Here is a 72,089-nt window from a genome sequence, read left to right as displayed (position 1 = left end):
AAAGGAAAAGGCAATGATTAGAAATGTATTTAGCTCTTACTCTGTTGCCCCCCCACCTCCCACTCACATTGCTAATCCCTGCAAAGCTCTGCAAGGTGGTTGTCATAATTTCCTCCTTTATAGCCATGGAAGCAGGAGGCTCACAGAACCCCTGGTCCCAAGGTCATACAGCAAGTACATTGACAGAACAGATATTTGAATGTGGATCCAATTGATTCCAGATTTTTTTTACTCCTCCTTCTGTATGACATACTGGTATATCTCTAAGTAGGAGCGTCTATTGAAAGGAGAAGGGAAAGGAGTGTCCCTCAGATGAATCATAAGACCAGAGCATCTCAGACTTGGAAGGAAGTTTAGAGGCCATCTATCCATACCTGTGGGCAGGACACATGAGTCCCTCCTGCAGAGGTGTAGGCAGGTCAAGAATCAGGGCAAGGAACCTGACAAGGATGTGGGGCTGGGTCTATATCCTGGGCAGGTGATGGCAGTGATGGCAATTATAATAAAAGAACACCTTGTGCCTGCTTTCTCTACTGTTTTCTCAGCCCTGAGTTGTGTATCTGTGTATGTGTGCGCTTGCACACAAATACACTTAATAGAATTTGCCATTTTAACCATTTTATAGTATATAATTCGGTGGCATTCACAATATTGTACAACCATCACCACTATGTAGTTCCAGAACATTTTTATCTTGCCAAAAGGAACCTCACTTCCTTTGTGAGCTTAAGAAGTCACTTAAGAAGTCACTCTTGGAGCACCTGGGTGTCTCAGTTGGTTAAGCATCTGACTCTTGGTTTCGGCTCAGATCATGATCTCAAGGTTATGAGATAGAATCCCACATCTGGCTCCATGTTTAGTGCAGAATCTGCTTGAGATTCTCTCTCCCTCTGCCTCTGCCCCTCCCTTGACTTTCACGGACTCTCTTCCTCTCTGAATAAAATCTTAAAAACAAACAAACAAACAAACCCAGAAGTCATTCTTCCTTCCCCTCTTCCCCCAGCCACTGGCAACCACTGCTTTTTCTCTCTGGATTTGCCTATTCTGAACATCTCACAGAAATAGAATCATACAATATGTAGTCTTTCTTGTCTGATCTTTCCTACTTGGCATATTTTCAAGGTTCATGGTGTTGTAGGGTGTATCAGTACTTTATTACTTTTTATGTTCACAGCCTTGTCTTTAAAGAAAAAAAAGATTTATTTATTTCAGAGAGAGAGAGAGAGAGAGCAAGAACAGGCGGAGGGGCAGAGGGTGAGGGGAAGCAGACTCCCCACAGAGTTTGGAGTCCAAGACAGGGCTCAATCTCTCAACCCAGAGATCATGACCTGAGCTGAAACCAAGAGTTGGATGCTTAACTGACTAAGCCACCCAGACACCCCATAACCTTGTATTTATACTGCTTTCTTTAACCTGTTTTCATTATAGTTTTAAAAAAAATATTAATTAGGTGTCATTTGAAAAGTATCCCCTTTTGAAAATGTGATCAAAGGGTACAATTACTTTCTTGGGACCATGTAGCTACCTTCCTTGTAGATACAGGGCAACCTAGTTTCTTCTTGGTTTCCTGACTTCTTGATAGAAGGAAGCCTTCTCTTTCATTACAAAAGTATATGCAAATGGGTGCCCATTTGCATATGGGTGGCTCAGTGGGTTAAGCTTTGGACTCTTGATTTCAGCTCAGGTCATGATCTTAGGGTTGTGGGATAGAGCCATACGTCAGGCTCTGTGCTGGGCATGGAGCCTGCTTAGGATTCTCTCTGCCCCTCCCCAATTTGTGCACAAATGTACATTCTCTCTCTCTCAAAAAGAAAAAAAGTATACAAGATGAAAACTATAAAACTGAGAGTTGTGTTAGACTTAAGTGGAAAGACAAAGTTTGTTCCTGAATAGGATTATTAAAGATGTTTATTCTTATGAAATGGATTTATAAATTAAATGCTTTTCCAATCAGCATCACCATAAAATTTTTTTCTTTGGTAACATAATATTATTTTAAAGTTAATCTGGAAGAGTAAATATTTCAGAATATCAAAGAAAGCTCTGAAAAATGATAATCCTAAAGGGTGTAGGCATTTTTTAAGAGTAAAACTATTTTAAAGTTAGAGTGACTAAAACAGGATACTAATCATTCTGGAATAGGTAGTTCAATGGAACCATCTACAACAAAAACAAACTCAAATGGCCATTCACTTGGTCTAATCTCCTATCCTTCTATGTGTCTTCTTTAGGTATCCCAGTAGGCCTGTTTCCTCAATTTTATCAAACCTTGAACCCTGACCCCTCCACTTCTTTCTGTGTCTACCTGTTCATCTTGTCTTTCCTTCCTTCTTAACCTAGAGTTCATGCTTCACCACTTCCACAATTCTTTGCTCACACTTTCAGCTTTCTTGCTCCACTTGCCTTTTGTTATACCCATGGCAAAAACCCACGACAAATCAAAGCAAACTTGGATCTAGTGACTGGAAAGAGTCACAAAGAGGATATACTAGATTGAATAGTGTCCTCAAATTCAAAACCTCACCAGAACCTCAGAAATGTCCTTATTTGGAAATGGGGTCTTTGCATATGTAATTAAACTCCTACCAGGTGAGAATGGGTCTTAACCTCAAAGATGGTGCCCTATAAGAAGGCCATGTGAAGGTGGGGAGGCATAGAGGCACAGACATACACAGAGGGAAGACATCCATGTGAAGATGGAGGCAAAGAGTGAAGCAGCTACAAGCCAAGGAACCTCAAGGAATGCTAGGAACTACCAGAAGCCAGGAAGAGCCAAAGAAGGATTCTCCTCTCTAGAGTAGATACCTTGATTTTAGACTTTTAGCCTCCAAACGGAGAGAATAAGTTCTATTGTTTAAAGCCACCCTGTTAGGGGATCCCTGGGTGGCTCAGCAGTTGAGCGCCTGCCTTTGGCCCAGGGCGTGATCCTGGAGTCCCGAGATCGAGTCCCACGTCGGGCTCCTGGCATGGAGCCTGCTTCTCCCTCCTCCTGTGTCTCTGCCTCTCTAGGTCTATAATAAATCAATCAATCAATCAATCTATCTATCTTTAAAAAAATAAATAAAGCCGCCCTGTTTATGGTTTTTCTGTTGAAGTAGCCCTAGAAAACTAATATAGGGGGTTCAGGGATGCTGGGTACACAGGTACCTTCAATAAGTGAATTCATCAAGCTATACATGATGCATGCATCCTTTCCCAAGTATTACACTTCAATTAAAAGTAAAAAATATTTTGGCAACATATACAATTATAGAATGGGTTTTTTTGTTTGTTTGTTTGTTTTTGTTTTTTGAGGTGGAGGAGGGGGAGAGGGAGAGAGAGAATCTTAAGCAGGCTCCATACCTAGTGTGGAACCCAATCCAGGGCTCAATCTCATGACCCTGAGATCACGACCTGAAATCAAGAGTCAGATGCTGAGCCAACTGGGCCACTCAGGCACCCCTAGAATCATTATGTTGTACATCTGAAACTAATATATACCAATTATATCTCAATTTTTAAAAAAATTTAAGTAAAAAAAAAATCAACTTATCAGTCATCACCCTTCCTTATCTGAACTCACACCTGTGCTGTTCAGTGCTACTAGAGAAAAACTCCCAACCTCAGTGAGTAATGCCTATTTCTGTGGGGCTCTTGCTCTGCCTAGTGACACTTCCTTCCCTATGTCCCTGGGAAGGGCTTTCTTTTGCTCCTCTGGAGCTATTTCAAGGTTCTCTTGTCAAAATTTATTCCATGAGAGCATTTCCTCCTTTGTTTGCATCAAATGACCTTGCCTCCAGCTTCTTTGTGAAAAGATACCATTTGAGGGAGACTGCATGGTGTCCTGCCATTCCCCCAATATACCTTTCACTCCCCTTTTCCCCCCTAGTTCAAATGGAAGAGATTTCTCTCTGTCAAGAAATATTTTGTTCTCTGGATCTCATCTCTTCCAGCCTCTAAAAAGATCTCTCTTTCACAATGTTCTCAAATTTATAAATAAATCTATGCTCTTTTTGGCTAACATAAAGATTTTACCAATCCCTTCTCATCCCATCCCCTGGAGATACTGATATTTTTTCGTTAGCAAGGTGTGCTTTTGTGCCTTTTTAAGAATCCCTCTCTCTTCCCTCTGTGCAAGTAAGAAGAACCTGTGGGACACCATTTTGGGTCGTTTGCATCACGTAAGCCTTAAATACAAATTGTGTATTGTTTTCCGAATGTGGCCGGGTAATATATTGAACCTTTGTCCTGGGATTTCCTGTCACTCTTTCCCAGCCAGGCATTTTGTTCTGTTGTCTCAGGGAAACTATGACACAGCAGAATGTGAATAACAAAGGACACTCATTTTTGGCTTTGGAATTTCAAAATCCCAGGCCTCAGGACAAACACAGTAAATTGGAAAGAATATTTTAAAAAGCCAGGCTATCCTTCTAGACTAAAGATTCTATAGTCTGATGAGTCAGAGGAGAGAGGGGCCAGGGGCACAAAGAAAGCTCAAAGGCCAGTGAGCCACCTTGTGTGTGTGTGTGTGGGGGGAGCGGGGTGGGGGGGCGTGTTATGGCCGCTACTCACATGCCCCCTTCAGGGTGAACACTCATCCCCTCCAGCTTCCAGGAGTCTTGACATCTCACCTGAGTGTCTCCCCAGGGCATGCAAGAGGCTGCCTAGCCCAAGATTATACCCTCTCTCTAGAGACAACTAATAAGAACATTTCTTCTATGTGGAAGAACACAGGTCTAGCCTACTAGCTTCACTTTAGGAGGACTCTGAGGGGCCGTTTAGCTTCAGAGCCCCCTTAGGAACTAGTAGAGGCCTCAGCTGCACCTGTACCCCAGTTCGAGTGTCTCTTTGCTCCATCACAGCTGTTGTTCAGAAAGGCTCCCCACCCCCACCAGCTTCCTGCATACAAGTATTCATCTACCTAAAAAGGTTGTTCCAACAGGGCCTAGCTACCTCCTGGGAAGATGTACCTGTAAACTGAAGAAGGGAAGAAACCTGAACATAACCCTAGAGTTCCAGAAGCTTGGCCTAGTACAGGAGAGTAGAGGAGAAATGGTGTGTGGCTTATATAGGCTGAGAAGGCCCAAGTTGGCCTCAGCGTTTCCCATGGGCCCGAACATCTGCCAGATGAGTACAGGATCAAGGATATGGCCAGGAGTGTCCCAGTCATACACTGGCAGATAGTGGGCCTGAAGAGCCACAAGGCTAGGATCTGCATGGACACAGAACTGAAGACCAGATAGGAACAAGGATATCTCAGAAGGTGCCACCATCATGGACAGGAAACACTGGGCACCCAAATGCAGCCCTCAAGGGCTTCATACTATCCACATTCCTCTGAACTTCAAGAAGAGGAAATCAGGCTGGGAATGGACAGAAATCTCAGTCACATAGGCTATGAAATGACATTTATCAAACCTCCATGCAACCTCCAAGCCAATAATCAACACAAAAAATAAGCAATAGATTAGGGGAAATATTCAACAAATCTAAAGACAAAGGTCTACTATTTTTTTTTAAGATTTTATTTATTTATTCATGGCAGACAGAGAGAGAGAGAGGCAGAGACACAGGCAGAGGGAGAAATAGGCTCCATGCAGGGAGCCTGATGCGGGACTCGATTCCGGGTCTCCAAGATCACACCCCAGGCTGAAGGTGGTGCTAAACCGCTGGGCCACCGGAGCTGCCCAAGGTCTACTATTTTTAACACAGGAATCTACACAAATGGACTAGAAAAAGACAAAGGCCCCAAATGGGAAGGGGGAAGGCAGAAATAGGCACCAAACAGTTGTAGTGAAGATCTTGGGTGGTGTGGGTGGAATTATGGGAATTTTTTACATTTCTGTAATGTTTAAGTTATTACAAACTGTAAAAATATAGTTATAATAAAAGCCAATATTTTATTGAGTCTTTGTGGTCAGACATCACACTCCGCTATTTGCATAAATTACATCAGTCTATCTCCATTGTCTTTTGAAGCATGTTCTATCTTTTCCCTGTGTGATAAAAATGAGGCACGGGACATCACACAGTAAGTGGTAGAGTTAGGATTCATACCCAGAGCCTGACTCTGTAGCCTCCGTCCTGACCAGTATGTTATATTGGCATATGTTATATGTGCCAAAGCAGCATATTTACCATAGTATGTTTTATATGTATATATGTTTTATATACAAATACATTTATATACAAAACATTATATGCACTGGAGGCATAAACATGTAGGTGTTTTAATTTGCAATGAAAATATTTATGAGGACAATTACAGACACTGAAAATGCCAGTGACATAATATTACCTGAAAGGTGACCCATGAAATGTGTATACACAGTGATATGGAATTTTCTACATACATAACATGCATCTCTAAAGAGGCTATAATCGTGGCATGGATGACAGTGATCTTTTCTCCTTATTTGTCAAAGTACAGAAAGTAAGTACCACAAGCCAAGTGGCTGCCCTCATTCACATGCAGTCCACGTGTCCAGACTAGACCAGCTCCCTCTCCTGCCTACATCACCACCCTGGTTCATCCTACCATGCTATCATTGTCAACATCATTGTTTGCTTCTCCAACTATGCTATGAATTTATGAGGGAGCTGAAGATCAAAGAGGTGAAGTGTCTTGGCTAAGGCTGCACAGCTAGGAAGAAGCCAAGCAGGGACTTAAACCAAGCTTCTCTAGGTTTGACAGTAGTTTTCCTGATCCCTGTTATAGTGGCTATTGCCATTCCATCATTCTACTTTCTTCTTTCTCTAGGAATTGAAAGATATTTGGGTCTTTTATTTTTGGAGAGGGAGCATGGGGAGGCTGGGGTCAGGGGGTGAAAGGAATCCTAAGCAGGCTTTCCACCTACTGCAGAACCCAATGCAAAGCTCGATATCAAGACCCTAAAATCATGGCATAAGCTGAAATCAAGAGTTAGACACAACCAACTGACCCATCCAGATGTCCCTGAAAGCAATTTTTTTTTAAGATATTTATTTGTACATGAGAGACAGAAAGACAGAGAGAGAGAGAGAGAGAGAGAGAGAGGCAGAGACACAGGCAGAAGGAGAAGCAGGCTCCCCATGGGGAGCCTAATGCGGGACTCCATCCCAGGACCCCAGGATCACAACCTGAGCCAAAGGCAGATGCTCAACAACTGAGCCACCCAGGTGCCCCTGAAAGTTATTTTTTTTTCAATATACTTTTTATTTTGGAATAAGTTTGGACCTACAGGAAAGCTGCAAAAGATAGTACAGGTTCTCTATACTCTTCACTCAGGTTGCCTTAATGTTAACATCTTTCATAACCATGGTACATATCAAATTTAAGAAATAACTATTACTACGATTATTAACCAAACTCCAGACTTTATTCATATTTCACCAGTTTTCTCACCAAGATCCTTTTTCTGTTCCAGGATCAAGTCCAAGATACTACAGTTGGTTGAAACTAATTTTTCTCTCATACGCTAAAAACCATCAAAACCCACTCTTTAATTCCAGTGGAAAAGACTGCACAAATCTGCCTGTGGTTTCCTAAATGTGCTCAAGGAAATTTTTGCTTTTTCAATGGCCATCCTCAAGAATACACAGTCCAGTCAGCTCTTCCAAGTACAAGGAACAAAGAGTCCCTCAACTTAGCTCAAGGAAGGCTTTGGGGAGAGTCCATGGGAGTTCATGGACAGGAGTCAAAGACTCAAGGGTGGGAACTGGAAGAGCCATAAGGAATGGGGTCTGTTATTTCTGGTTTGTCTGAGCTCTCTGTCCCCTCTACTCCCCACTTCCCCTTCTTTGCCTCTTCCTGTACCTCTCTTCTAAACCCACTTTCTCAGCTTAATTATTCTACAAATACCCACATTAGCCATCTTAGCCCACAATTCCTCATAACTCAGCATGTATCACCAACTGTAACCTCACTCTGATTAAATCTCAGCTCGTTTATTCCAGCCAACTCCTGATTCTCATGGGTGCTAGTCAGTTAATGAACGGTGGTGAAACTTGGGTCTATCTTCCAACCTAATCAACTTTTTAATACATTTATTACAATGTTCTTTGTTACTGTGGCATAAAAGTCAACTTATGACGCAAGTTATCATTAATCTTTGACAATAGATTTATTAGAATCCATTAAAAAAGACAGAGAACAGGGATCTTCAACATTAAATTTTTAAGTGTTGAGGGTAAACTAGACAAGAATAAAATCTCTAGGGATTTTTAAATATAGCTTTCAGAGACTATCTCAAAGGCTTTTGGACAAACTACATGGAATTCAAACATTTCCCAGAATTTCAGTGGAAACAGAATTTAGCTAATGTCCTAGAAAAGAAAGTACACAGCTAATTCAAATCTGCTAATTAATCTAATAGAACATACTGGCTCTTGATGGCTTTCCCCTTTGGGAGAGGAAAAAATAACCCTTCTTATAAATCAATGTTTCCTTAAACACAAAGACTGAAATTTATGGCAGTTCTTCAGGGATTTTAGGCTTCAAGGAACCAATGAGAAAGTTCTTACTTGAATGTACATACACACCCTGTTCCACCGTTGACACTTTCCACACTTCCTCTCTCTCTCTCCCTCTCTCCCTCTCTCCCTCCTTCATTCCTACCTGATTCAGGGCCTACCGTATATCTCTTAGGCCTTGATGAAACAGCAGTGAACAATAAGTAATAAAGGGGTTCAGAACATGCCACCTCAAAATAGGCTGCTTTGGCATATTATTTTGAGCTTGAATCACTTGTAAAAACAACAGGTACAAGGAAAGCACTCTGACCTTTCCTTTTCTTCCTGAAAAGGAGAGATGAAACTCCCGACATGAAAGCTGTCCTCCTAATATCAAGAGGAAAAGAACATTTTTATCAAGAAAGATGGGGAGCTGAGGTCGAGGGAAATTTGTATATAATAACTCTTATATTCTAGTCCCCCATATATTTTAGTTACTTTTCCACAACTGCCACTCTTTTTTTCAACTTAGTATATAAGCACTTGGGTCTAGATACTTCTTTGGGTCTTTATTTTCCTGTGAAGACTCCTAGGTACATGCAAACATTTATTAAAATGAATGTTGTATGTTCTTCTCCTCCTATTATGTTAAGACAGTCCCAACCAGAAACTCTAGGAGGATAGAGAAGAAATTTTACCTCCCCTACAGTAGTAAATAAACAAAATAGAATATTATATGTGTAACATGTTGGGGGAAATATAAAGCAAGGGAAGGGCCAGGGAGTGCTGATGAGAGAGACACTGCTACTTTTAAATACAGGGTCAGAGAAGGCTCCTAAGAAAGGGATATTTGAGCATAGCCTGAAGCAGGTGAGGCAGAAAGACTTGAAGATATTTGGGGCAAAAGCAAATGGAAAAGGGTGGGGAGTTTGAGAGCAACAAAGATCAGAACTGGCATTAGTGGGAGATGAGCTGTACAAACTCAGGATCGGATCCTGCCTTTTGTCCAAAGTTTTAGATTTTGTGTACCATGGATTTTTTTTTTTTTTGCATTAGTTTTGATATCTCAGTAAAATGTTATTTATCGGGATCCCTGGGTGGCGCAGCGGTTTGGCGCCTGCCTTTGGCCCAGGGCACGATCCTGGAGACCCGGGATCGAATCCCACATCGGGCTCCCGGTGCATGGAGCCTGCTTCTCCCTCTGCCTGTGTCTCTGCCTCTCTCTCTCTCTCTCTCTCTCTGTGACTATCATAAATAAATAAAAATTTTAAAAAAATGTTATTTATCTTGGGCAGCCCCGGTGGCACAGCGGTTTAGCACCTCCTGCGGCCCGGGGTGTGATCCTGGAAACCCGGGATCGAGTCCCGCGTCGGGCTCCCGGCCTGGAGCCTGCTTCTCTCTCTCTGTCTCTGATTGAATAAGTAAATAAATCTTTAAAAAAAAAATAAATAAAATGTTATTTATCTTGATTACTGATTTTTTTTTTTTTTTTTTTTTTTTTTTTTTTTAATTTCAAGCCTGGTGCTTCATGAGCTGCACTCTGGTCCAGGCCCTGGAGTTGATAGAAGGGGTGAGGGGAACCCGCGGGAGAGTAGTAGGAAATGATGTCAGAGAGAAGGGGAGGTGGGGATTCTGAGGAACTTGGCTTTTACACTGAGTGGGATGGGAAGTTGCTGCCAAAACAAATTACCACAAATCTAGTGGCTTAAAAACCATAAATTTGTATCTTACAGTTCTATAGATCAGAAGCTCCAAACAGTCTCACCAAGATAAAATCAAGCTATTGGCAGGGCTGCATTCCTTACCCTGGGAGCTCTGGGGGAGAATCTGTTTCCTCGCTCACTGGGTTTGCTAGCAGAATTCAGTTCCATGCAGTTGTACGACTGAGGTCCTGTGTTCCTCATTGTGGGCTTGTGACCCCTTCCTGCATTTCAAAGCCAGTTGTGAGAGGTCAAGTCCATACAACAAATCTCTCCTCACCTTCTGCTTCCCTCTTCCATTTTTAAAGATCCATGTTAGTAGATTGGGCCCACCTGGCAATCGGGGACCATCCTCCCACCCATACACTAAGCACACCTGCTAAACCCCTCCTGCCACACAAGATAACATACTCACAGGTTCTGGGGATTAGGATGTGGACATCTTTGAGGAACCATCATTCTGCCCACCACGAGGGCTTTGAGCAATGGAGCGATGATCCCTCCAGCTGCTCGGTTGAAAACAGTTGGGGGACGGGGAGGGGCACAGAGGATCAGAGCAGGAACAGGGAAACTCATAAAGATGCTGAAGCAGCAGTAATTCAGAGGAGAAATACGGTGGCTTTGCCAGTGTGATGGCAGGTTTTATGGGTCAACTTGGCTAGCCTACAGTCAGCAGTTACTCAATCAAACACCAATCCGGGTGTTGCTGTGAAGATATTTCGTAGATGTGACTAATGTCCCTGGTGGGTTGACTCTAAGTCAGCAAACTTATCCTAGATTCAGGGGCCCGATTCAATCAGTAAAGAGCTTTTTGAGCAGAACTGAAGGCTCCCCGAGGAGGAACCAAATCTGCCAGTGGACAGCAGCTTCCTCTGATGCCTGGGCATTCCTGCTTGCCTTTCCAGAAGGCCCACCCTATGGCCTTCAGATTCTCCTAGCTAGTCCCACAATTAGGTAAGCTGACTCCTTGAAAACGGATCTCTGAATATGCCTCTCCAACTGGCTCTGTTTCTCTTGTGGAACCACATACAGGTGTGTTAAAGATAGATTTACTTTTGTAATTTAGATTGTTATTGGTATAGATACTGATATAGATACTGAAGGAATTTTGAATGTGGACCCGACAGGATATGCTAGTGGACTGGAAGTAGGATGGGAGAAAGAGAGGATCAGAGATTATTCTAAACTTTTCTTCCTGAGCAGCTAGAAGGATGGCTCACTTGTCTCCTTCTAAGAGAAGGAATCACTCTACCATGAAAGCCACTTGAAGAGCCCATTCAATTCCCCGACCCAAGGCAGCGCCTTTCAGAAAGGGGATGTGTGCAGGCAGGAATGGGTGGGTGAGCCTAGCCAGCCCTGAGGTAGGCAGGCTTGAATCCAAAGGGGGAAATAGAGAAAAAAGTAACTGCTGTGCCACTCATCCAGAAATATTGTGGTTTTCTGTTGCATTTGGGAAGAGCAGGTCTCTTTACTGTTCTCTACTCTGAACCTCACCTCCCCTGCTGGTCTGGGCTCTGTGGGAACCAGTTAGCTAAACCCTGAGCCAAAAACAAGCAAGGAGAGCTGAATAGAGACTTTATGAATAAATGTTGCTCTGTGGGCTTCTTTTTTCCCTTGTGAGAGAACAGGGTGTGCTTGAAAGTAAAAAGTGAGTTGCGTTTGTTTGTGTTGTTGTTTTTTTTTAATCTTCCCGGAAGGCACAAAAGAAAAAGATAAAAAGGAAAGAACACCATTTATTTGTCGCTTGGTACTGCTCTGGTTAACACAATGGTTGGGTCCCTGACCCTCTCATTGCTAATCATAACCAAAAAAACCCCAAGCTGGCTCCAGACATGTTTCTGACCAGACATGTCTCTGACCTGGACTTAAGATCTGCCCAGCCGAAACATCATGTGAGTCTCTGAAGAGACTGGGCCAACTGTGAAACCACAACTGCCCCACCATCCCCAAGGGGTTATGGTGGTGGCAGCCTAGGGTGCTTGAATTTAGCCCTATCTTGCCTCTTCCCTGACTTTGGAAAGAATCTGTATCTGTTTCTCTCTCTGTCTCTCTCTTTATTCTTCAATCTCATATCCCCCTGCTCACTCTGAAGAGAAAGCTGGCCAATGTATTAAATGAAATTGGATCAGGGATCCCTGGGTGGCGCAGCGGTTCCGCGCCTGCCTTTGGCCCGGGGCGCGATCCTGGAGACCCGGGATCGAATCCCACGTCGGGCTCCCGGTGCATGGAGCCTGCTTCTCCCTCTGCCTGTGTCTCTGCCTCTCTCTCTCTCTCTCTCTCTTTGTATGACTATCATAAATAAATTAAAAAAAAAAGATTTATAAAATGAAATTGGATCATTTCCTCCTAATAGAATTTTTTAAATACTAGAAATGAAGTTCCTAATGGTCACCAGAGAGAAGTGCTGCTATTTCCAGCACCAGAGTGATAAGAATCGTGCCTGTCAGAATTAAGCACAGCAGGTGCAACAGGGACATTAAATATGGCTAAAATGTGACTGGGATGTATTTTTATCTCATGGAAAAGTTCTGATTCAGGGCTGGTAAGAAGGCTCCAGAGCTAAGGCATAGCTAAAGCATGATCTATTACCTTATAGGGTTGTCATACAAATTAAGGTAATTTATTTGGTGTCTAGCACATTATAAACTCTTTCTTTTGGTTTGATAATGAAAGTAATAATAAATAATATTAATTGACTTTATCTACGTCCAGGCCCTGGAAAAGGGCTCTCTGCCTATCAGCTCATTTAATCTTCACAACAGCTCTATGAGGAAGGGACAGTCATTGTCCTAGTTTTATAGATGATAACACTGAGAGATAAGCTATCTTGATAAAGATTGTCAAATTAGGTAGTTAGTGCAGAGCTATGATTCAAACTCAGCCTGTCTGATTTTTGAGCCCAAAGACCTAACCACCAGGCTATACCACCATCTCCTTACCAAAACCTTCCACCACCCATCTCCTTCACTCCCCTGGCTATAAGACAGTTACAAGGTACCTGGGAAAATAGAGCATGTACAAACAAAGAGCAAATTTATAATATAAGTCAGTGGGGTCTGGGAGCCAATGAGGGCTATATGTCAGATAGAGAAGTTCCACTTTCCTGGAGTGGGCATGGAAGTTGTCACAGCAGAGAGAGTAGCCAGGTTGGGTTATGAAGGACATACAGGATTTAGAAGAGTGGAGGAGGGCATGCCAGGCATGAGAAATGGGAGTGGAGAAGGCTTGGAGGTGGGAACGGAAATAGCATGATTAAGGGATAACAAGGAAACAATCTTGGCTAAATCATAGGATTCTTACAGAGGAATCCTGAGAGAGCAATTTGGAAATGAAGAGTGGAATTAGATTAAGAAGGAATTTGAAGGTCATTCTAAATAGCTGAACTACAGTCAGTGGACATTATTGGGTAGTCACAGGGAATGTGCGTGGCGGCAGGGGCAGGGTTTGAATGGTGAAATTGTGATAGAAGCAGTCTCTTTAGGGATAATGTGGTGATTGTGGGAGGGGTGACTTAGAGACATGGAGCCTGGGACTCCTGTTAAGAGGCTTTTGAAATGATCTAGACATGAGGTAATGAGAACTTGAAATGGAGTGTTAGCACAAGGCATGAATGGAATGGCAGGGATGTGAGAGACACTACTAGCGCAGAATAGAGGGGCTTGGTGACTAGGTCTGGGAGCGAGGGAGCAGGAGGGATCAGGGTTGCCTGCCAAGCTGGAGTGATGGGAGAACACTTGTTAGTGGAAGTTCTGACTCTTCTAGTCAGAGGGGAACTCCATTTGTCATCCATCCTCTGCAAGGTCTCTGTATCCACTGAGCAACTTCACGTACTTAGCGTTTACCAAAGGTACCTGGACCAGATGGCCGTATTCTCTTTCTTCTTTGCTGCCAAGTGTTCCTTCCACCAAGGAAGACTCTAAGTCAGAGGGGAAAAGCATAGACTTTGGGTTAAAAGAGATCGGAATTTAAATTTGCTCTATCCAGCATCAGTATGGTAAGCTTAGGTACATTTCTTAATTTCTCTGAGATTCAGTTCTTTTTAAAATTGGGATGACAATACCTACTTGATGGGGTGTTGGGGGGATAAGATAATAGAAAGCATTTAGTATTGTGCTTGACACATGGTAAATACTCAGTAATAACAGCTAATGCATTGAGCTTACTATGGGCACTGTTCTAACTGCTTGACTTACATTCACTGTTCATTCCTCACAACAATCCTATGAGGAGGTACCATTATTACCTCCAACTCCAGGTATGTGGTAAGGAGAAGATACAGAACCCACTAAGGTCACAGGGACAATATGAGGCTGAACCAGGGCTTGAACCCAAGCAATCCAGCTTCAGAATATTTTATTTTTCACCACCACCCTTCCCTTAAAAAAGTATTGTTTATGGGGCACCTGGGGGGCTCAGTGGTTGAGTGTCTGCCTTTGGCTCAAGTCGTGATCCCGGGGTCCTGGGATCGAGTCCTGCATCAGTCTCCCTGGAGAGATGTCTCTGCCTCTCTCTGTGTGTCTCTCATGAATAAATAAATAAAGTCTTTTTTTTTTTTTTTAAGAGCATTGTTTGCAAACACTTAGTGCAAAGCTATTGTTTGTATTAAAGGGATGCAAGAGTCTCAAAAACATTCCCTCTAAGAGGACTATTAAAATACACAGCAAGAACGGCTAGATTACCAATATGAGAGAATGGCTACTGGTCATAGCTTGGAGTTGGTCTCTTAGGGCCCCTTTGGATGCTGGATCCTGGAGAAGGTGAATGAGGGAGAGGTCCCAGGGGAGGTAAAGAGTTCAGTGCCTGTGGTAGGTTCTCAGGGGGCAGTGGCTTTAAACAATTTATAGAGATTTCAGTAGCTTAACTTCCAGTATGGCAGTATGAGTGTGTCCCAGCAAAATACCAGAACTGGTTATCTTTTACCAGTGTTCTCTAGTCAACCTATGGACAAAGCACAATGATTTTTAAGGAAATTCCCAGTGTTTAATATTATGTGTTTTATTTATTATTGATACCATGTTTACATTATCTTCAAAAAAAGATTTAAGGTAACTTGTAGTAAAAAAAAAAAAACTCTTAAAAAAATAAATTCATTAAAATATGTATAAATAATAAATATTGTGAATGTAAAAGTTTTATACCTGAAAACCTAAACTAAGATGAACTGAGAAATGGAATGAGTTTCCTAGTATTGATTATGAAAATTGACCTAAATGCTTAGATCCCTGTGCTTAGAATTCAGGTGTGCAGGACCAGCATGGTATTTTGATATGAAGATGAGGAGCCTCAACTTCTATTCTTGCTTAGAAAGAGCTCTACATCATAGGCTATTCCACTGAGTATCCTTTAATCTAAGCAAGACGTACCTTACTAGCTATACTTCTGCCAAGAAAAGAGGCAATCACAGCTTTAAAGTGAATGACTGAAGAAAAAATGTGGGGAAGGGTATGCTTGGTACTTCTGCAGAGGAGCTTGTGATTTGCATTTGCTTTTTACTTTAATGGCCTGGCTAAGAGTAAAATGCTGGTCTGGGTGGAGTCTCGAATTATCTTAAATAAGATAATTTGCATGCCACTAATTTTCCTTCATTCCAAGTATAGGACCAGCCAATGATATGCAATCTTCTCTCATCAGAAGAAAAACCAAGAACTCTACAAACACTAGAGAGCATTATGGCGGCTACCAGTCTTCCTGGGGAGGCAGCCACATAAGATGTCTGGATTCTGTCTGGCAGGACCTTCCTAGAATTTAGGAAAGACCCTAATGTTTGCTATTCTTGTTTGTTGGCTTCAGACTAAACCAAAGAATTTCAGAGAACTTGTTTCCAGTAGAGTCCCTGATCAAGAAGATTACAGTTTTCTAAGACTGGAAGTAACAATTTCCAGACCATTTTTAGTATCGATATATCCTGATTTTCCCAGATCTCACAACCCAGTGGGTACAGAAGAGATTTAATTGGGATGCCCACCTGCTGCCTAGGGTTTCATATCCCAAAGGTTCTCCTTGTGATTTCTGAGACTCCCCAGGGGGTTTTCCAAGCACTAAGAGCGGGCTTTGTCCCGCTCTGCTAAGCATTGTCCTTGTTTGCTGGGCATCTGCTAAATCCTGCCTCACCTGCTGCTCCTCCAATGATAGCAGAGCAAAGAGGAAAGTGGGAATTTGGCTTCTTGGAAGAGGAGAAAGGGATGAGGTCATGAGAATCTGCCCCTGGTTTGCATAAAACAAAGTTTTAGTTCGTGAAATGGCAGACACGTGGGTCAAGTCCTGATTTGTTTTACTGTAGCCTTGCACAGGTCACCTTGGTGATTTTTGCTTCAAATTCCTTTACTAAAAATGGCAAGAATCCTCACATCTCACAAAGATGTAGTGGGAACTGGCTATTTAACGATTAGACAGTATTTTGAAAACATCAAATACAAGATAAGTGCTAGGTCAGGAAAGCCAAAGACATGTGGCTTCCCTAATGAGGCAGCGGGATGCGCCTCTCCTTCTTTCTTTTTGCTTTAAACATCCAAAGGAAATACATTTTCAACTGTCTGCACAATATTAAGAGAGAACAATCTCAAATTCCCAAGTCAATAAATTGTTCTTTGAACCTCCTTAAATGAACTAAGTTGCTGCATAGGTGAGGCCCAGGTTCCACGGAGGACAAAGTCTTGAAAAGTCCTATGCAATTTGAAGTTACATAACTAATGCTTTTAGGATTATAGAGAATTTGGGAAGGAAGGAGACTCCATAACCAACATCTGATAATGATATTTAAAAGTTTTTATTTATTTATCTATTTAATGACATTTCAAGAAAAAAACACCTTTAATCCTAAAATCCTCTAATGGCATTAATAGCTTTAATGAAAACCTTTTCTTAAAATTTGAAACTGTTAAGGAGATAGGAGAGAATGTCAAGGGCCATGGAAAGAAGATATAAACTTTGAAAATGTTACTTGCAGTTGGGTTCTACTCTCCCATTCGTACTCTTAAAAACCCTATCAAAAGAAGCTCCTGCCTTCAGCAAATAAGAGACATGTTGCAGGTTGAATTGCCTCCAACCCCCACACTAAATTCACATTTTGAAGTCCTAACCCCAATACCTCATCATGTAACATTATTTGGAAATAAGGTAATTGCTGATATAATTAGTTAAGATGAGGTCACAGGGGAGTGTGTTGGGGGGCTAATCCAGGAGGACTGGTGTCCTTATAAAAAGGGGAAATTTGGACAGAGCTACATGCACTGGGGAGAACGCCATGTGAAGATGAAGGCAGAGATGGGGGCGATGCTTCTACAAGACAAGGGACAACAAAGAATCCTAGCAAACTGCCAGAAGCTAAGGGAGAGGCATGGGCCAGTTGTTCTCCTACAGCCTCCAGGAAGAATTGACTGTTATCTGAGACTTCTAGCCTCCAGAACTGGGAGACAATGAATTTCTGTTGTATAAGCCCCTCAGTTTGTGGTACTTTGTTATGGTAGCCCCAGAAAACTAACACAGCACATTACATCCCACCGTTTGACCCTAAAGAATCAGAGGTAATGTGGAGAAGAAGGGGTTGAAGTAGTTAACACTAGGTTCTTCAGTACATAGTTCACTAATTGAGAGATTTGTTGGGTTAATGTTATTTTCTTAAAATATAAACATTTGTTTGTTTTTATTTTTGTATATTTTTTTTATTGGAGTTCGATTTGCCAACATATAGCATAACACTCAGTGCTCATCCCGTCATAAACATTTCTTTTGAAGGCTATAATCATCAGTCATTCAGATCTTTTTTTTTTTTTTTTTTTTATGATAGTCATACAGAGAGAGAGAGAGAGAGGCAGAGACGCAGGCAGAGGGAGAAGCAGGCTCCATGCACCGGGAGCCCGACGTGGGATTCGATCCCGGGTCTCCAGAATCGCGCCCTGGGCCAAAGGCAGGCGCCAAACCGCTGCGCCACCCAGGGATCCCCAGTCATTCAGATCTTACAGCATACTGCATTTTCCAAAGATGGCCACAACATCTCCCATCCCACACTGGAGCCTTAACATTTCTCCAGTAAGAATGAAGAATTCTCTACTCATTCCCCCTTGGGTTTGGCGGGTTTGTGACTCACTTGCAACCAATGTGAGAATGTAGTAGAAGTGATGTTACATGACTTCTAAGGTCGTGTCCTAAAAGTTGATGCTTCTGTCTTGGGAGCTGAATTACTTGCACTGGAGCACTTGACTGCCATGTTGTGAGGAAGCTCAACCAGCGTTATGGAGAGACTGCATGGAGAGGCCTTGAGGCTACGTGAGGGAGATACCCAGTAAGACTGCAGTTTCTCCAGCTCCTCTGCTGTTCTCGCTTCAGCTACTATCTAACTACAACCATATGAGGGGCGTCAGACCAAAATCTACTGCCCCCCCCCCAACCGCCCCTGCAGTCCGACCACAAAAACTGAAAGGGATAATAAAATGATTGTGGTTAGTTTAAGCTTTGGAGTGATTTATCATGCAGTAATAGTTAATGGTCATGACTTAACGCATTATTCAGATAATCAAATTTCCTGACTCTTGAATTAATTGGTCCAGAATTGAATTTTCTTTAGAAAGGGGTGGGAAACACAGGAGAAAAGATAACTTGGTAACCTGGAAACATCTACTTTGCAGGTTTCCCCAGAGCCTGGTGGGTAGTTTTGTGTGCCACCAAAAGCCAGCAATATTGCCATCCTTGTCATCCTAACACTCATTAATTTAGAATGTAAATATGAAGGAGGCACCGTTGGATTTGAAACCATCGATCACACTAATGTTTATATAAATTAGTAAATTCCTGATTGGAGAGTCCTTTTTCTTCCTCTCCTCTTAAATGTGACCTAATTATGCAAAATTGTGCCATCAACTGCTTTGGCCGAGTTTGCTATCACTGGTGCCAGGGTCTTGCATGTTGAATTTCCCAACTTCTGCAAACTTCTATTTTTCAATCAGAATCTGGCACTAATTCTAATGTTTCTGACTTCATTTGTGGTGGGGCTGGGCGGGTGGGGATAGAAAAGACGGTCGTGCTTTCAATCATCTCCAGCCCTTGGCATCTTCCTAATAAGAGCCCTCCTCGTGTCATTAGTGCTGACATAGCTCTGCTCAACACAGAAGGAACATTTTCCCCAGTCACTTCCTTCTGTTCAGAAAAAGCCTGGATCCCTTTGACACCTTCATGTTCCAAATACTCCCTATCAGCTTGCAGCTTGTTTTCTATGGTGTCTTTGATTAAAGCCTTTTTCTATCAGGACATTTGAATAAATAATTCCCTTGCCTCTCTTTTGTTATCAGAGTTCTTGCTTGCTGCTTCTGGTCTCCAAGACAGCCCTGGGTCCCTACTGCCAGGGATTAAGACGCCTGTGAAATTCACCCTTGGGCTGCAAAATGCCTTGCAAGGGAATCTTTTGAAAACATTAACTTCTTTTCCCTTTTCAATCCCGAAACAGTAGTTACTGGGGAATAGTCACTCGGAACACGGCTATTAGTTAAGAATTTCTGCACACAATAACTGAGGGGCAACAAGGAAGCTGAAAAGAAAAGGCTTCATAATCCCTTATTTGTGACTCCTGAGTGGTAGCTGCTAAAAGTGACTTCTGCAAGCAGGCAGCTGCTTCTGCCATTTACACTTAATCAGATAATCACAGGGCTGGGAGAGACGGTAATCCAGCCTTCTGCATAAACCAGGGCCTGCAAGGCTTTCTGGATTGTTCCAGAAACCTCAAGTGTCATGCTCACACCTACACTTGGAAAGGTCAAAACACAGGGAGGAGAGGAGATCTCTTCTCCCTGAAACAGAGGCAGAAAGACATTACTTTTGTCACCTAATCCTCTCTTTTCTTCTTGAACAATTTTTGGGTGGATATCAACCCTACTCCTCAAATATCTATCACATGAGGCAGTGATCATTATCTTCATTTCACATATGATGAAATTAAGGCACAAAGAGGTTAAATTCCTGGGGCACCTGGGTGGCACAGTCAAGCATCCAACTCTTGATTTTGGCTCTGACGGTGATCTCAGGGTCAGGAGATCCAGCCCTGTGTTGAGCTCGGTGCTGAGTCTGCTTAAGACTCTCTTTCCCTGGGGCACCTTAGTGGCTCAGTCGATATGCCTCTGCCCCTGGCTCAGATCATGATCTCAGGGTCCCAGGATTGGGCTCCCAGCTCAGCGAGGGGTCTGCATCTCCCTTTCCCTCTGCCCCTCCGCCTGCTTGTGCTCTGTCTCTCTCAAATAAATAAATAAATAAAATCTTTTTCTTTTTTTTAAGGCCTTCTCTCCCTCCTCCCCTCCCCCTTCAAATTAATAAATAAATCTTAAAAAAAAAAAAAAAAAAGAAGGTTAAATTACTGGCACTGATGTGAAAAGACTAGGACAGGTTGACCAACCATCCCATTTTGCCCAGGACTGGGGGGTTTTCTAGGATATGAGATTTCCAGTGCTAAACCAGGACAGTTCTGGGAAAACCAGGAAAGCTGGTCACCATAGATCTGAGCCAGGTCCACACTGTCTCCAGAGCCTTCTCTCTGAATCCCGGTACCACCCTAAATTCTCTTCAGCTTGAGACTTGGCCTTGGGCAACTACTGGCAGCACCATGAAAAATAGAGAGGTCATTTCCCTTTGAGTCAGAGAACAAAGTCAGTGGTGTTGATGTGAAATATTGGGGTTCAGGAGCAAACAGTCAAGAAAGGATTCTTGAGATGTCTTCGTGCTAAAAGGTGGTTTTATTATAACACAGGGACAGGACCCATGGGCAGAAAGAGCTGCACTGGGGTTGTGAGAAGTGACTGATTATATATGGTTTTCTATCCTCTGGAGGGGAGGGTTGGGTTAGGGCCCCAGGAAATGGAGTCTTTAGGTTTCTGGAGGTCTGGCTGTTGGTAAGACTGCTTTTATTTTTTTTCTCATAAATCATTAAGACTATTGGAAACTGATGGAGACTCATATCCTATGTGACTATGATCTCTATTAGTTGACCACTCATTTTTCCTATTCCTTTGTTCTTGGGCAGCCGGGAGTGCCTGAGGAATATCACAAGCATCCCACCTGAGAGCAGGGAGTGGGGTGTTAGCTTATGCTTTGCCCTCAGCTTGCCTTTTGCTCTCTCATCAGTGTCACCTTTGGGAAATCAACTCAGGACACCAGGCACTCTTGCAGGTCACTCAGAACCCACTGGAAAGACCAGTCCAGGAGCTGCCTCTCCAGAGAGGTGAAAGTCAGACGCAAGACTGTACACCACCATTTATGTAATTCACCACATCAGAAGCCATTTTACAAGAGACCTTAAATTACTGCCCACTGCCCTGCCAGGGCCTCATTACAGAAACCTCAGAGAAGGCCATGGAAGAAGGAGGTTTTTGCTGAAATGTGCAGAGCAGAATTGCACTGAATTGGTTAACAAAATCAGACAAAAGCATATTTTTGCCAAAAGCAGAAATTAAGAACATTAGACATTTTTTTCAGGGCTGAAACAGATATAGTTCCTCTCTCCCTCCTTCCTTCACCTACCCCGCCCAACCCATCTCCCTAATCTCCCCCACATCAGGGTTCTCTCTTTTAAGATGTCTCTCTAGACTGCACTGAAAAGTCAGGCACTGACCAAACACATGCTTGGAGTATCGTAGCTGGAGCTGAGTTCTGGTTGCTCCCTCTGCTACACCCAAGCACAAACACGCACACGTACCTATGCACACACAGCCAGGTGTTACCCTCTAATTACTGGATCCCAAGAGGTTTGGGGAGGCCCAGGTTGTTGAGGAGGAGGACTAAGGAGTCTCGGGGAGTGGATCCCTACCAACAGTAGTAAGTGGAGTGCTTTCGTGTCACAACAGTCGTGCAATTGTACCTGTCCACTGATGCTTCCTCTCATTTCTCTAAGCCCTAAGTGGAGGGAGCCATCCTCCCTTATGGCTGCTGGGAGTCCCTCCTGTCTACCCAGTAGCCCCTGCCTCTCTCCCCTTGGAGGGTAGAAGATTAAAACAGAAAGGACCTCAGAGGGATCATCTTGTTCAACTCCCTCCTCACACAGGCAGGGGCTGAGGCATGAAGAGGGGATGGGAGCTTCTGGAGTCACATGCTGAATCCGCCCTGCCACCTCTGAGAGGAGGTGGCAGAGGAGGGGGCTGGAAGGAGAAGGCCTGTAGCTGCTAACCAAAACTTTTCTCTCCCTTCAGCAGATCCACAATTTTAGCCCAAAGTATTTCTAACTTTTTCACCACTGTATCAGATATGCATTTTTGTTGTTTGGTTTGTCTTCAACTTTATGTTTTTGTTATCTCCCCTTTTTCCTTTCTTCTTCCTCTCTGTTTCCAGGTAAAATCACTCACAGAAGTCAAATATCTTAAATAGAGCTTGGGGTGGGTGTACTCATGGGGAGGAGGCCAGACCTGCTCTTCCTCGCCTGCCTGGGGCTCCAGTGAGTCACCGTGAGAAGTGGCCACCAAGGTCATGCTGTGTGGTGATTGATAGCATGGACTGTGCCTGAGTTTGACGCCCAGTCAAGTAATTTTTCTTTTTCTTTACCCCAGCTCCCCACCCACTGCTTTCTAAAAGCACAGGGTGCATCCCTGAACTGTCATGGGTGTGGGGACTCTCTTTCCTCACCCTGTGTGTTAGGGGATGACAATCAGGCTGAGGTGGCCCCAAATGGTGACACCTTCCTGTCACTCATGGAAGAGCCGCCTCTTAGGTGAGGGTTCACCCCCCCTTGAGAATGTCACCCTGCAGCTCCTGCTGGCAGCAGTGAGTCCTAATACTGAGGGCAAGGAGTGGACACATTTGGGGACATGTGTGGGTGAAGACAGAGGCCCCCTCTCCCTCCCTCTTTCCACAGATGCCCGATACTCCCCATTACCAAGGGCCTTCCCCTTCCTCTGACCAAGAGCATGAAGGGGTTTCTGGGGAAAATGATGCTTGTGACCTCCCCATTCATTAGACTCTGGCTGAAACAAAAGGGAATGAGAGGAGACTATGACTTTTAAGTCAAAGAGTAAAGACAACACGGACCACACCAGTTGGAACAGCCCTCCCAGGCCTCTTCTGCAGTGGGCACTGTGGCTGGGCCACAGCATCCTGACTCCTCATCATCCACGGACTCAGGACTCCTCAAGGACAACAGGTGGATTAGGTCAGATGACGGAATCTACACTTGGAAAGAAACACCTGCAGTTCACTGAAAGAATGACCTAATCACTACTGGCTCACAACAAACTACAGAGTGTGGTTCTGTTAGAACTCAGTCCCTCCTCACCAGGGACCTCGTGAAGCCCTCTGGCAGGAGCAGCCAAGGGAAACATCTCCAGCCTAGGTTAGCTGCCATCACTTTCTGGTCCATGTTCCCTGTCATTTGCTACTTCCTGCGCTGTTTTCCCTCCAGCCAGGCTGGGCCCAGGCAGGGCGCCCTGGGAGTCGGCGTTTCCACACCATCTGCACATGGGATGAGATTCTTGGTCTCTCTGCAGGTTTACACCTTGGGGGCAGAGCTCTCAGCAAGTATGCTTCTACACTCTGGTAACTCTTCTTCCTAATTCGCTTCTGTCCAAGTCAGATTTTGGCCCTGGGGAGGTTTGTATCTCTTGTGATCAATTGTCTTAAATGTCTTTGAGAGTTTTCTGTTCCCTAGGGAAAGGCTTCTCTCTCCCACTACCATTGCATGCTCCTCACTCATGAAGTGGCCCTCTGCACTTTGGTGATCTCTGGCTTTGAGCCAGAAAGGAATAGCTGCTGCCCACTGTCCAGATATCACTGCCTTCTATGTAGCAAACACTCCTGTTGGCTCTAGCATCGGGGCTTTAGGGTCACTATTTTGTGCCCACCATGTGTGGGCTTCGTGAAGATGACTAAGGAAAAACGGGCTTCTTGTCGTAGCTATTAGTGGTAACTACTATTTATTGAGCATATACTATGTTCCAGGCATTATGCTAAGCAGCTTACATATATTATCTCTAGTCCTTGTGGCAAACCTATTTTATAGATGTGGAAACTGAGTCTGAGAGAAGTTGTATAACTTGTCCTGGCTCACACAGATGGGAAGTGGCAGAGATGGGACTTGAATCCAAGCCTGCATACAGAAGACCAGACTCCTTTCCAGCATTCTTCCAGTCACTCAACAAACATTTACTGAGTCACCGACCATCTCCCAGACATGTTCTTTTGATGACATCCTTCATCCTAACTCTCTTGATCTGTGACAACGAAGAGTTCCTCAAGTCCACCACATGGAAAAAGTCTAGAACAGCAAAGAAAAGGAAAACAAAATTACCTATCTGTGTGTTAATTTGAAGTTTGCTAATCACCAGGAGAAAATGAAAACGAGGTGAGAATTACTGTGTCAACCATGTTTCCAGTTTTCACATCTGAAGCAGTAGCTAGAGCTCCTAGATGCAAACATGGGAATATGGGACTCCACTGAAATATAGTAGACAAGAGGAGGAGCAGGAAAATGAGTCTGAAACCCTTATAGACTATTTGGCAACGTTTTTGTGCTTAGTTGCAGTATTAGATTTGATGTTTCTGAGAAATAACAGCATCATCAATTCCAACTGACATAGGAGAAGAGGCTGCGAGATTATATGCTATTCCTTGGATATGCAAAAAATCAGTAGTGATGCAGACTTATCATCTAAACCTGCAGACAAAAAAGAAATTTCACTGTAGCCAGCTATTTCCCTTATTTGTGGGTTGTTGAAATAGTTTTAATTTTGCTGAGAGTTGAAGTAAGCTTTTTTCATTAAAAAAAAAAAAAAGTGCATGCAACAGAGAGCTGATAGAGTGAAGCACAATTGTCATGGCCTGGACTGGCACTCAAGCTGTAAAGGGGTTTAGGTTATCAGACTTTAAAGATTTATGTATTTATTTGGGAGATTGAGTGTGCGTGTGCGAGGGGGGGAGGCGCGAGGGGGGCAGAGGGAATCCCAAGCACACTCCCTGCTGAGCATGGAGCCGGACTTGGGGGGCTCTATTCCAGGACCCTGAGGTCATGACCTCAGCCCAAACCAGGAGTTGGCCACTGAATGGACTGAGCCACCCAGGTGCCCCTAGGTTATCAGACTTTAAAGGATTCCTTAGATTGGTAGAATTATTGGTAGCACTTTTCTACTTCTGCCCTGTTAACTGAATCCTGATTTTGTGCAGATATCAGGGAAATTTGTTTGGGAAAGGTAGATCCTTCTCTGGGGCCCATAAAAGGAACCACAGTCAGCCCGATTCATTTCCTCTCTGCAGATGATGGGTTTAGCCAGTGTGGTGGCCATTTGACCCAGTTCTCAGCAAGGGGACACAACTGGAAGTCTGCTAATGGCTTCTGGAAAGACGTGTCTAACAAACAAAGAGGGACACTATGAGAAAGCCTATTTCCCTCCCCACTTGTCTTTGCTTTTTTTCATTTAAGGATAGGTTATACCAAGCTACCACAACAACCTCACCACCATGAAAAAAAGCAATGCCACCACACTGAAGACTGCAAAATAGAACACAGAAAATGCCTGGCTTCTTGGTAATCTCATTGCATCAGCGAGCAACCTGAAACCACATACCTACAGAGTTCTTAAGTGATGTCAAACTGCCCTATGGTCTCTGCCACTTTTAGTTTCATCTCCATGATACAGCGGATAATGAGGAATCGCTTACAGCCAACACATTATACAAGAGCAAAAGAAACATGTGTGAACCAAGGTGACGTTACTGATTCCAGACGTTTGGTCTGTTGGGTCGCACATCCGTCAAAGGAATTTAGAAACTAAGCAGACAGCACATATCTGTTGAGCACCTGCCATGCGCCAGACACTGTGCTGGGTGTTGGGGTTACGAGGGTGGGCGAGACTGCAAGGGTGTTGAGGTCATGGAAATCACATTCTAGAAGACAGATGATAAACAAACAAGGACAACTGAAAACATTCTGAAACAACTTTTTAAATATTGATTCAAATCAGTCCTCAGTGTAAACCCAGATGTCATCATCACCATCGTCATTGTCATTGGTAGAAGCATTTGTGCCAGGCTCTGTCGGTGTCAAAAAGCGAACAAGACATAGACCCTGCATTCAAGAAATCTGGGGGGTCAGAATCCAGATTTGGCCATAGAACAGTCAAAAGTTAGGCAATGAATTAGGCAACAAAAGAATTCTTCTGGTAACCAGGGTTAGGATAGGCCAGGCCCTCTGTCTCTACTATTCTCCCACACATGTTTTATAACCATTACCCCCTTTTCCAAGAGAGAAAGGAATATTCTTAGCGATTGCTGTTCTTCTTTCACATACGGCTGCTGTTCCCGAGAGAATCAAGTGGGCTCTTTCTTTGTCCAGTGAAGTGAAGAATATAGGCTGTGTAAATCTGGGTGGCACTTACCAGCCTGTGCTGTGGACCCGGCAAATCCCCACAGATACTCCCATAAATGATCTCACCAAGCTCTATCTCCCTTCCTTCATTCTCTCAAAATCATACCACCTAATGTGTTTAGCATGCTGCTATTGACTATGAATTGCCATATCTAGCCATAAAAAAAAACAGATAAACAGCCACTGACCGGGTCCCCACACCCACACACATACCCTCACCCTCAGACACGTTTCCACTGACAGTCACATGACCCACTGAACATACTCACGCTTGGAGAACATCTTCCCACAGGCTTGCTCACACACTGGCTTTTTATTTGAGCTCTCGTGGGGAATCTTTCAACTCTTAGATAGGAATTTCATTAACAAAGGAAGGGGAGGGGACGTCGAGACGAAAGTATAGACACAGAAGAAAGAAATGAAAACATCTTTTTTGAAGGGGACCTAAAATTGTATCATCCTAGCCTAAACCTCCCCTCTAACTGTTCTTTGTTTGTACGTTCTGTGCCTGAAAAAAAAAAAAAAAAGAACCACAACTTTTCATTGATTGGGCAACTGTCCAGGCTCTTAGCTTGGCATCCAGCCCGCAGAGCTGTGAAATCAACCTCACCAAGCCTATGGCTTAAAATGAGGCTACATCTAACTGGAAACCCATTCAAAATAAGGAACTTGGCACAAGGGTCCAGGGTCCTTTGTTTCTTCCTTCCTCCCAGCGGCACCTCTCATGTAGTCTTGGGGAAGCCTCTTACTTGGTGAAGAAAGAGATCAGGGATAAGAAGGGGGTGCTGAGAAAGTTCCATGAAACTCAGAAGTCACCGCCTGCATATCAAACCCGAATAACCAGGAGAGATGTAACCTGGGCACATGTTCAGCGGTTTCCCTGCTGCCCACACTGCAGGTTTTTCAGGTCCTTGCTTGAGCGTGCATTCACGGGCGTAAATAAGCGTGCCATCAACAGCCTGCGTCAGCCAAGCCAGCTATTTAAGCGGGCTGGCATCAGCAAACTCTGCTTCCCAACCTAGGGTTGCCTTTGCCACCTCCACGTAAGTAGCTTTCAGAGGTTTGCCTTTATTGCACAGGATTGAAATTGTGTAGAAAGTGGACTGAAATGCCATCGTTACCGTATTTGCTGTTCTGTGGGAGGGGGGGGAACGGTAATGGTGAGAGGGACAATGAAAGTTAAGAGCTGGTCCCAAGTGGGGAGCCAAAGAACATTGCTGGGTGCAAGATACCAGAGCCTTGAGAAGGTGCAAGGGGTGGAGGGGCGTTGGGGGCAAGGTGGAGTCTATCTTGGCCTTTTGACCAGCAGGTGAGATGTTTTGCTTGCTCTCTCTTGTCTCTGGAAGACACTTGGAAACTGGTGTTTGTATGACTGTGCCAGATGCATATGAATTTATCATTTGGAGGCTGATGTTGCTAATATTCATCTCGATCTAAAATCAGAGCATTATTTTTAATTTTTTTTTAAATTTTTATTTATTTATGATAGTCACAGAGAGAGAGAGAGGCAGAGACACAGGCGGAGGGAGAAGCAGGCTCCATGCACCGGGAGCCTGATATGGGATTTGATCCCGGGTCTCCAGGATCGCGCCCTGGGCCAAAGGCAGGCGCCAAACCACTGCGCCACCCAGGGATCCCTATTTTTAAATATTTTTTTGTGTGTATGATACAGGGGAGTAAGAGGAGGTACCTCTGGATTAAGTAGAGGTGGCTCAGCTGTGAATTTGCGGTGCTGTTTTTTGTTACGCCTGGTTCTTATAATACTTATTTACAACAATGCAAACACCGATCTTGTTTAAGATAAAAAGGAATCCCATGCTCTGGGGTTTTGAGGAAATGCAGGTTTGCGATATTTGAACCACAATGGTATCCAGGTAATCAGGTGGAGTGTACGTAAGATGCAATAAGAATCATTGAATAAAGAGGCATGACACTCCACATAACTTAGGTGAGAAGGTCTTGAAGAAATGAGGAATGCAAAAGTTCCCGTGGGGCAGCGCCTGCCACTGGAGGGGCCCGTAGTGTCCCTAGTGAAGTAGGGTGAGGCATAACCAAAGCAGGCAGAGAACAAAATCAAGATTCTGAGGAGAGGGGAAGGGAGGGAGAGAGGAGCCAGACAGTAGAGGAGTTACAATTAGGCATCATATAAATGAAATACATGTAGGATTCTAATAGGAATAAAGCAAGAATCTGGTGATTAAGAATCTGGCGAATCAAAAAACAAAATGAAATCTTGCCATTTGCAATGATGTGGATTGAACTAGAGTATTATGCAAAGCAAAATAAGTCAGAGAAAGACAATTATCATATGACCTCACTCATATGAGGAATTTAAGAAACAAAACAGAGGGTCATAAGGGAAGAGAGGAAAAATAAAACAAGATGAACTCAGAGAGGGAGAAAAACCATTAGAGACTATCACAGAAAACTGAGGGTCCCTGGAGGGGAGGGGGTTGGGGGACTGGAGTTACTGGGTGATGGGCATTAAGGAGGGCACATGATGTAATGAGCACTGGGTGTTACATAAGACGGATGAGTCACTGACCTCTGCCTCTGAAACCAAGAATACATTTTATGTTAATTGAATTTAAATAAAAATTTTAAAATGCAAAAGAAAAAATAGAATCTGGAAAAAGCCAAGGACCTTTCCCAGGTAGTTCCCCCTGCCCCCAACACATGCCTTGACATTCATTTTCTGGAGCCCTAGAACCCCACGGACCCCAAATGAATGCACTTAAGCTAATGCATTATTATTATTATTTTTTTCTAATGCATTATTTTTAAACTGAGCTGAAACCTGCTCACTAGGAATCTGCAGAGAGGTAGTGGGGAGTTGGCCACCAAACGGAAGCTCACTTGTAAGGTCACAAAGGTCTGATTCCCATCAAGGAAATACTGATAAAGGGGTTTCTCTGGGCAAAGATAAGTTGGGGGCCCAAGGGAAGAGAAAATAAACAAAAGGTGGCTTCTGTTCTCAGAGAGCTTGAAATCTGAAGTATAAGGACGTAACGCGAAGCCAGGTGAAAAATAGAATATATGGTATGATTCCATTGGTATAAAATGATAGAAAATGCAAACTATAGTAACAGCAGATCAGTGGTTGGTTACCTGGGGAAGAGAAGGGGGGAGATGAGGGGTGACAGGATTACCAAGAGGCACGGGAGACTTTTGGGGGTGATGGACATGTTCACTATTGTGATTGTGGTAACCATTTCTTACCAGATCATACACTTCAAGACATGTGCAGTATGACATGCCAATTATACCTCAACAAACAATACTGTTTTCTGTATAATTAAAGGCATTTCTAAAAACCAGCCTATGCAACATCCTGAAAATAAGAAGTATGTTTGTAAAAAAAGTTAATTCAATAAATAAAATGGATCATCAGACTGTCAGGATTGTGGGGTTTTATGGAACTTGGAAGATTCCAGAGATCATCTAACTCAGCAATTACAGATCTGGAAAACTGTTTTTAAAAATACCTAGGATGGGCCCCAACCCAACCAATTAAATATGGATCCCTGGGTGTGCAGTCCTGGCATTATGGGTTTTTGTTTTGTTTTGTTTTTGTCAGCTCCCTGGGTGATTCTAATGTGTGCTGCCAGGGATGAGAACTAATTGAAACCCCAACCTCTCCCTTGACACACGAGGCCAGGGAAGCCTGGAGAGCGGGTGGGTCTGCCCCTGACCATACAACCACCGAGTCCTATGACCCAAGGAAGACAGCAGCAGGATCTTGGAGGAAGAGGAACCCCTGAGACCACAGGGGCCTCAAAACCACACTTCCAGCTCTAGCTAGGATGGGGCATCGGGTGCATTTCAAGCAAATTCATGGAACTCAGACACACTTAGGGCAGCCAGAGGGAAGAATTACCCAGAACCTCAAAGGTGCATTATTTAAGGATTGTGCTAATGCATGAGAAGGGAATGGTGAGAAGGGATGTTGCAAAAACGAATGCTTCCTTTTGTTCCCTCAAAAATATCTGGGATAATTCGGAGGATTAGAGTCACTGAGAGATTCACAGCAGACACTCTGCTGGGGCGGGGAGGGGTGCACTGGGCCAAGATGTTCTTTGGGGAAGTAGCTCGAGTTCTCGGCATTGGAATGAGTCTATTTGGCACCACGGGGGCTTTTCATTGTGATTTCCAGCTCAGCCCCGGGCAGAAGCATGAGTGGGTGAAGTCTGTCTCTGTGGCTACCGCTGTTCCTGTCTGTGTGGGTGCAGGGGTGCCCGTGGGACCACACACCTCACCCCCTCTGCCCGGGCCACTAGATGTTTCAGGTGATTTCTCAGCTCCCTTCCAGCCCAAACGCATCTGGCTTCCAGGGTCTCCTCCCCTCAGGGCTTTGCCTCTGTCTCTGGAAAACTAATTATAGTTATGATGTTAATAGACAATAATTGTTTAATGAGTTATGTTCCTCTCCCCTGCCCCCCAGTATATTAAATAGGTTCTAACAAGATAACATATCTGGGAATTCTTTGAAATGTCATTTAAATATAATTACCATTAGAGGCAATCAGGGGAATCGAAGTTTTAGGGAAATGTGTGTATAGGCCTTCGTGGTGAGAATTCCAAGCAACTTGCTGGGGGAAAATATACCAAGTTTGGGGGTTTGCAGTAGAATTCCTCAAATCACACTGCACAGAGAATTCCCTACGGACCGTGGGGCTGACAGATGCTTTCTCTGAATTGGTCTACTGTGCCATGCGTTCGTGCTTATTAACCATGACTACATTTATCTTCCTGAAAAACAGAGCGCCACCGTAAGGACACTACAGTGGAGGTTGCACGTCAAGAAATTCTGCTCATGGGGCCTTATAAAGATTACCTAGCTCCTTCTCCCATGTGGAAGGTTGGCACTGGCAGGGCAGCTTGCCTAGCCTGGGTGACAAGGGGCCTCCTTCCTTGGGGACCCAGTCCTGCAGCCTGGGGCAAGGGGCCCCCTCAGTTCCTGTGACTCGGGGTCCTCACCAACCCTTTCTTCCATTTGGAAAGCTGAGGTTGCCGCAGCTCTTGGTGGCAGGTGCCCGGTGGCAGTTGTGTGGGGCACGTCCTGCCTCTGAAGAGAGGTGTGGCCAGGTGTGTGATTAACCTCCCTCAAGGGAAGCAAAGTCTGCAGGCAGCTGGAGCCCAGAGCAGCTGGGCAGCCAGAGGGCACAGTCTTCCCCGGGGAGCGTGGCATTGAGGACGGGAGGAAGAAGGTGAGCACCATCCTGGCTCCTGGGAGTCGGGGAGACGGAGCCCTACACTCCGGAGGGAAGGATTAGGCAACTGGCTTGGCGGTGGAAAGGGGGGGCAGGCAGCCAACACTGGTTTAGTGCTGCTGTTTGCTTCCTCTTGCCATTCAGAGTTTCACCAAGAGTAATACTTTTTTGAAATATGAGTGGCATGATTGCACAGGGGAGAAAGTAGTTTTGTAGACCAGTGACCGAATTTCTGCCTTCTTTGGATGCCTTTTCTTTTTTTTTGTTTTTTTTTTGTTTTTTTTTTTTGTTGTTGTTGTTGTTTTGTTTTTTTCTAATGAGAGAGAGAGAGAGGCAGAGACACAGGCAGAGGGAGAAGCAGGCTCCACGCAGGGAGCCCAACATGGGACTGGATCCTGGGTCTCTAGGATCAGGCCCTGGGCTGAAGGCCGTGCTAGACTGCTGAGCCACCTGGGCTGCCCTGGATGGCTTTTTCTTTAAACAGTTTCCCCTCCCCTTTGTTTTCAAATTCTCTTAGCATGGAGCATGGCATGGTTTAGTTCACTCAGACATTTTTTTTAAGGCTGTGTCATGACCTAACCCAGATTAATTTTTAAGATGTTGTCGATGGCTTCCTCAAACTTTTAAAAAGCCGAGTGAATGGGGCCGGTCAACAGAAGGATGCAAAGATGAAATTGTTGGCAGAAGGATGGCATGTGGCCCACAATAATTTATAGAGTGCTCACCTGCCCATTTAAAAGCCAGCACCTGGGGATCCCGAGGCAGCCCCTGGACCACAGCCATCCTGTCTACTCGCCTTGGGCAGGCCGGTGGAGAACTGGCTTGAGGCTGCAAATATGAAGGATTCTCCTGATGCAGGGGGTGTGTGCACCTGTTCTCTTCCTGACCCTGGCTCCCTTCACCACCCCACCTTCCAATGACCCTGATGTGGATTTGGCATTCCAGGGCTGTTGATTCTGAACACATGTGGGGTGAACACATGTGGGGTTTGGGTGTGTAGATACGTGACCAAACAGGTAGAGGTCAGGCTGTCCTTTCTCTTTGCTGGGTAACTCCTTTCATCAATCTTCAAGCAATATGTTAAACACTCTTCCTCAGACTCCCAGTGTAGACAAGTCCTGGCAGATGATAGGCCAGCCTAGGGAGCAGAGTATGGGTCTGATGTTCAGGAATCTGGGTCCTATTTTCGGTTCTAATTCAGTTGTAATGGAATTTTAAAGCAGAGGAAGCCCGAAATATCAGTTGTCCCAGTGGATTGTTAATAGCTACCCCCCTCCACCCCCGCCTTTCGTTTTTAAAAAATACTTGGCCTGAGCAATAAACTATATGGCCACCTATGAATACAATGCATAAAAGTTTAAGAATAAAGTGAGTTGTCGTGCATCTTAGGATCAGTTGGTGGCTGAGGCTGGCTCTGGAACCTAGACCATTCTGGTCTCTCTGCCAAGTCACTCACTCTCTCTGTGACTCAGGGTCCTCGTGGGAAGCATGTATCTGTACAGCCCAGATGAAGAGCTGATATATTTATATTGGCTTGCCAAACAGAAGTTCAACATGAACGCTGGGGGTTCAAGGAAATGTTCGCCACAAGGTCAAATTACTCTATTTGCTTCAGGTTCTAATGTTAGCTTATGGCCATGTTTGGATAATGATAGAAACTCTTCTAAAAGTAGAGAAGTTAATTTTTACCCATCCTCATGTAATTTCTTGTAATTTGCTTCTGGTAGTTTTGATAAAATGTGGCCAAACATGAAAATCCTCCAGATCTTTCAAAACTACTTTGTCCTTTGATGTTAAAAACAAAACCAGACACAATCTAAGGCGACATTGATCCGTTCTAATCTCTTAGTGTGTATGGAAACCAATGGCTGTCATTCTAGCCACCAGACCTAGAGGCCTGGAAGTTTCCTGGAATTCTCAAGGACATGACAGATATGCTTAAATAGTCTAGTCTTCACTGCTGTAGTTTCATTTCCTTCCTGTGTGGTTTCTCCCTAAGAAAGTTATATAAACAATGTCTCTAGCTCTTATGCCCCTCTCTCCTTTCAAATTTCTAGCCTACTAGTCCCCCAGAGTGAAATTTATCTTTAGAAAAAACTCAAAATCAATAACTAGCGCTTGGAAGGGTCTGTTCCCTTATTACATATTGTTCATACCCTTCCTGGGGAGTAGAATAGCATCCTTTGGAGATGGCTGGCTTTGGCATGAATGAAGCAGGACTAGAGAAAGGGGGAGGTCATCTCCTTTTTCATTAGCACTATACCTGGTTCGAAGGCAGACACTTAACTGACTGAGGCATCCAGGTTCCCCGCCCACCCAGCCTTTCTGCAACATCCCTCTAATGCTAGAGGAACGACCTACAGGAGGTTCAGAGTTATCCCCCAAGCTGGACTTTGTGAAGTATCTGTCCTTTTCAATTATGTTGAAATGAAGTTATGTTATGTTAGTCTTACGTTAATAAGAAGGCTGTAGCTGCACATCCTCTGTTTATCCCATTAGTTGAACACCTGTTCATAAAAACAACTGGGTAAAAAAATAAAGCCCGTATAACTGAGTCTCACGGCAACAAGCAGCATGCATGGTTGGACTTTGACATGACTTGGAGCACTAAAAAGTACCAGGTGCATGTCATTTTACTCATTACCTAATTATAGTCATAAAATAAGAATAGTGGTTGGACCATAAAAAATAATAATCGATTCAAGTATATTTGCATAGAGATAACTCCATTCTTCAAAGAGTCTTTTCTAGACATTTCAAAGTGTACAAACAACCTACTTGCATTAGACAGGTTACAACGGCCTACAAACAGGCAGCCTAACCATCTACGGATCACGCATGTGCGATACCATGGAAGTCCCTAACTACTGTTCCTTACTATGTAATTAGGGCTCAGGCAAAAATATTGTAGAATCCAGTATACACTTAAAAAAAAAATCATGATGGACACTTCCTCTCCCTCTGCCTGCCACTCCTCCTGCTGTGCTCACACTCTCATTCTCTCTAATAAATAAATAATTTTTAAGAAAATTATTTTTAAAAAATCATGATGAGGGCAGCCTGGGTGGCTCAGTGGTTTGGCGCTGCCTTCAGCCCAGGGTGTGATCCTGGAGACCTGGGATCGAGTCCCACATCGGGCTGCCTGCATGGAGCCTGCTTCTCCCTCTGCCTGTGTCTCTGCTTCTCTCTCTCTCTCTGTGTGTGTCTCTCATGAACAAATAAATAAAATCTTTAAAAAAAAATGATGAAATGTCCCCAGAATTACAAACAGGCAGCCTTTTTCAGAGTCAGGCACTGGGAAAAAACTCTCCAGAAAAATACTCTAATTTGTTTGAAAAAATGGCTACAGAGCAATATAACATATCTACCTGACTCTCAGTTATCTGTGTGTGGCTTCACTGGATTTGATTTTTTATTTTTTTTTTAAATTTATTTTTTATTTTTTTATTTTTTTTTTGGATTTGATTTTTTAAATACCAGACTGATCTCTATGATCAGTGTTTAAAAAGATTTTGAGCACCTCTCCTCTTCTAAGAAAGAAATCTATCTCTCCCTACCCTGCAGCCTATTGCTCTAATTAATTTAATTAATGTTCTCCTGGTCAAGCAGAATTAGGGAGCTAAATGGGTAACCAAAAATGAATAACTTAAACATAAAAAGGATATTTATAGGGGCGCCTGGGTGGCTCAATTGGTTAAGCATCTGACTCTTAATGTTGGCTCAGGTCATGATCTCGGTCATGGGATCAAGCGCCGGAGTTGGGCTCCTCAGTCAGCGAGGGGTCTGCTGAAGATTCTCTCTTCTTCATCTACTCCCCCCTACCTCTTGCTCTCTAAAATAAATAAATCTTTTTTTTAAGTGTATTTATAATCAGCCATTTTACTTACTCGTGCCACTTTTCCTCTCTACAAACTGTTTAGACAGTTGGCTTTTCTGTTATTTGCTTCTAGCCTTAGTAATGCAAATTTTTCTTTATGTTTAATGGTTTTCTTTAGAAAATATTGGGATCCACACCCCCTCCCCCAGCAGAAATCTATTTGTCTGATTTCTTGGTGTATTAGGGCATGAGACATTTTCAAAGAGATTTAATCATTCAATTTACTTCACAAGTCTCACCCCTCCTGGATTATCTGGTTTGAAAAGCCCAGAGCACATGGCTGTGTCGGTGGAAAATTCTAGTACAAGCCGTTTTTTGTTCCTTTGTTTATATTTGATCATAGGACCAAAGTCTGTTTGAGATGTAATGAATATTCACACTCACTAAGCATTAGCACAACCATACTAACAATACCCGAAACAGGCAGAGGCGCAAGCATATTCATCCCATCAGACAAATTCCTATCCTACCTATTCAAAGTGGAATAAAAATGAAAGGTCAGGAAATTTGAAGCTATAATGTATTCTCTTATCTTTAACCACAAGCTGCAACAATATGATTTCTTAGGAGCAAAAGCAGCCTCCTGTTCCCTACCATGGTTAGGAATATGCGTTTCTGTTCTCCAAGGTTCTAACAGAACTGCATCTTGCTACTCTGTAACAGCAGTGCAGATACCTGAATTCAACAGGAATATTTTTACTATCCCACACCTAAGTGAGAAATTTAAAGTTTTACAACAAGGGGACCAGATGTCCAGGTTCACCTGGGACACTTCTGATGTATGCTGTTGTCTTGATGTAATTATTCATAGCGCCCCTTTCACACCTATGTGTTCCAGGTTAGATGGCAAATTCTTTGGTCACGTTACTTTAACAGATAGGCTGGATATTAAAAAGCACCTTGGTTCAAAATGTTTCAAGGGCTCTTTAGTCGTCCTTTGAAGTGTTCAGGCACAAAGTGTTCAGCAAACCAGGGACACAGCCTGGAATATGCTACGGTATTCCCTTTCAGCAGGTCAGTGACATTAGTAAACTGTTGTTGAGGAATAGCATGATCATTTAAACCCAGGCCATGCTGATCGTTAGAATTGTAGAGGACAAATGATCTCAGAGGTCATCTGGCCCAGCATCTTCGCTTTTCTAGATGAATAAATCATTACACTTCTGGAAACGTGAATGTCATTGTACAGTTTTCTAGGTTGTTTCTTGAGCCGACTCTCACTGGATCACAATTGAAGTAGGCAAGGAAGGAAGTTTTTAGCCACATTTTACAGAAAAGAGAACTAAGTTTCAAATAAGTTTAAAAAAACAAGAAATCCACACCTGGCCAAGGTCATGAGACTATGAAAGTAGAGGAGCTAAAACTGAAATGCAGCTCTGACTCTTTGCCCAGTGCTCTTTCCAATATCTCATACCGGGTTAGTATTTTCATTCATTAGTGAGGATTTAAGATATATCTCCTACGTATAATCCATTAAAGATCTACCACCCTTTCTCTTCTCCACCTGCAAAGAGCTCTCTGGCCAGCAACTGAACTGTTCTGGCCCGACAGCGCCTCTTGGTGGCTGGCCCAGGAAGTGCAAAACACAAACCCTTTACTATCCCCTTCTTCCTTGTCCCTTGGGTAGAAGAATGAGGAGGTGAGGACCATGCGAGGTTACCTCTGGCTTTTTCTTTATGTTCATTAATTATGTCTCAAACAAAACCTGATTCTTACATCAATGCTTCTCAGCATTCCCCTTCTCCCCCCTCTCCCTCTCTTGATTTCATCTCTGAGACGAATACAGCTCTAATGATTATGCCTTAATAAGACATGGTGAAGTCAGACTTCCTGAAGTGAAAATAAAGTTCCATCACCATGCATCCGTATGTATTCACTTCCCATCCCACAATGTGTCAGGGACTGCTCCTGACTCTTGGGATACATCAGACTTGTGCTATAAACCTCCAACCTCTTCCAAGTTCCCTGAAACCCCTTCAATATCTGCACCAGAACCCCATTTCTCTGAGCCAAGTTTCAAGTAAAACTGTTTCTTAAGCATTTGCCTTCAAAGTGAAATGATATTAAATTTCCCTAAGATATTTCAACAGGATTATTTTCTACTTTTTTCTTTCTGTAACAAATATGTAGCATTTTAGTTACACTCTATGTGTGGGTTAGCCTGGGGTTCTATCCACAATTTATAATGTTCTGTCTAGAGAAAACTTTTTCTGAATTCGTAACAGTCACTACAGAGATAGCCTTTTGGAACAGCAATCTGGAGCCATAGGGAGATCTCCCATGAGGAGATGACAAAATGAGGTTGCTTTCTTTCATTTGCCCATTTCTTTCTTTCTTTTTTTTTTTTTTTAAGATTCCATTCATTCACTCATGAGAGACACAGAGACACAGGCAGAGGGAGAAGCAAGCTCCATGCAGGGAGCCGGATGCGGGACTCGATCCCAGGATTCCAAGACCACACCCTGGGCCAAAGGCAGGTGCCAAACTGCTGAGCCACCCAGGGATCCCCTGCCCATTTATTTCTAAGGAGGTTGATTAAATCCTCTACTTATTTCACAGCATGAAGAAGCCCAAGGATTTATTATTGTCTTTAACCATTCCCCCATATTTCTACATACAAAGCTTCGACTTAGAGCATGAGTTGGGCTACCAGTGAAAAGAACTCAGTGTGTACACAAAAAATTTTATTTCCAGGATTAATTAATTTATTCACCCCTCCTTCCAATAGCTTTTCCGAGCTTGCTATCCTCTGTAAGTAGCTGTAAAAAGTCTAGACTGCGGAGGGACTCACTTCAACAAGTTTCAGGATATTCCTTAAATCAATAAAACTCTGTAAATCTAGGGATTAAGTAGCAGCCACAGTCCCTAATACCAGCTGGTCTCGTTGAAGCTAACCTTTCTATTCCATTGTGTCGGATGCTGACACCTTTTCTCATTTGTACACTATATTATTCACATAATGTCATCTTTCAATTATCTCTGTTCCAATTAAAGAAGAGCATGTGGGGAAAGAAAGCCAGCCTGGCTGGTGGTGCTGGTAGTGTTAACTGAAATCACTAGCTAATCCATTTAGCTAGGTCAGAGCCTTGTCTGGTCACCATGTTTGTTTTGAAACATGTCACAGGGAGGAAGACATTGCTGCCAGACTGGCTCCACCCCACAGGGAGCCAGTGTAGACACAGGACACTGCCTTACTTTTCTCCCAGGAGGCACCACCTGGCTTTACCTCTTCTTTTTCCACAACCACCCATCAAGGCTCTTCTGTCTACACGGCTACTTCATGCGAAGAGGAGATATAGGGTAGTGGCTAAGAACATGGAGGCAGAAGCTAGACTTTCCGGGTTTGAATCTCTTCTCTACCACTCACTAGGTTTGTATTTGGGGAAAGTTTTATACAGCTCCCGGGGAAAGGTATCTAAGTTTCCATATACATCAGTTTCTACAAGTATAAAATGGAGATGAGTGCCTCTACCATAATGCTCCTTCCTCTGGCAGTTACATGAGGTAACTCATCTACGACATAGGACTGTGCCAGGCATATAGTAATTGCTCAATAAATTCGTTGTTCTTGTTATAGCAGGGATGAGGTTTCTGTATGCAATTTGATAATAGGAATCAGCTCTGTGCTGTTTTAGGCAGGAAGGACTAAAAGATATTAGAAGGCTGGAAAGTTATTTTTTCCAATGTAATGTTTTGGTTTTGAACTTGGTCAGTCCTGGTTGTTGAAAGAAAACACAGAGCAGTATCTTTCCAACTTATGTCCTATATCAAGTCCTGCCAGATGCCATTGGTTAAGTTCAGTTCAGCAGACAAATAATAAGCACCTATTAAATGCCAGATACTCCTAATGAATGCTGGTGAGATATAAATGTATAAGAGATGACATATCCCCCATAGAAGAGCATATAATTTAGTGGGGAAGACAGGCCCAGGAACAAATAATTTTAAAACGATTTCAATTTGGTCATTTTTCTCATAGGCCAACACACCTAGAAAAATCTACTCACCAAGTCATATTTTTTCCTGCTTATTTTTAACTCCTTACTATTCCCTTTCTGCCCTATTAATGCTTCCTTATTAATAAATAAAAAGATAAATTGAAAAGTGCTTGTGAGAAATGAGAAAAAAAATACCAACAACTAAATTCAAATCAGTGCGCAGTATAGAAGTGCTAATAAGAAAACATGCTAAAGATAGGACATCCTCACCTCCTCCCATCCCCACCTCATTAGTTTTGAGAAATTCCATCCAGGGATATGTCTTATGATGAAGGAATACAGACCGCATTTGATTTTTTTTTTTTAAAGATTTTATTTCAGAGAGAGAAAGAGAATGAGAGGTTAGGAGGGGCATAGGGATATAAAGAGAGAAGCAGACTTTCTGCTGAGCAGGAAGCCCAATGTAGGGCTTGATCCCAGGACCCAGAGATCATGACCCGAGCCAAAGGCAGACGCTTGATCGACTGAGCCACCCAGGCACTCCAGCATTTGATTAAAAAAAAAAAAAAATTTTTTTTTTTTTTTAAGGAAACTGCAGCCCAGAAAGACTGAAACTTTCAACTGTCCTTACCAGCTTGCCACCCAGGAGCTGCCCTGCTGAATGCCTAGCCCACAGTCATTCAAAGAACAATAATATCTTCCATAAGCAAGCACTTTACAGCTTAGACATACTTCCCTACAATAATGTCATATGAACTTTATAACAAAGCTGTGAGCTAGGTGAAGGTGTGTGTTATATCCCTTCTTCACATGAGAGAACTGGAGGTATTGCAAGTGATGTCTTTTGTGTTTTGGGTTTTTTTAAAATGAGGCTCTGCACCCAGCATGGAACCCAATGCAGGGCATCTCATTCTTCCTGCTTTGTTGAATCAATTGTAGCCTGTTCTGGGAGAACAGGTGCATGCCATTGTGAGCTGGCAGGTGGTTCTGCATGTGCCAGGAGCTCTTAAACCAAGTCAAAAACTAAGAGCTCAGATCTTACTGGACAAACTTGAACAAATCTCCCCCACTTTATCTGTACCTCTAATAATGGAGTCAGAACAAAACTTGAGAGGGGTGAGTCCGTTAACCCTGTTACCTTGGTGTCAAGTGGACACTAGGCTTTCCCGGGAGGCATGTGGAGGGCTGCAAGAAGTCTGCAGTGGCAGCTAAGAGAACGAGGCTGGAGAGATCACAGCAGGTCAGCAATGCCTGCCCCACACTGGGAAAGACTGGCTGCCACCAGTCCCAGTTCTTCACTAAAGTAACAGGTAACAACTCCAGTTAGAGCTCAGCAATCCAAATAGGTGATTCAGTGATATCTTAGAATCTCTGATATCAGTAGACCATGAGGAGAATATAGGTTTTTAAAAATATTTTATTATTTATTTTAGAGAGAGAGAACAATCAAATGGGGGAGAAGGGAGAAGCAGAGGGAGAAGGACAAGCAGACTCCATGAACATGGAGCACCAGGCAGGGCTTGATCTCATGACCCTGAGATCATGACCTGAGCTGAAATCAAGAGTAGGATGCTTAACTGACTGAGCCACCCAAGCGCTCCAAGAAGAATATATTTTTAAAGGTATAAATCAACCTTGTTGCTCAAGATACCACAAACTGCCTGTACTGCTAAAGCCAGAATTCTGGGTTTTCCTCTGATGCTATAAACAAGTTAGTTAACCTTCCTCTAACCACAAAACAGGACTAATTCCATTCTGATTACTATGAAAGGATTATGAAAGAAATCAAAAGAACTAATAGCAACCTGCTTTTGAACTGGAGCTCACACCCCCTGCTCCTGGCATCTCAGTCCAAACACTAGAACACATTATTTGGTTTTACATGTTTATATCCTGTTTTAAACCCACAGCCTAATAGTCTCTTTACACTTCCTGTCTATCCCTACATCCTTTCTTCTTTTACTCAGTCATTTTAAATCCATATCTGTTATTTTTGTTCGGAAACTTTGATACTAACTTTGCAGGGGTGAGGGGTGGGGGTGGATAATTGATATGGTTAACATGTTGTTTTAACTTTTTTTTTTTTTTTTTTTAGTATAGAATCCAGTCCTCACTTCCAGGAGCTCTGTAAAAGGGAAAATAAGAACATTTTTAGCATAAGACAGACAAAAGATCTAATATAATTGATTTTCCATACATCTTTTTTATTGTTTTTGGTGACCCATGGAAATAACAAGCTAGCCTAGAGACAGACTCTAAACTCAAAAAACCCTCAAATCTCCTGCTGGGCTGAAACAGGAAATACTTTTATACAGTAAATAGTAAACATATGGAACCTTTTAGCCCCAAGAACTTATGCAAGCTGAACACATAAATAGCTGCAAGAGGTTTAGGTATTACTCATGGATTAAAAAAAAATACATAACAAAAATTAGCAAAAATTAAGAAGTTTGACAGTACTGATGAGGATGTGGAACAAGGAAACGTTATACACTGTAGAGTATAGTTCAACAACTTTGGGGAAAAAGTTGATATTATTTGTAAAGTTAAAAGCCACATATCTTGGGGCACCTGGGCAATGTAGTTAGTTGAGTGGCCAACTCTTTTTTTTTTTTTTAATTTTTATTTATTTATAATAGTCACAGAGAGAGAGAGAGAGGCAGAGACGCAGGCGGAGGAAGAAGCAGGCTCCATGCACCGGGAGCCCGATGTAGGACTCGATCCCGAGTCTCCAGGATCGCGCCCCGGGCCAAAGGCAGGCGCCAAACCGCTGCGCCACCCAGGGATCCCGAGTGGCCAACTCTTAATTTTGGCTCAGGGTCATGAGATTGAGCCCCAAGTAGGGTTCCCTGCTCAGCAGTGAGTCTGCTTGAGGTTCTCTGTCCCTCTGCCCCTTCCCCTCCAAGCATTTTCTCTATATATAAAATAATCTTTTTTTTTAAAAGGCCACATATCTTAAGACTGTTATAGGAATACCTAGAGATGTGTATACCTAGAGAAACCCTCCTAGATGCACTTCAGAAGGCATATGAAAAAATACTCCAAGAGCAATGTTCATAATAGCAAAAAACTGAAAACCAAATATCTACCAACAGGAAAAGACATAAATAAATTATAGTATATTCACAAAATGGAAACAGCACTGAATATGGATGAACTTCTCTACATGCAGAAATTATGGGTGAATCTTGGAAATTATTGATGAAAAAAGCAATTCATAGAATAATTATATATAATACTACTTTTATATAATTCCAAAATATACAAAGCTAAAATAATATGTTCTTTTAGGATCCATACATATGTGATGGAACTACTTTAATAATCAAAGGAATAGGGGCACCACTGAGCCACCCAGGTGCCCCCAGGGATATTTTTTTAAGAAAAAGTAAATAAACTTCTTAATTTCAAAATAATAAATGCTCATGATAGAATAGGGAGGAAACAAGAAAATATAAAGAAAAAAATTTACATCATCTGTAGTCTCACAATTTAGATATAATCACTGTTAACCTTTTGTTGAATTTTTCTCTAGTTTTTTAAATATGTAAAACTAGAATTGATAGTAGCATTTTTTTAAAAAGATTTTGTTTATTTATTAATGAGAGACACAGAGAGAGAGAGAGAGAGAGAGAGAGAGAGGCAGAGACACAGGCAGAGGGAGAAGCCGGCTCCACGCAGGGAGCCTGATGTGGGACTGGATCCCGGGCCTGCAGGATCACAACCTGGGCCGAAGGCGGCGCTAAACCACTGAGCCACCCAGGCTGCCCTGATAATAGCATTTTAAAAATATATTTTCCTATTTCTGTTTGGAATCCTGTTTCCCTGAAGATAGTAATGATGTTATGTGTATATGGAGTATTCATAATCTAATGTTCAGTTTTAAGTTCTATTATACAAGTTGTCCGTGTAACTGATAACTTAAATTTTAGCAGTTCTCTCCCTGAAAACTTTAAGAAATTAGAGGACAGTCATTTGTCCAGTTTGCCAAATCTTTTCCACTATAATTTTTGCCATCTAAATCAATTACAGATAACTGTATGAAGAGGTGGAAGGGATTTTTCTTTTGATGACCTGCTTTCTTACTCTGATGTCAATATAAAAATACATTTTTCAAGATTTTTAAGGGGTTTTATATTATTTCTAAATTTTTGAAAACAGGGAAATTTCTCTGAAAATTCATAATTTTTTTAAAAAATATTTTATTTATTTATGTTAGCGAGACAGAACATGACTGGAGGGGATGAGCAGAGGGACAGCAGACTCCCCATTGAGGGTGGAGTCTGACTCCATCCCAGGACCCCAAGATCACCACCTGAGTCAAAGTCAGATGCTTAACCAATTGAGCCCCCAGGTACCCTGATAATTCATAATTTTAAAGGCAATTTCCCCATTCCTGACCATACATACAAAAGATTAATAACATGGTGCCTAAATGTTTTTTCTGACATGTATCTGTGTACTTTAAAAACTTTATTCCTTAGGGGTGTCTGGGTGGCTCAGTTGGATAAGCATCCAACTCTTGGTTTCCACTCAGGTAATGATCTCAGGGTTGTGGGATTGAGCCCTACGTCAGGCTCCATGCTCAGCTCAGAGTCTGCTTGGGATTCTCTCTCTTTCCCTCTGCTCCTGTCCTCACTCTCTCTAAAGTAAATAAAATTTCAAAAAATAAATTTTCAAAAAGACTTTATTCCTTTGAAACTACCTCAGCCTATCATCTACTCAATTGTTGAGATGATACACAGCATCAAAGGTAGAAGATAGGGATCCTTGGGTGGTGCAGCGGTTTGGCGCCTGCCTTTGGCCCGGGGCGCGAGCCTGGAGACCCAGCATCGAATCCCACATCGGGCTCCCGGTGCATGGAGCATGCTTCTCCCTCTGCCTGTGTCTCTGCCTCTCTCTCTCTCTCTGTGTGACTATCATAAATAAATAAATAAATAATTTAAAAAATTAAAAAAAAAAGGTAGAAGATATTTTAATGAATTTTTATAGGTATAAAGTATAAGATGTTCTAAACATTTATCATTGACTTTAATAATTACAAAATCTTGTAAGAGCTGAGATACATTTTATAACCCTTCCACACTGGATTCCTAAAGTGGTTCTGATAGAGGAGGACTATGGGAGGCCCGGACATTTCTACTGGTGATTCTGAGGACCAGTCAGGCACAAGAGCTACTGCTCTAAGCATTAATCAATCAAACAGAAAAACAAACACATACACAAACTGTTTTTTCTTTGAAAGCAGACTTCATGGGGCATCTGGGTGGCTCAGTGGTTGAACGTCTGCCTTTGGCTCAAGGCATGATCCCAGGGTCCTCGGATCCAGTCCTGCATCAGGCTCCCCACAGGTAGCCTGCTTCTCCCTCTGCCTGTGTCTCTGTGTCTCTCTCTGTGTCTCTCATGAAGAAGAAAGAAAGAAAAAGAAAGAAAGAAAGAAAGAAAGAAAGAAAGAAAGAAAGAAAGAAAGAAAGAAAGTCTTAAAAAAAAAAAAAGAAAAGTAAAAAAGAAAGCAGACCTCATGTTAACCTGGAGAGGCAGATCAATATTCCACTCCTGTGGAATATTTTTTTTTTTTAAAGACTTATTTATTTGATGGAGGTAAGGACAGAGGAAGAAAAGGGAGAGAGAGAGAATTCCAAGCAGACTTCACACCGAATGTGGAGCCAGATCCCAGGACCCTGAGATCACAACCTGTGGGGAAATCAAGTCAGTCAGATACTAAACCAACTGAGGCACCCAGGCGCCCCCTATTTGTCAATTCTGACAGACACAGACAGCGTGGATGGTGCCCTTTGTGCCCTGTCCAGAGTAGTTCAGTAAGTGGTGAGTGAAGAACCTCTACTTCTCTTGGGGATAGGACAGCACATTATTTTTCTCTCTTAAGAAAATACAATGCTTCTGGAGCCCATTGCTTCCCAGAAGTCCTGGGCTAATGGAAATTGAGAGATGGCCCTAAAAAATGATTCAACTGCTTTTTTCTCTTTTGGCCAGCTCACCATGTTTATGCAGAGGATCTACCACTGATAACCATTTGGTTTGATATTAGTGGCTTTACAAAGAGGTCTGATGGTTGGGGGAGGGAGGAGAGAGATAGTAAATGAGAGCTCACAGCAGTCTCTGCAGGTTAGTTTGTAGCACTCTCTGTAAGCTAGTTCATCCAGGTAAATATCTTTAAAATAAATAACCATAGAGTTAGGGGGCAAGGGTAAAACTGTCTAACCACGTGTAGGGATTCATTTAGAAGAAAAGCCAGCTGTTTTCAGTTAACCTCTTGAAAAAGCTTTATGCGTTGTCTTCCCCCACCACAAAAACAAACCACAGGACAAGTTGCTCTTTGAATGTTTCATATGAATATAACCTCAGCAACAATAGAACTTATGCTGAGATTAAAGTTTAAGAAGCTTTAAGATATTTTTAGTTCTTTTCATCTGAAAGTGTTTAGACTACTACCTCGAGAGAAGCTTTTCAACAGCTTCCTTACTGGAAAGAGTTGAGAAGTTTTATAAGGCCAAGGTTATGGGGGTGATTTGGTTTTTAAATTTCCTTTAAAAGAGGGAGAAGGAGAGAAGAAACCAAGCAACAGCTGCAAACACTTGTCAGCCAAAGGGGGCTGAAATAACAGCAACAGTTTTGTGGAGAACAGCAGATAAGTCTCACTATCGAGGTCAGACCTTTTATCTTCATTTCTAGAAATCAAGCTTGTTTGTTTGGTGTATGTTGGAGAAGCAGGTATTTTCAAAAGGCCCTCCCACGAGTCTCCTTAGCAGCCAAACAAGTCCAGTGGCCCTCAGCCAACTAACCCAAGGAGCACTTTCAAGTCAACCGGAAGCTACCCATGAAACCTCATACAGAGTCCTGTAACAGGAAGCCACAAAAATAGAAGAGAAAATGCACCTGATTAAACGTTAGGACAGTAACAGGCTTTGACTTATATAATAGTAAGTATGTAACAAAAAGAGAGAAAGAAGTACATGCCGAACAGACCTTGAATCTGAGTCCAGTTTAGAAATCTATACACTTGGTTAATATTTTTGAGGGACTAAGAGTTCTACAAAGACCCAAAATGTTTCATTGAAAAGAGGCAGCATAACTGTGTCAAAGGAATTAGATGGAACCTTTCCAAGAAATAAAATCAGAGGCAGTAATGTCCCCTCTTCTATATTCTTTTAGGCAAAATGAGCAGTGGGGGGTGGTTCCAGGAGGCAGCTTTGGCTGGAACTGGGATCCTATGAGGACAGTCAATGCCCATTCAGAAGCTCCTGCCTTTAAACTGCTGCCCTCCTGATTTTTTCTGCCCAACTAAAGTCAGAATGGCCTGCTGGGAAGGGTCTTGCAGAACACAGGACTGAAACTAAAGCTAAGGGTGTCGGTCATTAACTGGGCAATGTTGGTAGAGGAAGTCCTTCTGTGCCTGCTTCTCCTGGGCTGTTCCAGGAGAGGACTGAAAAAAATCTCCGAGATTCTTTCCAGCTCTGAATTTCTGGGTCAAAGAAAAGGGGAGATGGGTGCCCACAGGAGAGGTGACGTTTCTGACCTGGCTTGAGCCTGTGAGCACTGTAACAGGAGTGACTGGTACAGATTTTGAAATTGGGGAGGGGGCATATAACTCATCTACAAACAAGGGACTTCAAGGTGGCCTGACAAGGGCCTTGAGCCCAAGACTCTCGCACAGTGGAATGCTTTTTTGTCCCACCTGGAAACGTCTCCAAGTGACCCAGAGGGGAGGTAAAGATATTTACCAGGGAGCACAGGAGGCAGGTCCCAGTAGAAAAGGTCGTACCAGCATCAGGTACATTATGCAGGCACATCGGTGGAGTGTGGCTCCTCCCCAGGCACAAACCACTTCAAAACCTACTCAGGATTGTGCTGGATGATTTTGCAATTGTTTGTTTAAACAACAAACCAGCCTGATTCCCACACTTGGAACTTGTCTTTTACTGTCAGCGGAGTCAAGTCCTGACCTGTGTGTACCAAATCCTCAGCCAAGATCTTCAAGACTGTAGCTTCCTATGCCTCGGTACATCTTAAATTGTAGGATGGGGGGGGGGGGTGAACATCTGATGAACAGCTGCCCCCCCCCCTTTTTTTGACCCAGTTCAGAGGCTATTTAGATATGGAGAGGATGCAGCAGGAAGTCATGCTACCCAAAATCTGCCAGAGCGATGTTTGGCTCTGAAGCAAGAGCCCCTGGAGCTGGTGACCAAGTGGCTGGGCCCCAACGGCCAGCAGCGCCGGGCAGCGGGGAGCCGCGTGGACTGGAGGCTTCCGAAAACTGGGGGTGGAGGGGTGGGGCGGAGGGCCGGGGAGGCTGCAGATTGCAGAGTGAGTCACACAAGCCCTCAGGTGGACACTTCTCCTGATGCTCAGCTCCCGGTCTTAGCGCCTCCAGGAGTAAACGACGTCTCTGGACCTCTGTCCTGCTCTGTGGACGGGAGAGAGTAAAAGTGCGGCTCCAGTTCCCCAACTTTAAGTAACTTCCGTCCTTTGGGTCGTTTCTTCGAGGGAGGGGCGGGGTGGGGCGTCCTGCCCCCCTCGGCTTAGCCGCGTTCGAGGCCGACGCACGCGCACCCGCGAGGTGGGTCCCCAGCCCCGCGACCCGTCGCCACCGCCCGGGGCAGCTCCCTCTCCCGGGGGCGAAGCTCCGGGGGCGACTTTCCAGGAGCCTCGGGCCAGGAGGGCGCGCCGCCGCCCCAGGGACCGCGGCCGGGAGACCCCGCGGGCAGGTCGGGCCCCGAGGCCGCGCCGCGATCCCCATCCCTGCCCGCCGCCGCCGCGCTCACCCCCCGCTCCTCTCGCCCGCAGCCGCGCCGCGACTATGTCGGCGGAGACCGCGAGCGGCCCCACCGAGGACCAGGTGGAGATCCTGGAGTACAACTTCAGCAAGGTCAACAAGCACCCGGACCCCACCACGCTGTGCCTCATCGCGGCCGAGGCCGGCCTTTCCGAGGAGGAGACCCAGGTGAGGCCGGCACGCCCCCCACCCCGACCCCTGCGCGCCCCCACCCCGACCCCTGCGGCCCCCCACCCCGACCCCTGCGCTCCCCTCCACCTCCCGACCTCTGTGCACCCCCATCCCTGTGCACCCCCCACCCCGACCCCTGCGCGCCCCCACCCCGACCCCTGCGCACCCCGCCAGCCCCCGACCCCTGCGCGCCCCCCCCACCTCCCGACCTCTGTGCACCCCCATCCCTGTGCACCCCCCACCCCGACTCCTGCGCGCCCCCACCCCGACCCCTGCGCGCCCCTCCACCTCCCGACCTCTGTGCACCCCCATCCCTGTGCACCCCCCATCCCGACTCCGCGCCCCCACCCCGACCCCTGCGCGCCCTCCACCCCCGACCCCTGCGCGCCCCCCACCCCGACCCCTGCGCGCCCCTCCACCTCCCGACCTCTGTGCACCCCCATCCCTGCGCGCCCCCCACCCCTGCGCTTTCCTCCACCCCCAGACTACTGTGCGCTCCCCTCCACCCCATCCCTGTGCAAGCCCCCACCCCTGCGCGCTCCTGCGCCCCCCCACCCCGACCCCTGCGCACCCCGCCAGCCCCCGACCCCTGCGCGCTCTCCCCATTCCCCCGACCCCCGCGCTCTCCTCCACCCCCGACCCCTGTGCGCTCCCCTCCACCCCCCCATCCCTGTGCACCTCCCCACCCCTGCGCGCTCCCCCAACCCCCCGACCCCTGCGCGCCCCGGGCGGCCTTGCGCACGCCGGGGCCCCCCCTGCCCTCCCCGGATCCGCGGTCGCTCCCGCCCGCACCCCGCGAGCCCGGACGCCGCGGCGCTGCCCCCGCCGCACGCCAGCTGCCCGGCTCCGTGCGCCCCGCGTCCGACCCTCCAGCCCCAGCCCGCGGCGGCCCCCCGGGAACCGCGTGGAAACCTCACGGTCACCCTGCCCCCTCCGTGCTTCGCTGCTCTCCCCGTAGCCCGGGAGAACCGCGCCGTCCTCCCTGCGGCTCCGGGAGCTGCGTCCCTGGGCCACTCTCGCCTCGCTTCCTCCTCCTCCTCCTCCTCCTCCTCCGCGCGCGATCCCCCCCCCCCCCCCCCCCCCCCCCCCGGGCCGGAGCGACACTTTCCGAAGAGGAGCCTCGTGCGCCCTCTGAGCCCCCGCTGGCAGCTCTGTTCTCGGCCGAGAGTGCCAGGCTGGAAGGGACTCCAGCGATCAGCTGTAGTAAATTCAGCCCTCGGTTTGGCACACGAGGAAACTGAGGCCAAGGAGAGAGTTGCCAGCGTAGCAAGGGTCGTCAAGGTTGCTCTTTCCACACTCCGCGCTGCAGTGCCCCTTAGCTGCGGAGCTAAAACTGTGTATAGCCAGGGAGATTTCACAGTTCAAAAAATTCCCGGGCTCTAAGTCTTTTTCTGGAGTTTTCCAAGAAGGTAAGCATCTGACATTTACAACTGAAGGGAGTGGAAGCAGATGTCCCTTTAAGTGCTTTGATTGATTTATCTATTTTTAAAAGCTCCTATTATTCGGAATATTGTTTAGGATAGAGAACGAAACACTGTGATTATGAACCTCCAGGTGCAATGTTGCTTCAGCAGGCTTTTTTTTTTTTTTTTTTAAACCCTTATCTAGAGTTTACTCTGACTTCTATTTTCCCCTTGGTCATGGAAAGACAATTAGTTATGCATGATACTACTACTTGGAACCGCTCTAGCATCTCTCCCACGGGAGCCTGAAGCACTTCCACACCTCTGGTCTCAGCTCTAAAGCAGGGATTTTCTTATTTTTCCCATTTTATAGACCAGAGCATTAGGCACTTTGACCTCTCCTCACGTTGGACCATACTCAGCTGAGGCTTAAAAGCTTGTCATGGGTGCTCTAAGATATCCCAGAACCAAGACCCTGGATCCCAAGTCTAAAATGATTTTTACTAATTAAGCCAGATGTACTTTGGGGAGTTTGCCCATAGAAAATCTTCTCATTCCTAGCTGCAACCCTGACATGAGTGGTTGTAGGGGTGAGTCAGCCTCTGAGCAGGGTGCCTGGCTTCCTTCCCCCCCCCCCCCCCGGGGGGGGCAACACCTTCTTCCTCTCTGGGGCTGCTATGACTCTGCTTGCCCCTCTGCCTTCTTGTGTAGACCCGCAGGGAAGCACCAGAGACCCCAGAGCTTAGAGGGAGGCAAAAGTTAGCAAGTTCAGGGGAAGTGTCTGTCCTCTGTCACTCCTTACTTGGTTGGGTCCCATTTTCCAACTTCCCATCCTTTCCACCCAAACTTTTACCCAGCTCCTCCCACCCCCATGTGCACTGGTTGGTAAGAATGGGGTTCTTCTTTAATCTTCTCAAACAACATTCATATACATATACACACACATATATATGTATTTTAGAGAGGGGGAGGGGCCAAGGGAGAGGCAGAGAGAAAGAGAGAATCTTGCTCCACACCCAGTGAGGAGCCTGATATAGGGCTCAACTCTGGGGCTCGATCCCAAGACCCTGAAATCATGACCTGAGCCAAAATCAAGAGTTGGATACTTAACCAACTGAACCATCCAAGTGCACCTCAGACAACATCTATATTTTTTAAAGTGTCTTCTGGAGATACAATGCCCAATGGTGAACTTTCAGACATAAATAAAATTATTTTAATTGACAGCAGGCTTTGGAGGGACTCTTTAAATAACTCCATGAAGGCCAGGGTCTACAGGGCCAACATATAGACTGTGTCTGGTATCAGCACATCCCCTGTTTCTATTCTTTATCTGTGTTGCCCCTTTCCACAGGAAGAGATCTCCAAAGCCAAAATACTACTGATTTCTGATGCCTGGTCCCTCACCCCTACCACCACCCATCTCCAGAATTGGAATCATATTCTTTATTTTCCTAGAACAAGTAATGCTTTCATGGAAGAAAAATAGGCACGAGATGCTCCTTTGAGATAATTTGCTAGAGCTGATTGCTGATACTTTGGCAGGGGCAAGAGGGACCAGAAGTTTGAAACATTCTCTGGGGGCTTGGATGACCTCTTTGTAACTGTCCCACTGTCGGACAATGTTCTATGCTATTAGAGGGACACCTGTAGGTACCAGGAGTGAGGTGAAGGGAGCGCTAAAGTTAATGACATTTTAAGTTGCATTGCTGGGATCCTAGAATGGGTTTTTTTCTCATGACAGTAATAAGATATCTCCTACAATGAAATTAGATAAACCTTACAGAATCCCAACCCCTGTGTCTTTTATTATTTTGAAGTCAGTGTTAGAAGGGGCTGGGAAAGGTCTTCTATCAGTCCCCTGGGAGGCCAGGAAGATCTGGTATTTTCTATTATCACCAATTCAAGCCCAGTGTAGCTGGCGTTGGTTCTTACAGAGGTTTCCAGTATCTTTATCTCCTCTTAATGCCCTGGGACTATTCCCAGAACTCAGTGGTTTTAGTTGTTGGACGCTTTATCAGTGGAATAAAGATCTAAAGGTCTCCCCCTGAAAAGAATAAAATGTTAGTTACTAGAGAAAAGGACAGGAACAATGTTATTTGGCCTCCGCCCCTCCCCATCACAGTGTCTAATTATCATCTGTTCACTCAGAGTAAATAAATCTCCATCAATGGGGTGAGGTAATGAGGGCATTCATTTATAAGCCAGTGAGGGATGAATGTCTTTCCCAGGGGATGACGGAAACAAGGAAGAGAAGAATAAAGCCAGGTGGAAAATTAGTATTGATGTGAGCGAGATGTAAGATTCAGCTCTGGAGGGGAAAAGAAGCAAGCAAGGTGTTTCATGGTTTTTGTTGGACAGCGACTGGTTTGCCAAATTACTATATACATATCTGATCTAAAATATATATCTTTAGGAAAATCGTTCAGCTTTTCTTGAACCTTGTCCCATCCCCCAATACTAGGGTTCACTTTGGTAGGCATTTGGATGCCAACTCTCCAATTCACAAATGTGGTCCTCGCTGAAGTTATTTTTGGTAACTGTACATTAATATTCATTACTAGTATAAAGATACGGGTGGCTCTTCTGAATGAGGCCAGCTCAATCATTTTGTCTTAAATGAATCCTGATAGAAAATGAGACTTTCCTCCTCCAAGTTTTAATTAGTCAGTCTTTAAAACTTTGCCATTTGTTCAGCTCTAGTAACTGGAAATCCTATTGAATCAGACCTTGTAGCCTCAGAACCCCCCACAGAGCTACCTCATTAGGGGAACTGGAACCATGCTGCTCTCACACCAGATTCCAGAATTAACCAAACACATGCGGGTTATGGAAGAAAATGCACCTACCTTTAGTGGTAGAACTTTGGTTAAAGCCACCAAAGTTAACATGAGCTAGTGATCTCCAGGAGTAGAATATGGCATCTGGAGAGCAACTGCCCCACATGGGTAGTCTGCTCCCCTTGGCTTTAGGCTACTTTTCTCTGCTCCCACCTCACAATTCAGGACAACTGATCTTGACAGCCATGTAAGGCATTTCAGTGTGTAAACTCTGTTGTACAGTCAGGGCAAGTTATAAGTATGGTCCCATGCTCTTCAGCCAGCTTAGCACTGGTGCAGAGCCCTAAATGGCCCTGTGGCCCCAACTCCTTTCTGGCTCTACAGGTCTTGATCCCTAGAAGCACTCCTTCTCCTGTGGTTCTCACACTTTCTTCTGATCATGGGCTAATGCTGAACTACCTTTCAGCTCCCGAGATCTCTGCAGAGATGAGATCTTCCCCAGCATGACCCTAGAGTCCACCCTCTTTGTCCTGAGGTTGAGTCTACTCTGGCCATACTAAGTCAGAGCCCTCTGGATGTTTCTTACCACACCATCTCCATCAGCACATCCCAGGTCTGGTGTCCATCTCATAGCTGTGTTCTATTTGCTTCTTTTCTGTCCCCTCATGTGCTTACCTTTGGAATAGGTGAATTATAAAAACCCAGAAGGGACAGTAAAGACCCCCTAAGCTTACCTCTTCATGTACAGTTGAGCTGACTGGCACTATTTTTAAGGGGCTTCCTTGGGTTCCCGTAGCCAATTGATCACCATAGAGCTTTCTATTGGCAGGGTCCAGGACTACAGAGTCCTGGTGGACACCTACCCAAGCAACTTGCCTGTTTATCCCAGTGTGATGTGAAAAATATCATCATGCCCAATGTTTGCCATGATGAGTGAAAGGCTGGGAAACACAGGAGAAAAAAGCCTGAGGTCTGACTTCCCACAGGGCCCTCTGACTCATCCTCTCCCATGAGGATCAGGGCAGGCTGCTTCTGTTTCCTCACTAGTCCCCCTTCAACATTGTTTTTTAAAAATCCTAGCTTCCTCCTGGCCAACCTAATCCACACCCCAGCTGATTCGCCAGCATGGGTTTCCTCCTTGTCTTTTGTTTACAGGATCCCCCAGCTCTCAGTAGCATAGTAAAAGGCAGACCTATGACACATAAAAGTGTTTTAGCCCTCACACGGTACCATGTCCAGAAGCATCCCATCCAGGGCCTTCCCTAAATCCCTGGTCTCTTTTGTGAGATGTGAAGATTTGGAGTACACAGAGCTAGAAGGTTCTAGTAAGTAAGCTGGAAGGACAACTTTTTCTTTTCTTATTATTTAGCAGCCCCGCAGCAGGAGAGTTTGGGCTAGCCTACTCCATGGATCCCTAAGAAGCAGTACCTTAAGGTTGTCCAGGGCTGGTTTCCACACTACTGATGACCAAGGCCCTTGATGAGGTCACCACACATTGGCGAGATATAGCAGCCATAGAGGTTTATCTGGGGCATCAAGGAGATCCTTCAATTTCTTTCATTCATTAAACAAACACTGATTAATCCCTGTTAAGCTCTGGTGCTGCGTGGGGGCAAAGGATGCAATCAATGATGATGATAAGATGAATACAGTCTCCGTTTTCATGGATCTTATATTCTAGAAGGAAATGTAGACTAACAGCAAGTGATTAAACATAGTAATTACAGATACCAAACATTCTGTGAAGGTAATAAAGTATTAAAATAGAGAATAAGGAGATGGGTAGAGAACCTACTTTAGACAAAGTGGTTAGGGAAGGCTTCATTGAGAATGTTCTATTTAAGCTGAGACCTGAGAATGAAAGGGAGATCATCAGATAAAGAATGAAGGCAGAACATGCTAAGCATAGGAAATAGCATGTGCAAAGGTCCTGGAGCAGAGAAGGTAAGTGTCACAGTGAGAAAAACCATCCCCGTGGACACATTCCTTGCTCTCCTCCTTTCTGGTTGGACCACAGAAAAAGAGGGAATGTTCCAGTTTTCCAATATGTGACAGGTAATTTTGCTATTTCCCTCCTCCAGAAATGGTTTAAGCAGCGTCTGGCTCAGTGGCGGCAGTCAGAAGGCCTCCCCTCAGAGTGCAGATCCGTGACAGACTGAGGAGATGGTGGGCTGGTGCCAGGAGCTTCCCTCCATGAAGACCATGCACCGTTTCTCTCAGCTTAACCATCCTTTTTGTTTTTTCAGCATAGTGCTATGTGTTTCATTTTTAGCTGTCCTGCTATTTAACACGATGTTGTATTTTTTAAATGTATATAACTAGGAAAGAAAATAACTATAGGAAGCTGTATGTAGCTTCTGTGTAAAGCCGTGGCTGGGCTGAAAAGTGGCGGGGCTTGCATTTCCTTTCGGGTCTTGATGATAGATGGTATGAAAATCATCTAAGTATGCTTTTGACCATCATCTCCCCATACGAGTTTATTTTTACCATCCATTTCAGAGTAGGCAAGGCCTCCGTTGAAAAGATGACATGACCAAGAGGGGGAAGCATTTCCTTCTGGTTCTAATTCCCTAAGTTGTTTTCCTTATGTTGCATTTAATACATGGAGATTGAGAATACAGAGGGATATTTGAGTCATACAGATTTCATAAAGCAGTTCCTTGGATTTTAGCTGCATTAACTTGGAAAGAACCCAGTTAGGCTGGAAGACAGAAACTCCAATGGGCAGAAAATCAAGTAACCAAGGGGGAAAATAAAATCCACAGGAGTATTGAATTTACCTTACTTAAATGTATTTGTTAAATTTATTTTACTAAACAAAATGAACTGCTTTTTGTCTCTGAAATGATACTCTAAATAAAAACCTCTTTGTTGAAAATGCACAGAGTCCTCTGCAGGTTTTTTTTTTTTTTAATTTATTTATGATAGACATAGACATAGCCTGTGCAGGGTTTTTTTTTTTTTTTAATTCATTTATGATAGACATGGGGAGGGGCAGAGGCAGCGGGATAAGCAGGCGCCATGCCAGGAGCCCAACACGGGACTTGATTCTGGGATTCCAGGATCGCACCCTGGGCCAAAGGCAGGCGCTAAACCACTGAGCCACCCAGGGATCTCCCTCCTCTGTAGGTTTTTAACCGAATAATACACATATCAGAGAAAAACAGAAGAACTCCAACATAGGAGCAGACTGACAAAATTGCTATCGTTTTTCAAGTCTTTGCTGCTCAAAGTGGAGTTCATTACTCATATTATCAGCATTAGCAGCGAGCTTCTGAGAATGCAGAAATTCAGACTCCAGTCCAGCCCTACAGAATCAGAATTGGCATTTTTAAGAAGGTCCCCAGGTGATGTATATGCATATGGAAGCGTAAGCAGCACAGGCCTCTCACAGCCCCTACAGGCAATTTGCCTCTATCTTCTATGATAGCATATTAAAGGTCTTTTTTTTTTAAAGGTTTTATTTATTTATTCATGAGACACATAGAGAGAAAGAGAGGCAGAGACACAAGCAGAGGGAGAAGCAGGCTCCATGCAGGGAGCCCAACATGGGACTCCATCCCAGGTCTCCAGGATCAGGCCCCGGGCTAAGGGCGGCACTAAACCGCTGGGCCACCAGGGCTGCCCCACATATTAAAGGTCTTAATGTCTTACTTATTAAATGTGTGTTTGATTGGGGCCCCTGGGTGGCTCAGTTGGTTAAGCGTCTTGGTTTGGGCACAGGTCATAGTCTCACAGGTTGTCAGATGGAGCTCTGCACTCAGTGGGGGGGTCAACTCGAAAGTTCACTCCCTCTGCCCCTCGCACCCTCAAGAAAATAAATCTTTTTTTTTTTTTAAGTGTTTCATGTATGAAACAATAACTCTATCATAGTGGATTAACCAAAATGGCTTTTTGTTTAATTACTTGATTATTTTTAATGAGACATCAGCAGGTAAGTGTCTCTCTAATGTCAAGGACCTGTGGTCACTCTGTCTCCTATTTTGCTGTCTTTAACATGTAGCTTTTGTGCTCATGGCATACAAGGTGGATGTTGGCCATTAAGTCTACGTTTCAAGTGAAAGAAAAGGGCGGGGGGAAATGCCAGCTAAGTCCCTGACCTTTAAAAAAGGTTTCCTGGAGGCCCCCACCTAGCAACTCTCAGCTACATCTCACTGGCCAGAATTGAATCCCATGACTATTCGTAACAAGGGAGCCTAGGAAAGTGAACATTTTTAATTGGGCATATTGTTGCCTTGAGCAAAATCAGGGTTCTGTTGGTAAGAAGGGCAGAGGGGCACATAGGGGGCTCAGTTGATTAAGCATCTGCCTTTGGCCCAGGTCTTGATCCCAGGATCCTGAGATTAAGGCCCACATTGGGCTTCCAGCTCAGTAGAGAATCTGCTTCCCCCTCTCCATCTGTCCCTTCCCCACCCCAACCTGGCTTGTGCTCTTTCTCTGACATTCTCTCTCTCAAATAAATAAATAAAATTAAAAAAGAAAAGAAAGAAGGGGAGGATGGATATTAGAAAGGCCACTAGCAGTGTCTACTAACCCAGCCTGGAAAGACACTAGTCTACACTTTCTTTTTTTAAATTGGCTCCACACCCAGCATGGAGCCCAACGTGGAGCCCAGTATGGAGCCCAACACGGGACTTGAACTCACAACCCTGAGATCAAGACTGGAGCTGAGATCAAGAGTCTGCACTTAACAGACTGAGCCACCTCAGCGACCCATCACTGGTCTACACTTCTGAACTCTGACCTACAATGCAGGCACAATTTTTTTTTAGAGCTTTAAAATAACGGGTCCAGAATAAGACACACTAACAGTTATTCAGAATACAAATGTTTACAAGATCCTAGTACACATCCTTGGCAAGCTTCCTCTCCCTATACCTTAGAATATTTCTTCTGTAAACAACACATAGTGATCCAGGATCTGAAAGAATAACCTCATCTGGCATGCTCCCTACAACCTAATTAGTGATGCCCTGAGCATCTCTCAGCACCCAGGGCTGGATGCTGACATCACTTTCTGGAAAGAAGGAAGGGAAAAGGTAGAAATGAGGTAGGAATGTGTGCACGTAATAAATACCTGTATCGAGAGAATATTCTTTACCTTCCAAAGCTTTTATAGATACTGGCTAACAGGAAAAAAAAATGACTGGGGGCAAAGCAGATGGAGAGCACAGTGATTTACCCATATCAGACCCTGAGAGAGATGCTAAACCAGGTCTAAGACCCATGTCAGAAGTCTTTCTAGACCCCAGAGACACTTTTCAAGAACAATCCACCCAGGACAAGAAGAGTTAACCAGTTGGGCAGAGAGTGTGCCTTGGTACCAAGAAGCACCATTTGGGACAGAAGGATCACTTCCTGTGTTCATCAGGCCCAGGAGTCAAGAGTCCTTGAATAGCACATGCTGGGAGAAAATGAGATTCTGTGTCCTTTTAATTAATTAACTAGTGTGTTTAAACAAGTGCCAAGTTTTTTATGTATTCATTTCTTGCATTTGAAGTACTCCTTAATGGCATCCTTGGCTTGAGAGTCTTTGCTGTTGTCCTTAACTACCGCACAACTGCAACCAACCACGTTCCTGTTTTCCCTAACACTTTTACAGAAGCCTACCCATTCCCCTAGTTTGGTGTTGTCATCCACCTTAATTATGTGGATTTGGCATTCGGCACAAAGTGCCTCCACCAATTCGACATACATAGCCTCATCAGGGTCGGAGGCAGCTACACAAAGATGGGTTTGGTGCTTGTCTGAGGCTCCTACAGGTTGGCAATTCCCTGTGGAGGCCTTCATGGATGAGGCCGGTCTTCAGCACTCCTGGTACAGCAGTCTTAACCTCTCCTACACCCTACACCACCAGTGGCAGGGTCTTCTTTGCCCCTGGTGGTGGGGAAGGGGAGGCCAATCTTAAATGCTCCGCAGCCTCTGAGGGCTCAGCAGAGGCAAGGAAAGACTCGGTGCCCTTTTAAGTGTGGATTTGTTTTTTTTGTTTTGTTTTGTTTTGTTTTAATTTTTTTTTTATTTATTTATGATAGTCACAGAGAGAGAGAGAGAGAGAGGCAGAGACACAGGCAGACGGAGAAGCAGGCTCCATGCACCGGGAGCCCCACGTGGGATTCGATCCCGGGTCTCCAGGATCGCGCCCTGAGCCAAAGGCAGGCGCCAAACCGCTGCGCCACCCAGGGATCCCTAAGTGTGGATTTGTTAACAGTACTAACCTTCCCGAGTAATATGAGGATGGCAATACACTACTTCAAAAAAAAAGCACTCTGTAAATAGTAATAATAATTACTCTTACTACAAGGTATTAATGAGAATGGAAAAGGATCATCTTGACGCCTGAGAGAAGTCTTAAAGAGAACCCAGAGCTCTACATTTTATTGTCAGAAGTCTCTTCTGGACACCCAGGACCACACACCAAAGTGGTAACACCCACCCCAGAATGAGAAAAATCCCTCTTTCTACCCTTGATGCTCAGTTCTGCCATTGCAGATGGTACTGGCTGCTTAGACTGATGATTATCCCCAGCCCCTTTCTCTGTTGCCACCTTTCTCCCAGCAAGGCTGTAGAGGTTAAAAAGCCAAAATGCTCCTTTTTCCATCCTCACTGGAAGCTGTGGCAGTCATGTGACACAGTCTTGCTGCTGAGACTGAAGACCTGGGGTGACGGGAGGTGGGAGGAGATGGGAGGCTTTGGGGAGAGGTTTTGCATTTTCTGGTAAAGGGGGAGGAGAGGGCAGCAGGCTCAGTCTGTTTTTCCTTGCTTGCCTTGAACCAGTTTCATCTGGTAATTGTAAAAAGAGATAAGCAAAAGAGAGAAACAATAAAACCAACAAAATCCATAAGAATTACCCATGATCCCACTACCCAGAGGTAACCTCTTATAAATGTTTATGTTACAGGAGAATATATTGAGAGGAGGCATGTTTTTGAATGTTTTATATAAGAAGTTCCCAGGACCCCCTCCTTGGGTGTGACTGATTGGCTAGAACAGTTCACAGAATTCAGGAGAACAGTTTCCTCACTGGATGACCAGTCTGTAATAAAGGATATAGCTCAGGAAGAGCTAGATGGAAGATACGGACATAGGGGTGCTCAGCTTCCATGCCCATGCTGAGCACACCACACTCCCTAGCACCTCCTGGAAGCCCTGTGAATCCTGTACTTTGGGGCTTTTATGGAGGCTTCATTATGTAGGCATGATTGATTAAATCCTCAAACTTCAGGAAAGTTTTAGCACACGATGGCCTTGCCTTGGTGATCCTTCAGGGGATGGGGAAGGAACTGCTTGAGCCATGTGGGTGGCACACAATGGACTGAAGAAATGTTTCTGTCTGTTCTCTTCTCATAAAGGGGTAAGAGCACCCCCTTCCCTACTTCATGTGGTCCTGGTAGAGCAGTTACAGCATCACAGGTTCCCCACCCTACTCAGAATTCAACATATGGCCCTTGCTGGCCTATCACAATGCCATATCCCTGTGCACACAGGGACTGAAACAAGGTATGGGATCTTAGCCTTCACCAGTTTTCCCAGTTGGAACTGGAGGGGTAATTCTCTCTTGTGCTCTTGCCTGGAGAGTTATGAGAGGCCTGGGGTTGCAGGCAGCCATCTACCCAAGCACAGAGAGCAGAGCACTCTGTAGTGGAAGAGAATGAAGCCATGCAGAGATGGGAGTTTCAAAGAGAAGAACAGAAAGAGGGGTCAGGTCCTGAGGCCCTGGTTCCCACTCTCCCCTTGGGCTTACATGGCTCTGTGAGCTAATGAATTCTCTTCTAGCTGCGTATCTGTCACTTGCAGCAAAAAGAGTCTCAACTAATGTCAGAGTCAAGAGAGGAATGCATAGAAGGAGAACTATCAGCCGCTAGAGTAATTAAGAATCCAGGAGAAGCAGAGAATCAGAGTCAGAAAAAAATAAATAACCAAGAATATGTCGGCCAACAAACCTTGAAAATAATTGGACAGAGTACCAGATTTTTCTCAATTGATGGGGACTTGAGAAAAAGATTAGTTTTGCACATTATAGGACAGGATGACAAGTAGATAATTTAAGGGCATCAAGGACATACTTTTTGGGTTTTTTTTGTTTTGTTTTGTTTTTTTAAATTAATTTTTATTGGTGTTCAATTTACCAACATACAGAAAAACACCCTGTGCTCATCCCATCAAGTGTCCGCCTCAGTGCCCGTCACCCATTCCCCTCCAACACCCGCCCTCCTCCCCTTCCACCACCCCTAGTTCATTTCCCAGAGTTAGGAGTCTTTATGTTCTGTCTCCCTTCCTGATATTTCCCAACATTTCTTTTCCCTTCCTTTATATTCCCTTTCACTATTATTTATATTCCCCAAAAAGGACATACTTTTTGAACTAAGTGTAAATGTTGGGTAGATACAAGTTTGTGACCCTTGCCATCTCCTTGTAGACATTTTGCTCCACATGTTCCACTGTCCAGTAAAAGATCATTTTAAAACCTGATACCAACTGTTTCAAACACATCCCTGCCCAAATCCAATGCCAAAGTATCTAGCCATAACAATGCTAATAAGAAAAATAATTTGAAACTTCACATTCTTTTCCCATGATGGAAGTACTGAGAGGTAGTGAAGTGGACATAAGTCAGGCCATGATCTGGGATATCAGCCACTGCTTATGTTGGCAGAGCAGCATAATAGGATTTTGGGTGCCTGGTGCTATGTTGTTGTGCTCTACATAAACAATGAAGGGCACAAGGACATAGAGGTTTCTAGAGATCTTCTCCCTTTTCCTTCACTATCATTTTTAGGCTTCAAAGTATTTAAGTGCTGTCACACTGGGGATATGCTCCTGTAAATATAGATTCTTCTTATAAGAATTTACCACTTTAACTTAGAAAAACACAAGAAACATTAGGTTTGAATCTCAATTTATGTAACTCATCCAACTACTTCCATATAATGGTAAACTGACTCATAGTTCATATGACTCATCCTTGGAGTTCCAGATTAGCAATGCAGAAGGACTTTTTTTTCTCTCTCTTTTTTTAAATAGAGACAGAGGACATGATGAGCAGGGAGGAGTAGCGGGGGAGGGAGAGAGAGAATCCCAAGCAGGCTCCACGCTCAGCATGGAGCTCAATGTGGGGCTCGATCTCACAACCCTGAAATCATGACCTGAGCCAAAATCAAGAATCAGTTGCTTAACCCACTGAAAGACCCAGGTACCCAGAGAAGGATTTTATTCTTCCTTCCAGATGGAAGCTCCCTCTCCCACTCCTTTCCTAAAAAGCTTTTTATATGGGAATTTGGCATTGTCTGGGATTGAAGAAGGCAAGTTCCTGGAGATAGTGACCTTAAGGATAAGAATCCTCTGGGACACAGGAACTACAATTCAGAAGCCTAGAATCTTTTTAAGATATAGGATGTGTATTCATGTATGAGGAGAGTGCACCTGTAAATATGTGTGGCTAGAGGCGAGTACAGAGAATTCTGTGTGTCCCCTTAGCCCTTCTCCCTTTCTTCCTGTCTGAGGAGATGGCTGCCCAGCTAAAGACTAGCTTTTCCCACCTCTTTTACAGTGAGGTTTTTAAACCAGCCTCCAAGATGCTTCTAATGATCTCTGCCTCCTGGTATTCCCACCTTTGCATAGTCCCTTCCCACATTGTACCAGGGTTGGTCTGGGTGACCATTAGGGTGACCATTTTATTAGGTTAAAAGACACTGCAGGGGATCCCTGGGTGGCGCAGCGGTTTGGCGCCTGCCTTTGGCCCAGGGCGCGATCCTGGAGACCCGGGATCGAGTCCCACGTCGGGCTCCCGGTGCATGGAGCCTGCTTCTCCCTCTGCCTGTGTCTCTGCCTCTCTCTCTCTCTCTGTGACTATCATAAATAAATAAATAAAAATTTAAAAAAAAAAGAAATGTGTCCTTTAAAAAAAAAAAGCAATGCTCTATTTCTTACTTCCACAAATAAGCTGCAGCTCTGAGAAATTTTTGAGGATGGCTGTCCTTCATATTAATAGTGCCTCCATGCAAATTTCAGTGAGAGGGAAAACGTGGGCAACTAAATGCTTCTGTGGCACACCTCACACTCACATTTCATGGACCAAAGCAAGTTGCATGACCCTGTCTAACCCCAACAGGGCAGAGAAGGACAATCCTCCCTTATTTCCAGAGAAAGAAGACTGGAAATATTTTTTTCAACAGAACTAATATCTACCAAAGCACACAACACCATCAAGTCATCATATCAGCTCTGGATTCCTATCCAGGAAGGGGCCTAATAGAGAAATAAGTTTTTATTTTGGTGAAGTCACAATGTTTGGAGATCTCTTATAACGGAGCCTAGCCTGTTTCTTAAACAATAAAAGCATAGAGCTATTTTTTAAAAATGTATCCAGGACCTGTCTACCTATTAACTGGGTTTAAAGTTATTTACAAGGAAGGTGAAGGCACACAAATGGATAATCCTTTTTTTTTTTTTAACAAATGGATAATCGTATTTGCTCTTTCAGATCCACTCTCCACCCTTTTTTACTCTATTCTGTGGCCAAGGAGGGTGACCTTTACAGATTGCCTCAACCAAACTCCCTTCCTTCTGACTATTGAGTTTATTCAATGATACTGACTAGCAGGAAGATCATAGGATAAGAGTAATGTCAGTGTATTTTTGCCCTGTTTATGTCTATCCAGAGTCATAGTTTGACAGTGACTATATTCTTCTGGCCAACGCCATAGCTTCTGGCAGGAGACCCTCCCCTAAATTATTGATCTCTCCAGTTTCCAATAACATCTCCCTTTCCTTGATCCATACCAAGCCTAGAAATAGTAATTGTTATTAGCCTTAACGTTTCACTATCCCTTGTTGGTTTTCCTTAATACTCTCCTGTCTTTGTAGAGCCTTTCACTAATCATTGGCAATTACCTCTGCCATGTATTTTTTCCTGTCAGTATCCTGACCAATACAATCCCTCTCCCTCGAATTATAGCTATTAGTCAAAACAACCAATGACATTAAAAAATGGGCAGACATGAAAGTCTCAAAAGGATGATGATGATCTTTTGGATCAACAATGTAATAATCAAAGCAAACAGGCATTAGCACTCAAATTTCACTATGCAAGGGAAATTACCATTACTGGCCTCATCAACATGGTGAGAAACAAGTGGCATCTTAAATATTTGTGGCCCTATCCCAAATCATTCTTGCAAAAAGCTATCTGACATACTTATTCCAAAATTAAAGCTTATCCCCCCAAATCTCTATTATTCATTTCAAATATCAATGGCCTACCAACTTAATTCCTTAGCTGGAGTTCCATTGAGTTTAACCAGGAAGCTCTGAATTAGGATGCAGTTTGCCAGGTTTCTGTTTGAACAAGATTCAAGGAGTCTCCAAAAATCCCATAGGCCACAAAATACAGTTTGCAGCTCAACTCATTCCATGGTGAGAGAAGAGAGAGAGAATGAGAGCAAGAAGGGGAGGGAGAGAGAGATGAAGAGAAAGAGAGGAAAAAGGAAGGAAGGAAGGAAGGAAGGAAGGAAGGAAGGAAGGAAGGAAGGAAGGAAGGAAGGAAAGAGGCAAAGAAAGGAAGGGAGGAAGGAATCTGCCTATTAAGTTCATCATCATCAAATGAGGATCTGCCTCTTCTACATTAAAAAACCAAAACCAAACAACAACAACGACAAAAACAAAATAGAAAAAAAAAAAACCCTTTCATTTGGGAGTGCTCCCCAAAGGGCACAAAGTAGGGGACCTAGAAGAAAATGTGGCTTTGCTTCCAAACACATCTGCTTCCAATGGAGTATCCTCAGTGGCCAAAGGAAGAGGAACCAGTAAGATCACTGAAGGTGATTTTTTTCTTTCTTGTTCCTTTTTTTTTTTTTTTTAAGACAGAGAGAGAGGGCTACAGCACAGAGGGTGCAGGGACAGGCAGAGGGAGAAGAAAAGAAAGACTCCTAAGCAGGCAGGCTCTATACCAGTAAGAACTTGATGGAGGCCTCAATCTCACAACTCTGAGATCATGACCTGAGCCAATATCAAGACCTGGACGTTTAATTCTCTGAACTACCTAGGTGCCCCGTGGAAGATGATTTTTATCAATAAAGATATCTGGGATAGAAACTCATCTATGGTCAAACAACACAGCTGAGAAGAAAATGAAAAAATAAGATTCTTCATCTATTCTTTAAAATATTTCCCCATCCTACCCCAAAACAGACAATGCCAACAAAAGCATGTATATTTGTTTAAATGCTTCTTGCTGTGACTTCTCAGGCTTTCTATTGTCTCATATAATAAAAGGTAGGTGGGGATCCCTGGGTGGCACAGCGGTTTGGCGCCTGCCTTTGGCCCAGGGCGCGATCCTGGAGACCCGGGATCGAATCCCACGTCGGGCTCCCAGTGCATGGAGCCTGCTTCTCCCTCTGCCTATGTCTCTGCCTCTCTCCCTCACTGTGTGCCTATCGTAAATAAAGAAAAATTTAAAAAAATAAATAAATAAATAAAAGGTAGGTGATTCCAGGTTTGCCTCATTCAGCTGCCTAACTAGGCCAGAGCTCTGGGTTATCCTCTCTGGGATCTCTTCTCTATCTTCTTGTGGTTGCAAGACACTGCTCCAGTTCCAAACATCACATCCCACATAATACCCTCCAAATGCAAGAGGGAAAAACCCTGGTTTTCTCTTTAGATACCTCTCATTTTACTTTATCAGGGAGGAAAGTCTTTTCCCAGAACCCCCAGTGGTCTTCCCCCCACCTTTCATTATCTAGAATTGGGCCACATGCTCCATCCACCACATGCCTATAATTGGTAAAATAGTTAGCACTTAGCAAGCAGGAGCGCATTAAATATTTGTTGAATGAATGAAAGATGAATTGGATTACCATGGTTGCCTTAGACTAATTACAGTCCATCTCCTAGAATCCATGTTCCTAGCACAAATTGTCACTTGATGGCTCAAAAAAATTGGCATAGTCTTATCAAGGAAGATGGAATGAGTGGCTCCTGGGCAGTCACCCAATAGCAAATGCCACATTAGGCTATTTCTTCTTAAAACAGAGAATGAGAGCCACCCAGGAAAGGGCTTATTATTTTCTAAGAGTTACTTTGGGGAAAAAAATGTTTTTAGATTTAAATAAATTGCTCATGCAAGAAGGTACCTCATTAGCAGACAAGTTACCATATTGTAAAAAGATATTAATCTTCTATTTTGTTGCCCCAGCTTGTGCATCATTTCCTTCAGTGTATTCTCTCTTTGCCTAAACCCAGATTGGGTTGCTTGTATTTCCTGTATATTACCAAGCACTGTCTACCTCCCCATAGTACAGCACTTACCACACCAGATTATGCTTCCTGTTTGTCACCCCTGCAGTAGAGCTGTTACGGGTTCACCAAAGTCAGATTTCTTTTCTTTCCTTTTCCACTCAGCTACATTTCCCAATCTCCTTTGCAGTTGGGTGTGGCCATTGACTCAGTCTGGTCAATGCAATGTGGGTAGAGTGGTGTGAGCCACTTGTAGGCTTGGCCGTAGAACCTAGCCAGCAATCTCCTGGCTCTCTCCTTCCATCTGATGGCTGAATGGAGTGGGGGGGTTCTGTGGGCACAGAGGAGTGTGGAAGGAGCTTGGGACCTGGAAAGGCTGCCTAGAGCAGAATATCTGTCCTCTTACCAACATGAATTAGACCGGGATGAGATGCTGAAGAACATGGTTTCTTACTGTGCTAAATGACTGAGAAGCAAGGGTACACGTGCCCTCGCTTTTATTACACGTTGCCCTCCACCCCTGATTAATACAATTCCCCATTAGGATGAAAATCTCTTGAAAATAGAAGTCAAAAAATAAGGAAATGAAGAAAGAAAAAAAGAAAGAAAGAAAAAAGAAAAAAAGGAAAGGAAAGGAAAGGAAAGAAAAGAAAAAAGAAGAAAAGAAAAGAAAAGAAAAGAAAAGAAAAGAAAAGAAAAGAAAAGAAAAGAAAAGAAAATAGAAGTCTCTTCCATCTTCATTTTTTTGTTTGTTTGGCTTCAGAGGTGGGTGAAGTGGACTGTGGTCGGCAGGGGCGGGGGGTCGTCTGCGGTGAGTCAGGTGGCTGAAGAGGGGCCATTGGCCAACAAAGGGCCTCCAGTGGCCATAGCAGCAGAAGGTCAACCTGATGTGGGAAGAGGAAGAAAGCTTTGACAGGGTTTCAGCTAGCTCGAGGGGAGGGTTGTTTGTCTCCCACTTTTTGCATGGATTTTATATGTACTTTATATGGATATTCCTTGCCCTAGAATAGTGCCTGTCACATCACTGGCACTAAGTGGATTTTTAAATGAAATAAATGTAATCAAGTAGCTACTAGGTGCCAAAATTGTTTTCATCAAATGAGGATCTTGGTAATTTTTTGTAGCTCCTCATAGCTCAACATTGAAACTAACAGTAAATCCCTTTAAAAGGGGGATGGGGTTACCCGAGGTGATTGTCCTCCTTGGCAGCAAGAAAGGGAGAGAAAAAGCTGCCTGTTGCTTTTGAAACTGCATCACCGGGGAAGAAGAACCCTCCCATCCTCCACCCCCTGGGAAAAAGGGGGAACAGTGGAAGCTTTTCCTCAATATTTATGTGCTTTAAAGGAAACTCAAAACATTTAAAGATCAAAAGGACCATGTCAACAAGGTGCTCTAACCTAAATTCAAGTTAGATGGGAATATTCTTGCTGCTATCCCCAGCACACAGTATGTGCAAGCATTGTTGAACCTCTAAACGATGTTTCTTAGTGCTTTTTGAAACACCAGTATCACTTGCAATGTCTCCTTAAGAGTGTAAATTCTGTTTTTAACCAGCTCTCCTGCTCAGTGAACTATGAGAAATATTGCTACTGCCTACCCTGCTTTTTCTTTTTTGTATTATTGTTTTTCATTATTATTTGGAAAGAATTTTAGCATCTCCCATTCCATCAAATTCCTTTAACTAGCTAATGTCCATGCTAGGAAAAGACCCCAAAATAGCTGCAGGGTTTCCTTCCTGCTGGCACTGATCCAGATGGGACAGTTACAGGTGCCCTCCCTGGCCTCTGTTTTTATTATTTTTCTTTCATCCCTCAGCTGCAAAGCATTGCTGGTTCCCTATCTTATAGATCCTTGCAAAAGTCATGCTGCCAGGAGTTTGGCTCAGGTTAAGGTAGTTTGCTGACTGCTCTTTCATCTCAAAACTGACCATTGGAATTCTCACCGTCGGTGAGTGAAAAATGATACAACCACTTTGGAAAAAACCTTCTGGCAGTGTCTGCTAAAGTTAAACATATAACTGACCTATCTCCCATCAATTCTATTCCTAGATACAGCCCCCAAGAAAAACAAATGTTTTGTCCACAAAAAGGCATGTATAACCAATGTTCATAGCAGCTTCATTCATAATAGACCCAAACTAAACAACTCAAATGTTCATTAACAGGACAATGGATAAGCATTATGGCATATTTATATCATGAAATACTACTCAGCAATGTCAAAAGAACAAACTACAGATACACATAACAGTATGCATAGATCCCCAAAACATTATCCTATGCAACAGAAGCCATACACAAACCAATACATGCTGTATAATTCCATTCATATGAAATTCGAGAATAGGCAAAACTAATCTATAGTGATAGAAATAAGAACAGGGCCACTTCTGAGTGAGAGGTGGGGACTATTGACCTGGAAGGGTTATAAGAACATTTTCTGGGAAGAGGGAAATATTCTAAATATTGATTTGGCCAATGGTTTCATAGATTTATATATATGTAAAAAATCACTCAGCTATATTAAGACGTGTGCATTCTACTTTATTTAATTCAATTCTAAAAATATAGCTGATTTCCACAGCTCTCACGATGCAGATCTACACGTCTGCAGCTCCTACTTCCCCACCCTCTCTGGTCTACCCTTCCTGCACTCCACAGGCCTCTGCAATTTTACTTACCAGAAGTTTCCTGAAGTTGTCAGTCTCTCCTTAGTTTCTCTTCTAGAGTTTCCTCTCAATGCTATTGCCATGTGTGGTGCCAAGGCTGATCCTGTATGCTTACTGTCATCACCCACCACAAGAGTGGGTTACTAGCTAGAACAGCACAGGCTTGGTCTTTATAACCTAAAAAGTAGCTGTTGCTGATCCTTTTATAATAGTTCTTTTACATTTTCTAATTTTTATTTCTTCACCAATGTCTTCTTCACAAATTGCCTCCAGCTTCTGGGGATGAATGAAAAAAATATGTTAAAACTCTGGTCAGTGGATTTAATTAGCACCACTGTGATCTGGGACACAAGCCCAGATAGTTTTGCCACACAGAGTGAATGTGATGCCAAAGCAACTTGGTGATCTGCTAGCAGCAGAGGATTTAGAACACCAAAGGCTGGGACTTTAGAAGGCCAAGATTAAAGATGGTTAAATAAACCTGAGTGTTACAGTTAGATAAAAAGTACAAAAGAGCGAGAAAAGGCCCAGTATAAAAATCTTCACATTTCTATCTCCTTGCATCTTAATTTTTTGTTCAGAACTTCACAAACTATAAAATCCAGATTTTTCAGAGCATAAGTGCCAACCCATTTGGATAGAATCCAACTTTTGTTCCAAAGTGGAACAAATGATGCTCTGCCCACAGTTGAATCACAGCAACCTAACCCAAAGCGAAGAAAAAAAACTGTAAAGCATGAAATGTGTTCTTTTTGAAGTACTGAACATTCCGAGTTACCCACAGAAAGGAAAACAGCAGTGAATTAGAGGAGCGATTAAGGAACTATCTTGACTTGGAAGAGGAGTCTGTCCTTGAGGACCATGCAGCTTTCTTTGCTGATTACCATTACTGGAAAGAAATAGAGCGGGAGACCAGTCACTTCTTGAGTGAGCCCAGCTTGCTGAGGAGCCATGGTTCTCCAGGCTGTGGGATCTCAACCTTGGTTACACATTGGAATCATGTATGGAGTTTTGGAAACCCTGAGGTCTGGATCCCACTGTGGAGATTCGGACTGAATTGCTCTGGGGTATCACCTGAGCATCAGGATGTTTTAGGTCTCCCACATGATTTTACTGTGCAGCTGAGGTTGAAAAACCAACAGTCTAGGTTCTAGACCCTAGACCCAGCAGGGTACCTAGCAGGCTACCAAACATTCAATAAATACTTGTTGCTGTGGGTCATAGTAATCTAGAGGAAGATTTTTTATTGAGATAAAATGCACATAGAAAATTCATTGCTTTAGTGCTTATAGTTCAGTGGTTTTCAGAGTTATGCAACCAGACCACTGTATAATTTCAGAACATTTCCATCACCCCCCAAAAGAACCTTGGTACCGATTAGTGGTCAGTGCCTCTTCCCCCTCCCTTCAGTATTTCCCCCAGCAAACAATCTATTTTCTGTTTTCATGGATTTACCTATCCTAGACACTTCACCTAAATGGAATCATATAATACCTTTTGTACCAGGCTTTTTTCACTCATTATAATGTTTTCAAAGTTCATCCATGTTATAGCACACACTAGTACCTCATTCCCTTTTTATGGCTAAATAATATTCCATTGTATGGATAAAACACATTTTGTTTTTCCATTCATCAACTGATGGGCATTTCCATTATTTTTACTTTTTGGCTCTTATGAATAATGTGGCTATGAGCATTTACATACAAGGTTTTTTGTTTGTTTGTTGCAAATGTGTAGTTTCATTTTTCTTGGGTATATACCTGGGAGTAGCATGGTTGTGTGATGTAGGAATGCTATATTTAATTTTTTTGAGGAACCACCATAGTAGCTACACTGTTCTACACCAACAGTGTAGAAGGATTCCAGTTTTTCCCTATCCTTGCTAAAACTTGTTATTTTCCATTTTCTATAAACATAATATGAAGGAGTGGAATTCATTGTGATTTTGATTTGCATATTCCTAATGATTAATGATGTCGGGGATCCCTGGGTGGTTCAGCGGTTTAGCACCTGCCTTTGGCTCAGGGCATGATCCTGGAGTCCTGGGATCGAGTTCCGCATTGGGTTCTCTGCATGGGGCCTGCTTCTCCCTTTGCCTGTGTCTCTGCCCTACTGTCTCTCTCTCGTCTCTCACGAATAAATAAAAAAATAAAATCTTTAAAAAAATGATGTCGAGCATCTTTTCATGTACTTATTGACCATATGTATACCTTTTTTTTTTTTTTTTAAGATTTTACTTATTTATTCATGAGAGATGCAGAGAGAGAGGCAGAGACACAGGCAGAGGGAGAAGCAGGATCCATGCAGGGAGCCTGATGTGGGACTCCAAGATCACACCCTGGGCCAAAGGCAGGCGCTAAACTGCTGAGCCACCCAGGGATCCCCTGTATACCTTCTTTTGAGAAATGTCTATTTAAATCTTTTGCATATTTTTATTTAGGATTATTTGTCTTTTTATTGTTGAGTTTTAAGAACTCCATATATTCTGGATACTACACCCTATCACATATATGGTTTGCAATTTTTTTTCTCCCATTCCTTGGGTTGTCTTTTCACTTTGTTGATGCATGAAAGTTTTCAATTTTGATGACATCCAATTCACCTACCTTTTCTTTGTGTATTTTGTGTCATATCTAGGCCATATAATTTTGATTGCAAATAAAATGGTCATTTTTTTCCTCTTTAGCTGTGGTAGGCAGCATCTAAGATGGCTCCAGTGATCCCTATCACTTGATATTCATGCTGTTGTGAAATCTCGACTGCAGGCAAGACCCTAAGGCATGGGATATCACTTCCAAGATTTGATTACAAAAAGACTATAACTTCGGTCTCTCTTTTTTGCTCACACTCTTATTTACTCTGAGGGAGGCTGCTGCTATGTTGTGAGCTGCTCTCTGGACAGGCCCATATGCTAAAAAACTGAGGGAAGGGCCAATAGCCAATAAGGAACCAAATCATCCAACTAAGCTGCACCCAGATTCCAGACTCACAGACACTGAGCTGATAAATACTTATTTTAAGCCACTGAGTTTTGGCGTAGTTTGTTATGCAGCAATAGACACCTCATACAAGGACTTTTTGCAAAGGCAAGAGAGAAATTACTAATCTAAACTAATGCCCTAGCAGCAAAGCACTCCTGCCCCAAAGGTAAAATGAATGGAATTCAGATGGTTAGCAAAATAGTAGTCACTGAGCCATTGCTGCACAAGTGTCTTATTTACTAAAGGGATTTCCAACCAAATAAGTATATATTGTATATTTAATATAATATATGATAGAAATAATAAACTATACATAACTAGTTCCAGCTCAACAGAGCCCATATCTCTGAAATACTCATTCAGAACATCTGAACCATTTTCTCTCTTCCCTGCTTCCCCTCCCACAGCTGTTTTTGCTACCTTCAAACTGAAGTGAGGTTACAGAATACAAGTAATTATACTATTTGTCTAAGCAAGACAAGGTTAGAGAAATGACTTAGTACTCTAAATAATATACAACATACATAAAGTGACTATATCTCTTGCTTCCAGGGCAGTCTTGATTTCAAATCTTTCTGATGACCTGAATGTGTTCTCTTTG

At 43.8% G+C, this 72,089-nt stretch overlaps 1 protein-coding gene and 1 pseudogene across 5 annotated transcripts; one reads left to right on the top strand and one right to left on the bottom strand.

The window, feature by feature from the left end:
* Positions 1-27,358: 27,358 nt before the first annotated feature.
* HOPX (HOP homeobox) lies at positions 27,359-55,488 on the top strand. Of its 5 annotated transcripts, none has more exons than XM_041726478.1 (3): positions 27,359-27,476; positions 48,264-48,420; positions 54,688-55,488. In XM_041726478.1, exons 2-3 carry the CDS (start codon positions 48,277-48,279, stop codon positions 54,763-54,765), a joined length of 222 nt encoding a protein of 73 aa, XP_041582412.1. In that variant the 5' UTR covers positions 27,359-27,476; positions 48,264-48,276; the 3' UTR covers positions 54,766-55,488. The 5 variants fall into 5 exon arrangements, with proteins under 5 accessions (XP_041582412.1, XP_041582411.1, XP_041582414.1 ...); XM_041726477.1 differs by lacking the exon at positions 27,359-27,476 and adding an exon at positions 31,519-31,640; XM_041726480.1 differs by lacking the exon at positions 27,359-27,476 and adding an exon at positions 47,771-47,905.
* A 2,599-nt stretch (positions 55,489-58,087) lies between these two features.
* Positions 58,088-59,204, bottom strand: LOC121474054 (annotated as a pseudogene).
* Between the last annotated feature and the right edge of the window lie 12,885 nt (positions 59,205-72,089).

This window comes from Vulpes lagopus, chromosome 12, assembly GCF_018345385.1.
Source record: "Vulpes lagopus strain Blue_001 chromosome 12, ASM1834538v1, whole genome shotgun sequence".
NCBI classification, from domain to species: domain Eukaryota; kingdom Metazoa; phylum Chordata; class Mammalia; order Carnivora; family Canidae; genus Vulpes; species Vulpes lagopus.
The sequence above is the reverse complement of the archived record's forward strand: the minus strand, read 5'-3'. Positions and strand labels throughout refer to the sequence as shown.

Bases quoted from the DNA above. Each gene is read 5' to 3' on its own strand.
- HOPX (XM_041726478.1), top strand. From the start codon at position 48,277: ATGTCGGCGGAGACCGCGAGCGGCCCCACCGAGGACCAGGTGGAGATC. The intron at 48,421-54,687 runs GTGAGGCCGGCA...TCCCTCCTCCAG, and splicing joins TTTCCGAGGAGGAGACCCAG to AAATGGTTTAAGCAGCGTCT.